Consider the following 72089-nt stretch of genomic DNA (forward strand, 5'->3'; position numbering starts at 1 on the left):
TGCAGATAAGAGAGTTTTATTAACTTGCAACAGGTCCATTTTAATAAGCTGACATGCCAAAATTCAGACTCATCTCTGTGTAACTCAGAACCGCTGTGCAATAATTTATGCAGCTCTGAAAAAGGGGATGGTTGAGGTGACAGGGATAGATAGGATCACTAAGAGAGATGAGAAGAAAATCTTGTGGAAGGGTCACAATTCAAGCACAGGAGAAATAAAGAATTCATTGTTAGTGCAAGTTTGCTTGGAACCCGATATCCCCTGGCCCCCAATGTGGGTGTTTTGCTGGAGTCAGATCATCCACTTAGCATCTCTGACACATTCCCTTTAGCACCAACTCCATTCCTTCTTCTCCTGTGCTTTCCTCTTTCTGACACGCATCTACTTTGTGAAGCCAGCTGAATTCTAACACTCCCCCTCTCCTCCACATTGACGATTTCCCAGAAAACTGCACATCGCTCTCAGCTTTGCTCAGTGTTCTTATGAGGCTGTGATGTGGAGTTAATAGTCTAGACAACTCTAGCTTAGATGTATATCAATTCTAATATTACTGAGAAGTTAACCTGGGATTCACCCAGTTTATGAAACGGAAATGCAAAATCTGGTTGTATAAACAATTGAGGCTCTTCAGGACCCTACTGTACAATTGCTACGAAGGAGCTAGAGCAAAAAAAAAAAAAAAAGGAAAAAAAAAGTATTTTCTTGTGATATAATTATTATCTGATGAACTGAAAAGGAAAGACACTAACAGTTAACAAAGTGCATTGATTTACAAATATTTCAGTCAGTTCAGGACACTCTATGCTGCATTAACTTTGGCACAGAAGGCAGAATCATCAATTTTACCATTCTGGGTTTTCACAGTCTATTGTTTTGGGGCATGGTTTTTTCAGATTATGCTCCTCTCTAGCTTTACTGTCTTCAGAGTGGATACCCTGAATAGCAGAAGGTAGAAAACATTGTTCAGAAGTCACTGATCTGTGATACTTAAAGCGTTATATTCATCAATGGTTAGCCATTACATAAGGGTCATTACACAGGGTCATCTAAAACCTTAATCAATAATGCAAAGTCTCTCATAGCCAAGATTTGCATGTGAGGGCAGAAATAATTGCTCCAGGTGTCATTTATTGATCTTACATTGTATGAGGCAGACACGTCCATTTTTATTATCTGCTTAATTGAAAAGCAAAACTGCTATTAATTAATAAAGTTCATTTATTTCCAAATCTTTCAAAAGCTGGTGATTATGTGACAAAGGTAAACTTTAATTTCCAAACCTTCTTCTGCTGTTAATTAGGTTTGAATAAACAAGAAGAGGATTAGTAAACCTGAGTGGATAACAAGCTTTAGCTTTGCCAGAGATATGTGTACCTTTTTGGGGATGTAATTTTTGAGTGTTAAAGACATGATCTATCATAGAAGTGCAGATAATGACATAGAGAATATTTAAAAACACAACACGATACTTATAAAATTCTTTAACATCTCTCTTATGCATGGGTTTTTCTTCTTTCTTCTCTCTGTTGTAAAACATCTGAAACCTTAACAAGAAAAAAAATTATCATCCTTGGTTGTTTGATGTCATTTATTATTTTCACATTTTTACCCACTCATTTGGTGATTTCGGAAGCAAAAGGATGCCATTTAGTGGCACACAGGGATGAATGTGCTTGTTTTTAATGTAATGTATTCAGAATAAAGTAGAACGGCTCTCCTTGATACAGGGAACGGTATCATGGGGCCAAGAAAAAATGAATTCAGATCTCAGGACAGTTCTTATAAAAGTACCAATTACCTGAATTTTCCAGCTAAAGTTATTTCCAAGTTTAAGAAGAAAAACTCATTTATTTTAGGAGACCAAGGTTAAAATTCCATCACTACTGTTGAGTTATCTTGTGAATTCACTTGATCACTTAGTCTGTGCTTCAGACTCTTATTCTGTGTCTTAGTCATATCTGGGAAAAAAAAGTGGTTGAACTGGACCAAGGTCAGCACGTACATGGAGGAGAGTGCATCAGTCTTGCCACAGCTCGCCATGGAATGTCATTATTTCTCTCCAAAACAAGAGCAAGTATCACAGCTTCCTCAGTACAAATACTCTTGGCAGCCTTAATGTCAACCAGAGCTGGCACCTACGCTGAAAGCTGTATAATTATTTGGAATACATTTACTAATGTCTCTCCTGGGTCTAAAATTCTGTATTTCTGCTCAAAGTTGGCCTCTATATTATACCTATTCAACAGTTGTATATTAAGATTTTTGGCTGTATATTTATTAGATACTTATACTAGGATTCTTGAGTAATTGGGCCTTTCAATACATAAACATTTAGGGCTTGAAGGATATTTTTCACCCTTTTAATTAAAGAACAATTTGAACTATCTTATTGATTTTGAGATATGGTTTTCTCTCTGATTCATTTAATGCTAAATCTGTCACTGGAGTAAATCTGGTATTCTTTTGAGAAATACAGTTCACTAAATATAATTTGCTTTGCCCTTCAATTTCAAGAATTCACTACTTGCAATCTTTTTGGTTAATATTTGACCTCTTCTAACTTTCTTCATAGATTTACCCTATGAGAGTTGCCCGGACTATCCTGACAGGTACTGGAGGTACCAAAACTACAGGTTTGCTAGAACTGCCGTACCAAATTACCTCGACCTTCGTGCATTAAAACAACACAAATTAATTTTCTTACAGTGCTGGAAGGCAGAAGTCCAGAATTAATTTCAATGGGCCTAAGTCAAGGTGTCAGAGGGCTGTGGTTCCTGGGCAGGCTTGAGAGAAGAATCTGCTGCCTTGTCTTTTCCAGCTCCAGCAGCTGCATTCTTTGCATTCCTCGTCTTGTGGCCGCTTCCTCCATCTTCAAAGCCAGCGCTATGATATCTTCACAGCTCTCTCTCTCTCTGCTGAGGTCATCTCATGATCTTTTCTTTTTCCTCTCAGTTTTCCTCTTATAAGGAATCTCTCTCTTTGTTTTCCTCTTACAAAGACGCTTGATTGTATTTAAACCCCTCCCCCCCGGGGTAACCCAGGATACTGTCTGCATCTCAGTTTCCTCAATTCAGTCATATCTGTGAAGCCTCTTTCTCAGGTAACATTCACAAGTTCCAGGAATTAGGATCCAGATATCGCTTTGGGGGCCATTATTTCAGTTTATCACACATGACACAGGGAGACATAGTTTATAATATTGAAAACTAAGAAAAACAAATATTTCTCACGATTCATGAATACCTTCATGGTATCTCACGTTTCGAGGAAAAAATGCCATGACTTTTCTAGTTACGTACAACTAAAACTGCAATGGTACTACTGTCTTTTTGTTAGTTAAAAAACTTTTCTTTTAGTATTATGATGTAATTGTACTAAGTCACATTTGTAACCTGAATCTCTTTGTGACTAAAATTATGTGATTTTTAGGAGAATCCTAGCTGCATTTAGAGGCATAGTCTATGCCTATGTACATGATCATATCAGAATATTGCCCCCATATTATGGTATGTTTTTTTTACATGTACTATTTTGACAAGGGGGAATTTTCAGCCACGGAAAATATGATGTAAAATTTAGTTGTCCATTTAACAATTATCTGTTGAACATCTATGTGTCAGGCACTGTTCTTACAACTGTGGCTGTATTAAACTAAATAGTCAAAATTCCCTGCTGGTTTTTTGTAGGGGAGGGTGCAAATTATGCTCAGAGACTGAGACTATCTTAGCCAAATAGTTTACTTAATATAGATTTACTGCAGGAATTTCACAAGCCAACATGCAGGGTAATGCCTCTTAATAAGCCAATGAAGAAAAACATACTTCAAACAAACGATGGATGAATTACACTATTGTCCATGCAAGGGGACATAAAAGGAATAAAGTCCAGATTCAGTTGAGATGTACCTTTGAGACAGGATGGAAGGGGGCAGGGCACAACCACTCAAGGAAAGCTACAGCAATTAACATCAAAATGGTGAAAGATTCAACCCCCTGCAGGCCTTGAGGCTCAGGATGATGAGAGATTTAACTTCTAGTAGATCTTGAGCTTCATTACATACCCATTGTAATATATTAACGTGGTGAATAACACGCCCACAGGCACCAGGGCAGTCCCAAGGCTAGCCACAAAAGGTCAAAGAGTGGGAAATGGCCAACTTCCTGGGAATCCCAGCCCCTTCCCCAGGCTACTTAGATTTCCACTTATTAGCATATGAAGCCACCAAGCCCATAAAAACCAGAAACACTGCACCTCGAGGCTGCCTCTCTCTCTCCCTCTTCGAGAAGACTGCCCACATTCTGTCTATGGAATGTGCAACCTACTTGTAATCTGAGAACCCAATCCCCACACCTCGAGGCCTTTCTCTTGCCTTTCAATGCGTCTCTCTGAATAAATCTACCTTCATTCTACTGTGGCTCACTCTTGAATTCTTTCCTGCACAAAGCGAAGGACCCACACTTAGCGGGGCACATCCCAGGGGCTCAACTGAGACCCGGGACACAGCCCTCCTCACGCCCCACATCTGTTTAACTGCATCACTTTTTCTACGAATTTTGGGTTCTTCAGGGTGTCAACTTAGCCGATGGTGAGCTGATGTCCAGCTGCCAGTTCAAAAATAAAAGTGCCTTGTTGCTGGAGCATGTTGCTGAGGAACAAAGGAGGTGGTGTTGACTGAAGGCTGATCTCCTTGGGAGGGAGGCGGGGGCCACTACCTGATTTGTTGTTGCTGCCAATAAAGAAGTTGCCTTTATCACGGCAAGAACTAATGTCCCAAGTTGCTTGGAGAGCAAGATCAGCTAAGGGTAAATTTACCCAGATGGAAACTCTTGGATATTCTTCACAAACTCTCGGAATTTCCTTGCCTTAGCTGCTTCTCCACATGTTCTTATCTATAAGCCCCCAGCCAGGCCCCTCAGCAGCTGATCTCTGAGAGCTTCTCAGTGACAACAGATGGGATGATGACATCCTGATACAGCTTCCTTTATTCTCATATCAAAATAACTTTACTTCTAAAAAGAACTTTTTTTTTTTTTGGTTTTGCCATAAAGAAGTGTATTAAAACAACCTGACCTGTCATAAACCAGTGGATTTGAAATCATATCAAACTAGTACAGAACACCTGCCCTCATGATGCTTGCTTTCTATTTGGAGGAGCCTGAAATATAATAATAGTATTCTGCTGTTCTGGGGAATCATGAAAATCAATCTTTTCATTAGCATAAAACTTATAAACAAGAAAAATTTGACTGTTAGATTTTCCTCTGATGTATCCCCACCCTTTCCTTCTTTATCAACTCTCCAGAAACATCTCCCACACATGTGGGCACTTTTAATACAGAAACCTCTCAACTGCTCTACACCTCTGGAACAGGGCAGCACCACAAGCCTGAACAGTTTCAGCCTATTCACTTTATCAATAACCTACTTGATAAACATGGTTTCCAAAAGGCATCTGAAATTCTGAACAATATGCTATGATTTCAATATGTGCTAATGTGAAGGAAAAGCCGGGCTGGTCTAACGAGATAACTCACAAGTCTAGGAATGTGAAGGAGAGGCTGGGCTGGGCTAACAAGCTAACTCACAAATCTAAGTATCGGAATACTGATCTCAGTTCTGCTGGACTAACTTGTAAATCTAAGTTAATTAGTGTTGGTTTGCTGTTCATGTTTTTTTGCTAGCCAGCTGGATTTTCAAAGATATATATCTGGCTTTGGAATGTTGGTTTGCTGCCTCCCTGCCTCCACTTTTGTGATAATGATGCTGCTAAAGCTGTTCCATGCCTATTGGCCGAATGCCCCAAGCTTGTACTTTACCTATAAAACCTCATGCGCACGTCTTGGAGGTGCTCAGAGCTTCGGAGAAGAAGCCCCTCTGAGCCCGCTGGTGTAATACATCTGAGTACTCCAACCCTCTGAGTGGTGCTTGTTTCTTGGCTGGCCTGTCGTTTCTGTAACACGAACAAATGGAATATAATCCTTGGCTATCTTCTAGGCAGTTTGCTGTGTCCACCTACATCACTACCTTTGGAGAACATGTGCTCCCCGGCCCAAATAGCGGGCCATTATTTTAACAACTTGAATGTGAGTGTTTGCCCCCAGGCACACAGTGTTTGAGGTTGTCAAAATGGTACTTACTGAAATTTGATGAGGTTAGAAATCAGTAGCATTGTAATGTGGACCCTCAGGTGATTGAGAAATGGACTTTGACCACGTGAATTTCTTCTCATCTTAAGTTCTTTTTTAAAAAAATAAGAATTGGAGAGCTATAAATAAATTCAAAGATGAATACATCATTTTTTGAGGAGCTAAAATGTTCCCTAAAATATATTCTTTTCTTGTATAAAATTGGTTTACAGATTCAATAGAAATTATTTTTTTTAACATACTAATTATCATACATATTAGAATGTCAATTAGGACATAATTACCTTTGGGGATAAATTTCATTTAACTAATGCAAATATTTGATGATCCCTTTTTAATATCCTGGAAGTTCAAATTAATTATCACGGACACTAAGTTAAAAGCTTTACAAATGTTTACCTGGGATGGAAAGGATATTTCTAGATTATCAAACACTGAGAAATAAATCAGTTTTAACCTGTGTAACTCTCTGAAGGTTACATTGCATTTGGTGATATCTATATTCATGACTAGTGCTATGATTATGCATAAAAGAAGTTTACAGTCTATGGTTTTCTCTGCTCCACACATCAAAGGTTAACTGTAGGTCTGGGTAACAGGTATGTACAACTAGTGAGTGAGGAGTCCGGCTTGCTGTCTATGGAGCTGCATTTTAGTTTCTTGTAATAGAATCATACTCTTAGGTCACCATCTACTTTACTGGAAAGTTTCTGTGATCCAAATGTGACAATCTAGCACTATTCTTGTCTTCTTGTAGTAACATATTTAAAAGGCATCTTCATAGTTTTAAGTTTTACTTAATTTGACATTTTCTATTTGATTTATCACTCACATAAAATAAATCAGTGAATGATGAATAGAGAAAGCAGGAGACCAGCAGCTTGTGTCTTCAGAAATAATTATAGAGCTGCATGAATGGGAAAAGTGCTTTGTGTCTCTATAGCTGTAGTGGGTCCCAGTGGTGTTACATGTAGCAAATGCTCAATAAATGTTTACTAAATGATAAAAATGAATGAGTTTCATGTTTATATTTCTGTAACAGTATCTGAACACTATAATAGGACTTTTTCACATATTTAAACTCACCATCGATCTTTAAAAAATTTATAAAGACACGAGCGAGACAAAGGCCTTTCTATAGGACTCAGAAGTAGATCAGAAATTCTGTAATGCTCTTTTATAGTTTATGCACATGTTTTTAACTGGATAATATTTTCCTTAATGATCCATTAGTATAGTAAGTAAATGCATCTCCCAAGAATAAATTTAGCAGAAGACAGGAAATTAAATTAAAAAGCCTATAGAAGGTCATCACTAAATCAACTGAGTATATCTCCTAGTGCATTCTTGCAGCCGCACTGAAGGCCAGGTTGAGCTTTAAAATTACTGCTATTTGTAGATACTGACATTATAGAAAAGCAGCAGAATCAAGCTCATCTATTTTAGCTCTGGAAAATTATTAACTAGCACTGTATTCAGTGTCCACAAGGGCCTGCCCCAGACAGTGCCTCCAATTTGTTTTTGGTTCTTGTCCAGGGCCCTTTCACCCTGATTTTCAGTTTCTTCAGTTTCCTACTCCAGCTGCTTCTAAAGGTTTTTCTGGTTCATGACCGAAAGTCAATTGATTCCTTTATAGATGTTAACTGAAATCACTTAGATGTTACATCTCCTTGTGGGCATTAGTTAAAATAGATAATCCTTTATTAATAATCTTCATTTACTAGCCAGTGTATGTACTAGACACTATTAAATGTTTTATGTTTATCATTCAAGCTACTTTTTGCAGGATTTTGTATTTATGAAGTAGCTATCACTTATACTTTTATTTAACACATAAAGAAACTTAAGGGCAATTTAATAACTTGCCCATAGACTCCTGTCTTTGGGGTCCTTCATGGCACATTATAGAGGTGGCTTTTTCCATTGACTCCTCTCCTTGTTCCAGAGACCAGACTTAGCTGCAACTTGCATTTGTGAATCTTCACATTTCTTGATTCCTGACCCCCAGTTTGTATCAGTTTAAATCAGACTTTCTTCTTCCGTATTGTCAGGCATCTTGGGTACTGTCAGGCAGGCCTTACTTCTGGCGTCTCACCAACTAGCTTCTTCGCACCCAATTCCAATGCCTGTTTCTATTATTTAAAAAGATTTGACTGCTCCCCATCTGTGATTAGAAACAAAGTGTCCTGATGTCTGGAGCTTGGAAGTCAGATTAGAAAAGTGAATCATCAAATAAATAAGACAGATGTGACCACAGTTTTCTTTCCCCTCGTGGTTTAACTAGGGAAGAGGTAGATGAAGACAACTTCTGTGTTACGACTGGACATCATTTTCCAGGTGCAAACACATTTCTCGTAAACCTTCTTACTTAAGAAGTTCCCTAGCATGATTTTTCATTGGCATTATGATCATGGAGCTAAGGTAAAATCGAATTTGGTTTAATTAAGTTATCTTTGTTAATTTAATATCAAATTATGTTGTATTAATGCTCAGGTTAAACAGGGTCAAAGCTAGAAGGATTCGTTGACATTCTGAGATTTACTGACATTGTTGACAATTTATTGATGCTGGTAAAATAATGCAGTCTGTAAACAGCTGATTAAATATCTCCATCAAAAACTAATGATGTATGATGGGGCTTGTTTCAATGTTAATAGGTTAACTTAAAAATGTGTTACTTTTCTGCAGCTCTATTATTTCAGTATCTTTTCATTAGCTTCTGTTATATGAACTGGCCTCTTTGCAGTAAGTGTCCAATTAGTACAGTTTGGGACTATTATTGTATAAAAAAACCAGTTTAACATTTGAGCTGTAGAAATAAGTTTTTTGAAAACATGTTCAAAGTACTTAAACTTTCATATTTGTAATTTGTAATTAAGAAACATGGTAAAGTATCAGCGGCCTCTGTCAGTGGGGTCTTGTATCTGTACTGTGACAAGGAGACTCTAAGCTAAAGGTCAGGTCCTCATATTCTGGGACTCAGACTGTTCAGGTTATGGAAAACTCTACTTAATATAAATTGTTCAGTTACTTTTTGAATTCTTTTCTTGGACTGGTAAAATTGGCTTGAGGATCACATAATCAGAACAAAAGGAAATAGCAGTTGTGAAGGATATCTGATATCCTTCTTTGCAATACATTGATCCAGAATACTCTGTGCCATACAGATCTTGCCTACTCCATTATTGTTTTAAATCTTGAGATATAATTATAGTCTTTTTTGAGACTTTTATCAAATGAGTAAATTTGACTGTTTTTCTATGGACCTTCATTTTATAGACTTCTATGTTCCCAGTCTTCTCTCTGACTAGTTACACAATTTATATTTTGGATTGTAGTGAACAAAGTCTGAATCATAGGCTCCTTCCTTTTAGCCTGTATATAAAATGTGGGCCTAGTCTCATGTCAGTGAAGTCGATCATCTCTTCTTTTAGTAACTATTGTCTTTTGGGTGGTATCCTGGGATTCCTTCCACATCAAATAAATTAATGACATTTAAGAGATATGAGGGGTGCGTGAATCTTTTTGAATTGCAGTTTTATCCAATACATACCCTGGGGTGGGATTACTGGATCATATGGTAAATCTATCTTTAGTTTTTTAAGGAACCTTCATACTGCTTTTTGGAAAACTGTATGAAGATTCCTAAAAACAGCTGTACCAAACTACATTCTCACCCACAGTGTAGGAGGGTTCCCTTTTCTCTGCACTCTCCAGCATTTATCATTTGCGGACATTTTCAACGATGGCCATTCTGACTGGTGTAAGGAGATACTTCATTGTAGTTTTGATTTGTATTTCTCTGATAATTAGTGATATTGAGCATTTTTTTCATGTGTCCATTGGCCAACTGTATGTCACCCTTGGAGAGATGTTTGTCTTCTGCCCATTTTTTGATTGGGTTGTTTTTGTTAATGAGTTGTATGAACTGTTTGTATATTCTGGAAGTTAAGCGCTCATCAGTCACATTGTTTGCAAATATTTTCTCCCAGTCCACAGGTTGTCTTTTCATTTTGTTTATGGTTTTCTTTGCCGTGCAAAAGCTTATAAGTTTAATTAGGTTCCCTTTGTTTACTTTTGCTTTTCTTTCTATTGCCTGGGTAGACTGCCCTAGGAGAACATTGCTGAGATTTATGTGAGACAATGTTTTGCCTATGTTTACTTCTAAGAGTTTTATACTGTCTTGTCTTATGTTTAGGTCTTTAGGACATTTTAAATTTATTTTTGTGTATGGTGTGAGGGAGTGTCATACTAAGTGAAGTAAGCCAGAAAGAGAAGGAAAAATACTACATGATATCACTTATATGTGGAATCTTAAAAAATGACACAAACAAGCTTATTTACAAAACAAAAACAGACTCACAAACATTAAGAACAAGCTTATGGTTACTGGGGGTAAATGGGAGAAGGGGGAGGGATAAATTGGGATTCGCAATTTGCAGATACCAACTAACTACAATATATAAAATAGATAGACAACAAGGTCCCATTGTATAGCACAGGAACTATATATTCAATACCTTGTAATAGCTTATGATGAAAAAAATGTGAAAAGGAATATATATGTATAACTGATCCACTATGTTGTACACCAGAAACTAACACAACATTGTAAACTGACTAGACTTCAATAAAAAAAAAGAGCTATGTGAATGCCACTCAGACTATTTCTTAGATTACATACTTTATTTGGCTTATTAAATCTACTTACTAATTTTCATTTCAGTGATGTTATTTCCTAAGTTTGTCCTCAAACTCCAGGAGTTATACCTTGTGGAGAGTCTACAACTCAATTTTCACTACTACATGTAATGGCAAGGTAACATTTTATAAAGTAATACAATGAAGTCACATGGACATAAACATTATTTCCTTAAAGAAGAGACAAAATTTGTCACTGAAGTATATCATCTAAAAGTTTTTCAAATCAGTTTGCCTTTCTATAAAGAGGGGGGATTTCCTGATCAAATTTTTCTTGTTATTGGATGCAGATGGAGAGAACCGAAATGAACTGGGTAGTGTTCTTGCCCCTTGGCTGCTTGTGCTTTGAAGGGCTCTGAGTCAGGTATGATGTGAGAGTGATACAGTATAGCCAGAGTGAACATTCTGCATTCAGTCAGATTCTCATCTTGTTCTTCCTCTCATGACACAATTTTTTTTTTTTTAGTTCCAAGAGAAAACATCATAACAGCTGGAAACAATCTTAAAAATATCTTCAAAGAACATATGGATAGGTTCAAATAACCATATCTATCCATAGTTATAAATCATCACAAAGTTGAACATTTGGATGTAATTCACGAGTAAGTGATGTCATGGTAGCCTGTGCTTTTGTGATGGGCATTATAAAACTCCCTATTGATAAAAAATAGGAAAATGAGTAAGTTTAGCCTGATTGGTGAATGTTCTAGGCCCAATGCAGAAAGATAAAAACCAAGAAAATAATTGTGACATGAATATCTTTGCTACTTTGTTATCATCTTGAATCTAATGATCTAATTAGAATCATGTTAGTGATTTAAAATTTAAAACATTTTTTAATTTCTCATCTTTGATTATATTTTTATATTTAATAGTCACCTGTCAATGAATACTCTCCAAAGGTTCAGTTTTTCTGCTATTATAAGCCCTAACATATTTACCTTTGATTATTTTCAAAATCTAAGTTAGACCTACCTGCCACATCCAATTATCATGGTAGTTTGGGTTCCTTTTGAATAGAGTAGGATTTGTGGTATAATTTTGCAATGGTGGACATCTGTTTTTGCTGGCAAGAAACCCTTCTCCTGATGTCACAGTCCCTCTTTTCCTTTCAGGAAATGACCCGCCAATATTATCAGTAATCATAGCTCTTGGCTTTGATACACAGCCTAGACTTTGTAAATCAAAGTTCAGAGCGATTGCTCAACAATTTGATTTGATTTAATCTAGTCAGAAGAATTTTGTTGGGAATACTTGGGAAGAGGTGCTTTCTTGATTTAGAATTGCAAAGAGAGAGGATAAGTCTAGATTTCTTCTTGTATATGGGAAGACATATAGTTAACTATTGCTATGTAACAGTATTACCACAAATGTCATGACTTACAACAACACTCTTAAAAAAATCTCATAGTTTCTGTGGGTCAGAAGTTTATACATGGCTTACCTGGGTCCTTTGCTTTGGACTCTCACAGGGCTGCAATTTATGATACTGGCCAGGGCTGCAGTCACATCAAAACTCAGGTAAGGAAGGATCCATTTCCAAGCTTATATGGTTGTTAGCAGAAAAATTGAACCCACAAGATTGTCTCATGGAGTCAGGGTTTGAGATGCCTTAATAATTAGGCTAAAAAGGGGAGTTAGGGTGATATTATAAAAAGAAAGTCAATAAACCAAAGCATTAAACCCCAGCCACCCAGACCTGCAGCTGAAAGTTACGGTAATTGTCTAATATGGCCAGATTTTACACAGAATTTTAAAAAGCAGTTCTAGAGTATTTAGTTGCACTTTATAAGACTTGGCAGAGGGGAATAGATTATGCTACAGAGATCCATATCTCACAGTCACGTTGGAACACATCATCCCAGAAACTTTCCATAAAGTGTAAGCAGACAAGAACAGGATACACTAAAAGTCTCATTTGTGTTCATTAAAAAAACTCTTTATATTATTAAAGCATTGTGTGCTTTCTTAAAAGATCCAGAATTGCCCAGCAATCCTGAAGAAAAAGAACAAAGCTGGAGGCATAACTCTCCCGAACTTCAGACAATACTACAGAGCTACAGTAATTATAACAGCATGGTACTGGCACAAAACCCAACATATAGATCAATGGAATAGAATAGAGTGACCAGAAATAAACTCACGCACCTACAATCAATTAATCTTCAACAAAGGAGCCAAGAATACACAATGGTGAAAAGACAGTCTCTTCAGCCACATGTAGATCAGTGGAGTTAGAACACTACCTCACATCATACACAAAAGTAAATTTAAAATGTTCTAAAGACTTAAACATAAGACAGGACACCATGTATCTCCTAGAAGAGAACATAGGCAAAACATTCTCTGATATAAACTCAGTAATGTTCTTCTAGGGCAGTCTACCCAGGCCATAGAAAGAAAAGCAAAAATAAACAAATGGGACCTAATTTAACTTATAAGCCTTTGCACAGCAAAGGAAACCATAAACAAAGCAAAAAACAACCTATGGACTGGGAGAAAATATTTGCAAAAGATGTGACTTACAGGGGCTTAACTTCCAGAATATGTAGACAGCTCATACAATTCAATAACAAAAACACAAACAACCCAATCAAAAAATAAGCAGAAGACCTTAACAGATATCTCTCCAAGGATGACATACAATTGGCCACAGGCATATGAAACAATGCTCAATATCACTAATTATCAGAGAAATGAAAATTAAAACTATAATAAGGTCACACCAGTCAGAATGGCCATCATTAAAAAGTCCACAAATGATAAATGCTGGAGAGGGTGTGGCGAAAAGGGAACCCTCCTACACTGTGGGTGGGAATGTAAGTTGGTGCAGCCATTATGGAAAACTGTATGGAAGGTCTTTAAAAACTAAAAATAGGCTTACCATATGATCCAGCAATCCCATTCCTGGGCATATGTTGGAGAAAATTGCAATTCAAAAAGGTACATACACCCCAAAGTTCAAAGCAGCACTATTTACAATAGCCAAGACGTGGAAGCAACCTAAATGTACATTGGCAGATGACTGGATAAAGAAGATGTGGTATATTTATACAATGGAATACTACTCAGCCATAAAAAAGAATGAAATAATGCCATTTTCAGGAACATGGATGGACCTAGAGGTTATCATAGTAAGTGAAGAAGATCAAATAGAGAAAGACAAGTATATGATATCACTTACATGTAAAATCTTAAAAATTGATACAAATGAACTTATTTACAAAACAGAAAAAGACTAACAGACATAGAAAACAAATTTATGGTTTTCAAAGGGGTTGGGGGAGGGGATAAATTGGAAGTTTGGGATTAGCAGATACAAACTACCATATACAGAACAGATAAACGACAAGGTCCCATTGTATAGCACAGGGAAGTATATTCAATAGTTTGCAATAACCTATAATGGAAAAGAATATTAAAAAGAATATATATACATAATGGAATCACTATGCTGTACACCAGAAACTAACATAACACTGTAAATCAAAAATACTTCAATAAGAAAAATTATGTGCTTTCTCTATGAGACATGCATCTGATGCCTGTAAGCTGTGTAGGTGTTCTTTCAAGGTCAGCATTTAGGAGCTCAGCATGCCAAACTGTCACAAACTTCTGGCGTAGTCTCCCAAGACAGCATGTGGGTACTGTCTCAGGTCAAGCTGTCTATAAGCAGAGGTTAGGGAAGAGTTTTTTTGTGAAAGAATTTATTGAGAAGTGTTTTCAGTATAAGGAGAAGATGGGAAAAGACAGAAGAAAGTTAAGCAATGTTTCTCCCTGGCACAGAAATTGCATTACAAGTTGGGCCATCTTGAGAGGAGGCCCTGACTTTTGTAACCCCATGATTGTCAGTCGCTGGTTGTTGGCTGCTAGGTGTTGTGGCAGAAGCAATTCTCTGGAGAAAGAGGAAGCTATGAGCCTTAGCAGCCAACTTACATAGCCATTGGTAGATGGGTGCATCCCCTTGGGGAAGGTGATCCCACATCACCTACTACGGGTGTGCATTACCTATTCTTATTACAGTAACTGTCAATTTATCTTCTCAGCTTCTGGGGCAAGTAGGAACATGAGTGCTTCCTTTACATAGTATTCTGGACACCAAGTAAAATGGAGATTTTACTAGGCATCCCATGTGCCCAGGAAGCTCCGTGCAAACTCACGAATGAAGTGAAGGACATCTGCTGAAAAAGGCCAAAATGTCATGCAGATGAACTGAATTTTCATAGATAAATTATATACATGTAGATAATAATGGATTATAAAAAGTTAGGGTTTTTTGAAACACAATTAAAGTTTAGACTAAAGATCAGGTCATAATGTTCTCTTTTGGCAATACTGAGAACTTACATATTGGACAATGAGGTGCTGCAAAAAAGAAGGGTTATTGGTTGTAGAAGAGAGACAGAGAGAAAGAGAAAATAGTTCAAAAGTAAACAGAGTGATAACAAAAAGCAAAAGGCCTAAATCAAACGATCTAGAAATTGAAAAATCAATCCTTGTATAATTGAGTTGTCTATGGACACAGACAAGACTAAGACAGGCAAAAAAAAAGTTTTCTAGGTCACAATTCCTTAACTACAAACTGCTACCATCTCCCTACCAATCCTCACACATGCATTTACTCTCTAAACATTATCTTACCTGAAGACATTTACATATGCTCATCTCTTTACCTTGGACATTTTCCTTCACACTCCATTCTTCTCTTGGATAGCTTCTTCTTTACTAGATTTCAGCTTGCACAGGAGCAGTTACATTCTGGCTAGTAGTGCTTCTCTTGGGTGCTTCTGTAGTACTGTGCACATACCACAGATCACATTCCCAGACTGTATTTCAATAGTACATTTATGAACCTGGATTATGATTCTGTAAAGACAGCAAGCACTGCTTTTTAATTTACCTGTACCTAACACAGAGGCAGGCACACAATTTATACTTAAATTATACTTAATACTTAAATAAATTAATTAATGGTCAAATTAATTCAACTGAAATAATTGTATGTATTGGGATAGGATTTTTTTTCCCATTTTCTATTCATAAAGTGACAATAAAATTACAATTATTATTCAGATTGAGGTGTTTTATTACTAGAGTTAAGCAAAAATAATCATTATTTTAAGCCATTAATAGAAATATACAAATACAGAAACAGAGAAGCAAAAGTAGAAGGACTCAGAGAATTTAGAGAGAGACATGGAGTGTAAAAGGAAAAAAAATCTAAATAAGAAAGATAAAAAGAATGCATTTGTGATTGAGGGAAAAATATGGAAGAGATAGAAAAGAATTCAGAAGCAGAGCCAAATACACTGTTATAGGAAAAACTGATTAAGAAGAGGCCAATTAGAATGAGCTAAGTAATGCTGATAATAACAGCTGTCAGTCTCTTTGGTGTTCAAAAGCAAAAAAACCACTTTATCTTTATTAAGATACCCAGAAGGCCTGAGTCATTCTAGTATTTTAGAAATATCTCAAAATTAAGACTTGATAAAGTATTCTGAACATTTCCCCATTAAGTCAAATTTAGTTTCAGGGTTTATTTGAGTAGGTATAATTAAAGCCAAAAAACACCACTATTAATAGCTTTTTAATTTTCAAAGGCTTGATGCTGGATGATATGGCCACAAGAGTCTAATGTGGGTACTTAATTCTCTGAATTATAACCTGCGGTGTGCTCGTAAGTGTTTACCAACTGGCTCTGAGGGGAAGGGAGGGAAAGGCCTGGTTTGTAGCATTTGCCAAATCCCTACCCATGCTAATTTCAAGATGGCAGAACATCACTCGTTGTGGATCTTGGGAGAGATGTGCACAATTAATTCTCACGGCATACAATCAGTGATGAACTACTTTTTGATATTTGATAAGCATAAAATAATAGTAATCAGCATATGTGATTTCTGCCTGTATTAGCACTCTCTCAGCTGCATGTGCCATAAATTCAACTAAAATTAGCTTAATTTGGTTCTTAAACTAATTGCTTCTTCATATAACTAAGAAGGTTAAGATGTAAAGCTCATTCTGACATGGTGAGAGCCAAGCGTTCAAATGATTTCAGCTTCTATGAATGATTTTTATCTTTTCCTCATCCTTCTTTTCTCTGCGATGGCTACATTTTCAAGTGGGCTTTGTATCTAGTTCGCAGCCTCTAGGGTGGTCCCTGTGATTGATACCTCCTTATGTTCATACTCTTCTGTGATCCTATCCTGACCCCATAAAAAGGAGACAGCTCTGCATTCAAAAAGCTGTGGTATGGTCATGGAGACAGAAACATGTATCAATATACTGAAATACAAAAGTACAGACTCCAGAAAAGGAGAAAAAGCATTAACCAGCATTGTACTGTTAGTTTTCTTTTTCTTGTATTCAAAGATTTGAAAAATAAATTATAAATTCTATGAAATAGTGGCTGTATTTTGCAAGTTTTCCTTTAGTGACTATATAGATTTGAAAGTGAATTAAAAATCTCATCATTATGGTATTTGCTACAATAACTCACAAGGTACCCTGATTTCAATACTGTTCTATTACCAGAAAAATACATTATTGCCCTTCTAGAGCCACATTTTCTGATTTAGACAGCTGATTTCTTTTGTCTAGAATATCTGTCATTAGCAGTAAGCTGTAGTGTTAGAAAAAATAAGATGATATCCTATTTTATAAAAAATTTATATATTCTTCTGATATTTCTCTTTGAGGTTAGAACTTCTTTGCTTGTAAGTGTTGCCTTCTTTTCTGTTTTTTTTCAAACTGGTAACAAATGCTTTCATTTGGACAAGATGACATGGCTAATATTGTTAACAGATAAAAAATTTTAGTGTTTGTTATATTCCATCTAAGTTGCTCATAACCTTTTAAGCAATTAGCTATAATGATACTCTGAAATGTCTAAAATGTTCATAAAACCAACTTTGGTGGGGTTTTTCTTTGCAATTTCTTTCGGAATTCTATTCTACTTTTGCAATGATATTCAGCTAATTCTGTTATACAGAATGAAGTTGTTAAAAATAAAGCACAGATTTGTATTCAGTGATAAGCTTTTAAGTTTTCACCTAGTAGGAAATTTTGGTGTTAATGTGTTCAGTTTGAGAGAGGAATAAAAAATGTTTCTCAGGTTTCAATGAAGTTATATTGAGAAATAATGATATGTTATGATCTAATTTTTACAAATAGATGCAAAGTTCACCCTGAGGCTATTTGCACTGTTGGGTAATAAAATAAAAATAATTCATTTTGTATCACAGCCATTTTTCACCTCTGTGAGTGCTTAAACATTTGTTCAAATGTTTCAGCTGTTCTGAATTTCTAATAGTAACTAGAGCCAAGTAACTTCAGCTCTTGGGGTATAATATTTAAAGGGAGTATTAGTGATTCACAAACCCTGGCATATGCAGAATTTATACTTCAGTGACAAATAAAATGTCAAAAATATCTGATAAATAAAAGAAAAACAAATGCTTAATGAAGAGAAAAATAAATAGAACACAATCGCTTAAAACTTAATTTTTAATAGAATGGTATAGCAATTGAATTTCATTTGGACCATTATAGTTTAATTTTTAAAAAGCGTACAAAAGTTTAGATGTTTGTAAAATTTGGATGACAATTCTCCATCAATCTCCAACATTTCTGCACATCTTTTAAGGAAGGCACTGCTTTCTTTTTGTTCCAGTCCATCTTTTCCAAAATGCTCATATAGAAAACCATCTTGAACTTTCAGAACAAAGGACAAATATACCTACTGTCCAGTATAGTAAAGACAATGCCTTCCTCCAGAACAAAGGGCAAGCAGGCTTATTAACCATTATAAAATATGCAAGTTCCCTAAATTCAGAGTAACCTGACCTCTCATAACCTGACCTACGGCCTGTGTACCTATCATCTGACCCACTTCACATAGTCACGTGGGAGCTATAGCTTAGGGAAACAGCACAGGAACGCTGATACTCCAGCTACTGCCACTGTTCTGTATACTCCATCCTTCGTTTCTGACTCAGGAGTCTGGTCTTTTGTCAGCATCCATAAAATTGTGGCATAAACTTATTAGCTTGCAAGTAGGGTAGAATCTCAGATCCTTCACAGTTGTTGACAATGGACTAATTACTACATAGTGCAGTCAACAACTGAGACATTCTGGAACTATTATACTAGGTATTAAATACAGTTGTCCATGTTGTATATTATACAGGCAGGTCCCTAGAACAGTAGGCCTGATTTTATAATATTGGTATATTGTAGAACTAATGAGTGCCACGAATATTCTATTTGGATTAGTTCTGCAATGATTTTTTTTTTTCATTTAAAAATTGCAGAATTGTAGATCTCTGTAAGTCATCATTAGGTCTAATTTTATCACCCATGTGTATTAGAACTAATGGACTTCATCAGAAATTCTATTTGGATTAAAAAAAAGAGAGACTTTATTTTTTAGAGCAGTTTTAGATTCACAGAAAAAAAGAGAAGGAGGTACAGAGATTTGCCATATATCTCCTGCCCCAAATATATACAGCCATCTCCACTATCAACAGCCCACATCAGAGAGGCCCACCTGTTACAATGGATGAACCTACACTGACAAGTCACAATCACCTGAACTCCACAGTGTACGTTAGAATTCACTTCTGGTGTTTCTCATTCTGTAAGATTGCACAAATGTGTACTGACATGTGTCCATCATTGTAGTGTCGTACAGAGTAGTTTCACGTCCCTGAAGTTCTGTTGTGCTCTGACTATTGCTCCCTCTCTCCCCACGAACCTCTGGTAACCACTGATCTTCTTCTTACCATCTTCATAGTTTTGTTTTTTCTAGTGTCATATAGTTGGAATCAATAAAGTAGCTTAAGATTGCCTTCTTTCACTTATTAATATACATTTAAAGTTCCTCCATATCTTTTCTTTTGACAGGTCATTTCTTTTTCATGCTGAATATTTTATTGTCTGGATGTAACACAGTTTCTTTGTCTGCTTACCTACTGAAGGACATCTTGATTGCTTTTAAGAATAAAGCTGCTATAAATATCTATGTGTAGGCTTCTAATGTAGACATACCTTTTAAACTCCACTGGGTAAATGCTAAGAAATGTGATTGCTGGGTCATACAGTAAGAGTATATTTTGTAAGAAATTGCCAAACTACCTTCTAAAATGGTTGCATAGTTTTACATTCTCAAGAGCAGTGAATTAGAGTTCCTATTACTTCACATCTTTGCTAGCATTTGTTGTTGTCCGTGTTTTGAATTTTGGCTATTGTGACTTGTCTCCAGTGATATCTCTTTGTTATAATTTGCAATTTCATGATGACATATGATATAGAGTGTTTCTTCATATACTTATTTAACATCTATAGACCTTCTTTGGTGAGGTGTTTCTTCAGGTCTTTTAAGTCAGGTTTTTCATTTTTTTTACTGTTGATTTTCAAAGAGCATTTTGTATATTTTGGATAATAGTCCTTTATCAGGTATGCAAATAGTTTCTTCCAGTTTGTGGCTTGTCTTCTCATTCTCTTCATGGATTTTTCATTTAAGGATTTAACATTTGAGTATGCATCAATCAATAAGAGTCAAGAGAAATTAAAATAGCCACATTATGATAGTATTTAACCAGATATACCAACTCTGTTGATCTATTCTGTTTTTAATGATCTCCTCAGATTATTTTAGAAATATTTCCATACATTAGAGAGCTCTCATGTAACAAATTATTTTCACATGAATTCTGGATTTTTGGATTTAACTAATGTTCTTTGAAGCTAAAAAAAAAAATTAAGTTTCTCTGTCCTAAGAAAAATTACAGTGGGAAGACAGACATGTAAAACAAAACAAAACAAAACATCTAAGGGATCAAGTGATAACATGAGTGAAGCAAGGCAGGCAGGTGAGGAACATCTGAGAGTTTTCACAAGGATGGTGAACTGAAAAGATCCCTCTGCTCTAAGTACAAAGTATCACATACTGCTTAGCTATAACTAGTTGTTTCTGTGTAGCAGTAGATCTTTTTAAGTTTCAAGAGAAGTCAGAAATCCGGACTTGTGTAAACATTTTGATTTTAGAATGTGAGGAAACATGATGTGGACCAAACAAATCTGTGGACCCAGTTAGTTCCTTTGGTCACATTTAACAGCGTCTACTAAACAAATAATTGCAAAATAATATCATGTGGACTATAACAGAGGTATATACAAAGTGTGGTGGTAGCATGGAATAGTAATATAAAAAAGGTAATCTTTGAAGCATTGATTCTTGCAAGGATGCATAGGACCATTCCTTAGCATTGCTTAAGTGAATCAAAGGGAACAGCATATGAAAAGCATAAAAACCTTAGCGTTTTCCCTGTCTGGGGAACTACTGATGGTCCAGTGTGTCCAGAACACAAAGTTCCAGAAAACCCATCTGGAATACAGCTGACAGGATACAGAGTGGTAGATGTGTTTGATCATTGGCAAAGCCAATTCATGAATATCCGTGAATGCTATGCTTAACAGTCAGTATACTCTAAGTAATAAAGAGGCATTAAAGCATTTTGAGTACGGGACTGCCTAACCTGGTTTGTATTTTAGAAATAATACTGGCTGTTGTATTGAAGTTGAAGGGAAAGGAAGCCAACTAGAAGCAATTTTCTCAGAAGGGAGAAGGAAATGGGAACCAGAATTCAGGTGACTGAATTAGTTCTGGAGAGTAGAAGTTTATCTACTTGATATAAAATAATTTCTTGATATGAAGGGATTTAGTTTTGCCTCTAGAGATCAAGATTAAAATTATATTGTATTATATTTTTATGTGAATTAATTAATTAGTTCTAGGTGTTCAAATTAGAAGCTTGTTTAAATTGAAAGGAAAAATATAGATGATTTTAATAACACATTTTACAAGCATCTTCAGAACTTCTAGTTCTTTCAGTTCTTATATTACCTGAAAACAACCCTTTCCTCTCAGAATAGGAGGGAGAGAATATAGCCAATACACCAGCATGCTTAAAACAAATTCTATCTATCTATCTATCTATTATAATCATCATCACCATCATCATCACCATCATCATCATCACCATCATCATCATCATCTATCTGTGACCCAGTTGGAGGTTTGTAGCTATGTCTGAAGCCCAAACTATTATTTGCTTTACTCAGTACTGTTTTACTTGCCTGTGACAAAAGCTAGTCTATATTGGCTTAAACAAATTAAGGGATTACTTGGCTCATATAACCTAAAAGACCATGGATAAGAAAAATATATCAATTTGAATACTTTTGGCATATATTTAGGGGAAATATCAACTGAAAATTTTAAGTTAACTTATAAGTTCATTAGTTATTTAATTTAAAAATCAGTAGGTAGACTTAAGGTACAGATTGATTTGGGTTCTGATTTCCTTTGCCTGTGATTTTCTGTCTTCATGCTCCACATGTTAGCTTCATCCTAAAGTTAATGTTCCTCATGGCGATTAAATGCCTGAAGCAGATCTAGGCTTCACAGTGATGTACTGAATGTCCAAGAGGAAGAGAGAACTTCTTTTCCCTCAATTTTTATCCAAATTCCTAGGCTTTAATCTTACCTGACCAAGTTATAACATTTTCCTAATCCTGAACCAATCACTGTGGACAGAGGAAATGCTAATTACTGACTGACTTAAATCTGGGTTAAATATCCATCTGTGAACCAGCTGTTATGACTTGCAGAGACGATTAAGGTTAGTGGGATGGGGCAGTTAAGACTCATTCTTCAGACTGGGTTTGGAGTCAGTTCCACCAAAATGACATGCTGTTATGCAATGCAGTAGAGGTTCTAATGTCCACCACACCTTGCTTCAAGTATACTGGGCCCAGGTCACTGAGAATCTATCACTCTCCCTTATCTCTGTTTTCCTTAGTATCTGCTTCATTCTCAGTTCCCAGATGTTGGCAAGATAGTCACCAACTTCTCCAGGTTAAAAAACCATTCTGCCAACTTAAAAACCACAGAGTGAGAATTTTTTCTTTCTCACTCTCTAACAAATGGTCAATATGAATTTTTATTAGACCAAGTTGGGTCTACATCTATACTTGAAAAACATTCTTCTACCAGAGCTATGAATGCTCATATTGATGAGCCTTGGGCCATGTGACATTCCTGGAGATAGGTTTAAGATCAGCTCTATTCAAATAACATGGGCTTAGATTAGGAGCCAGGTAATCCTCAAAGAAAACGCAGGAAACACTTATTAAAGAAGGGAAATGGTTGCTAGGCAAAACAACAACAACAATAACAACTACCAAAATAAATAAATAAATAATCTCATAGAAATGTTCACAGACAAAAAGGTCCCAACAATGACAATTAACGTTTGTCCAATACAAAAACAAAAATTTCATTCAATTGTTTTATGTGAACAAAATGTGATAATGTGTATGTTTAATTGAATTAATTGGAGTTTATTTACTGTTTGTAACAAAATAAAAGATTGCTTAGCATTTGGAAACAACCTAATGTTTAACCTGCATATTTACTTAAAATAGCTTCATTGTATTAACTACAGAGGATTAATTAAAAATAACAATAATGGATTTAAAACCCTGTATTACTTGGGGTGTGCTTGGAATTTAATGTCACTTACTTTGGAATAACTTATTGAACAGTCTTTGAGACATGAAAAGAGGACCAAAAAATATCACAAGACAGAGTTAATCTCAGCTTTGGCATGAATGTTCTTATTCAACTGATTGCAAAAGCCATTGAAAGTTTTCTTATATTTGAAAACATACTTCAAAAATTATTTCTACTTGCATTAAATAATCCAAAACTTATGTAGCATTATATAGCATTATGTAATATTAGTGACCATGTCAAGAACAAGGTTGATGAACTAAGAAAAATGGGCTAATATGTGTGGAGAAAAGCCATTTTTAGAAGGCTTCTTAATTCAAAATGTATTAATGTGATAAATGCTCCATGGAGTCTGATTAGTGGACCTGCTCAGCAGAATATATTCACATAAGTCAATTTCCAGTTTAGTTTTGCATTTCATCTTTAATAATGGCACCACTAATATATACATGACTGTTCTTTCTGCCAATCCCATCTAAGGATAGCATAATTCCTTAAGTCAAGACAAAGAAATATTGTTAATTGTGTATTTAAACATGATTCAAAGTTTGCAACCTATCTATTATTGATGTGATTAAATTATATAAAGAGGCTATCTATAGAAAGTTGACCCTCATTAAATTATGGGTTGCATTAACAATGGCGGTCATGATTCCTATTAATCCTGGTTTCACAGTACGTCTAGAGTGAATCAAGACATTAGCTCTAACTCAGGAGTTAAGGAACCCATCTTATCTAATGTGGTGGAGTTCTATCCTCCTACTTTGTAGTGCAGGGATAGGGATATATATATATATATATATATATATATATATATATATATATACACTTCACATGTGTATTACATATGAAAATGTATATACAATTATATGTATTCTGTTTAACTATAATATGTAACATTATATATAAATATATATAAGTTGATTATGACTGCTTTTCCAAATGACTATTATCCAAGCAACAGCTTTTCCAAGAGACCTTTCTTTTTTCATCATTTTATTAGTATTAGCCTTATTGAAGACAATTATGCTTAATTCAAGGAGTCATTTAACTGCATTTATTGAATGTCTCTAAGTATAATGAAAAGAAATTAAATATTTTCTTGTCCTCAATAACTTTTAATTTAATGTAGAGAAAAAAATGTGCCTCAGTGTGTGTGTGGGAGGTACATAAAGAAGAGGTATGAACAAAGATGGATATTTTATTGTTATTTTTCATTATTATCATTATTATTATTTCATGTTAGCTTTTAAGTGAAAGAATAAATTAAATTTATAGAAATTAGTAAAATGATACCCAGTAGCAGGTTATTTGAGTGGCAGAATTGTGCAAAAGGAAAAAAATCTCAAAAAGGAAATGCTCTAACAAATGTACAGAAACTACATGCAGCCAAGGCTATAAGCAGTGAAATAAATTTCCACATTTGTAAATCTGCTGTAGGTCCCACAATCCATGTTTTTAGGGACCCAGGTACAAGGAAAATGATTGGAAATAAAAATTTCCAAGGAAATTTTAATGAGTTTTGAATCTTTTTAATGGGCTGAATTGAGGAGACTGGATCACTGCATAGCAAGGCATTTTATAAATGTGAATGTAACCAATCTACAGTTTCCTAAATATTCTAAGGGGAGAAATAAAAGTTTGATAGAGTGTTGCCCTTTAGTCATTAATGTAATACTTTAAAATGTATAGGTATTTGATTTTCTAAGCAATCACTGAATATTTCAGCGGTGGTATAAGAATTTTGCCTCTGGGTGGCTCTTAACAGTGTTTTATGTGACATGATTGGCTACTGGCTTAGAAAAGAGATTAAAAATCACAAGAACACTGTGGATATTTTCCAGCCCAGTTGGCTTTTAGGCTTTATTCCAAATGAAGCTGATTTCAAAAGTATTTGAGAAAAAAATCACAAAGGCAGAGCCTGTTCAGTAAGGTTTAGAAGTTGTCTTCATATCATATATTCTGTTCTTTTTAGCTCTAATCTCACGATTATTCTGTGAGAGAAAAAAAGGAAACTGATTTTATGGGGTGGTGAAATTACAATGATCATTTTTCAAAAAGTACTTGCTTGTTTTTTTTTTTTTTCTTTTAACAAAGTCCATGTACATTTTAGCTATGGTGCAAGTAGCAGTGCACTTGTACAACATTTTTTTTTCTATGTGCACATGGAAATATATAAGCACAATATCTTAGAAGTGCTTAATATAGTATAAATACAGAGAATGCCTTTGGCACTGACCTTCTACAGAGAAATTTCTTTTTCACTTGAGTTCCCCGCACTTTATCCCCAGAATTTTCAGATCATTTCATCCCTTCTTCCACAAATATATCTTTAAAAAAATTTTTTTATTGTGGTAAAATACACATGACATAGAATTTACCACCTTAACCATTTCAAGTGTACAGTTCAGAGGTATTAAATATATTTGCAATGTTGTGCTACCATAACTACCAGTCATCTCTGGATAGATGCAGAAAAATATCTTATGTAACTGAAACTCTATACCCATTAAACAACAGCTCTCCATTTCCCCCTTCCCTTAGCCTCTAAAAACCACCATTCTACTTTTTGTCTCTGTAACTTTGACTACTCTAAATATTTCATATAAGTGGAATTATACATTATTTGTCTTTCTGTGGCTTATTTCATTATTAACAAAATAACCTCAAGTTTTACCTAAGCTGTAGCATATGTCAGAACTTCCATACTGAGACTGAATAATATTCTATTGCATGTGTATACTATATTTTGCTTATCTCTTCATCTGTTGGTAAAGATTTAGGTTGCTTTCATTTCTTGTCTTATTATTTCATCTATCTATCAATAGACCCCTGAGTTGCTTCCACACTTTAAGTATTGTGAATAATACTGAAGGGAACATGGGTGTACAAATAGCTCTTCAGGATCCTGCTTTGAATTCTTCTGAATAAATACTCAGAAGTAAAAACTGCTGAATCATATGTTAATTCTATTTTTACATTTTTGAGGAACCTCCAATCTGTGTTCCATAGTAGCTGTACCATTTTATATTCTCACCAACAGTGCACAAGGGTTCCAATTTCTCCATATCCTTGCTAACACTTGTTATTTTATGTTTTATAGTCATGCCAGTAGGTATGAGGTGGTATCTCATTGTAATTTTGATTTGCATTTCCCTAATGATGAAAGATGTTGAGCATCTTTTCATGTGCTTATTGGCAATTTGTATATTTTTTTTTGAGAACGTCTATTCATTTTCTTTGCCCATTTATGAATTGGATTGAATTTTATGAGTTCTGCCTGTAATTTGGATATTAATCCCTTATGACATATGTGATTTTCAAATATTTCCTTCCATTCTGTTGGCTGTCTTTTTACTCTGTTAACAGTGTTTTTTGATGCATAAAATTTTAAAATTTTCATGATGTCCAATTTGTCTATATTTTCTTTTGTTACCTGTTCCTTTATTGTTGTTTCCTAATCCATCATAACTGAATCCAATGCTACGAAGCTTTTGCCCTGTGTTTTAAGAGTTTTACAGTATTAGCTCTTACATTTAGGTCTTTGATACTTTTAAGTTAATTTTTTATATGAAGTTAAATAATGGTCCAGGTTCATTCTTTTGCATGTGGACATCTAGTTTCCCCAGCACCATTTGTTAAAAAGACTGTCTTTTCCCTATTGAGTGGTCTTGGCACACTTGTTCAAAATCATGTGAGTGTTTATTTCTGGGTTCTCTGTTCTATTTCATTGGTTTATGTGTCTATCTTTGTATGAGTACCACATTCTTTTGATTACTGTAAATTTGTAGTTAGTTTTGAAATTAAGAAGTATGAAATCTCCAGCTTTTAAATCCCCTGGAATTCACTTCAGCCAGAGAGGAAAGGCTTGCAACAATTTCCTGCCTCTTTGTCTGCACCTCTGAAATTAGAAGCAGCAATCAGAGCACAAATCCCCGATATTTGGAGGACGTGTCCTTTATGCCCATCTTGGCTCCTATAAGCTGCATGTGAGCTGCCCCTGGAATACCTGCACAGATGCCGACCATGAGACTGGGCAGTGAGATGGGTAACTTCTAAGAGCTGAAACTGACTGAAAGTAACTACAGCTTACTGCGGTAACTTCTAAGAGCTGAAACTGACTGAAAGTAACTACAGCTTACTGCCCAAACCTTCCCTTGGAATTTGCAAGCATTCAATGAACTCCACAGTTCAAAAGTTGTTGTATCTGTCAGATTCTGTCAACGTAGTTGTTGTCTGAGTGGAGAGATAGATTCCTAGTCTTTCCAGCCCTGCGGTCTTTCCAGAATCCTCTCAAATACATATTTGAGACTGAAATTGAAAGGGTTTCTATGAAAGATGATAACAAATGGGTTTGCCTTTGATGAAATGAAGTAAAAGTGGTGAGGTACAGTGGGCTGGAGTATGTTGTTCCAAGCTCTCCTTTCAGGTGTGGCCTTGGGTAAATCTATGAACAGTTTTCTCACCAGATGGGATAACAACAGTGTCCACTTCACACCGACCTTGTGAATAATAAATAAGGTAATTTAAGTAAAGGCATTGACACTAAAAAATGAAGGAGAGCTATGGCCCTTTCACTCTTTATTTTCCTTCTTATGAGGTGTCATTTGGAGAAGAAAATGTTCTTGTAGTCCAACTGATTATTTATAGACAACCTGCATTCCCAGGTGAATGCGGACAACCCAGATCAATTGAACAGCCTTCAGTGACTCCCAGAACACCACCCTCATCAAAAGATGCTGTTAGAATTGTGAACAATGAATGTTCTCCCTTGTGTGCCTTATGTTCTAGCTTCACACATAATAAAAACACAAAACCCCAGATTCTAGCTAGAACAGCATTTCTGTAGCCACCTTAATAAAAAATATACCCAGTGTCATAAGAAACAAGGGAGCTGAAGATAATATATTTCATGAAATGAAGCCACTTTTAAAAGTGATTTTCTAAGATCTAAAAATAGTCACTTTTTTTTTTTGGTGTGTCCTCATGGTTTTGCTACAAACTCTGTGAAATGTCAAGACATGACATTGTAGTTGAATAGATTTCTAAATTGATAAGCACCACACATACTATGCATTTGATCTCTTTAATTTGTATAGCATTTTTGTGAAATAAACACACACAAAAAAGTGAGCTGTATTATAAGATGGGAAACATATATAAATACTGATTTTGAAGACCATATGATAATCTAACCCAGGATAACTAAATTCAAAGAATTCGTTTAAGTCACAAGCCACATGGAAAAGTTTGGAATGCTTATGTAAAAAATGTACCTCAAGTTTTGTCATTCTCGTCATTACTTGTGTTTGCCTCCCCAAATAATTCTCACATGACATTTCCCTTCTCTTACATAGGAATCACTAAGCATAATTGTGGGCAGAAAAGCTGAACAAGATTTTGATAAACTCAAAAGATTTGCCTTGACTGGGAAGAACATAGACCTAGGAGAATAATTTTCTAGAAATATTCAAGTCTTGTTTTAAATGTTAACATTATGGTTATTTCTGAGAATTTCTGGTGAATTCTTCTTAGTGATCAAGACTGTGTGAATGTTTATCTTCTTAGACTCAAAAATTGAAAATACCCAGATGATGGCACTTGGGAAATTCTGCACACCCTCTCAGATATAGGGCTCATCTCTAAAGCAAATGAAAACAAAAACAAGGATCAAGAGGATAGTTTTTATCTCCGAGAGTGAGAGCCACTTGCAACTCCCCAGGGACTGCTGCTGCTGTCAGACTTTTAGTTCAGGGAGAAGCCGGTGAAAATGAATTTATTAACTGGCTGGGGAATTGAGTTGCTTATGTTCCTACACAGGCAGAGAGCATAGTCCTCAATCTAAAATGGTCAGACCTCGCAGTATTCTTTCAAAATTTATAGTTTCATCTTCTTTATCAGTGACTAATTTTCATTTGTTCTTTTATAAACTACTCCCTTCAAAGCCTGCTGACAGACTTTCAGACTACTGGACTCCTTTATTTCTACTCTGTGATTTTGACTGAGAATGGAAAGAGATGAGAAAAGTACATGAAGATGTATGGATTTCCATCCTTCACATTTTTTTTCACAGTATGATGTGTTAATAATTGCTAGTCTGGTTAGTCCTCAAGGAGAATGTTCTGCTTATTGGGTACATGATTTCCCTTAAGGCTATTTATTGGATTCTTTAGTGATAAACAATGGGCTATCTAGCTCTTTCTTCCACAGTAGTTTTTGCTCACTGGTTTTCAAAGGTCACTAATGAGATACTCCAGCATGATTTACCTGCTTTCACACCACAGGCTCATTATTTTTGTCCCACAGAGTTCATATTATCTTTTTTTTTTCCAACTATTTGAAGAGAACAACTTTGATGGTTGGCACTCTTCTCCCTCAAAGCTAAATATTTTTATTTATTTTTATTTTCATTATTTATTTATTTATTTTACTGAAGTAAAATAATCAGTTACAATGTGTCGATTTCTCTGTACAGCACAATGTCTCAGTCATGCATGTACATACATATAATCGTTGTCATATATTTTTCATTGAAGGTTATTACAAGATATTGAACATAGTTCCTTGTGCTATACAGTAGAAACTTTTTTTTAAAACTGTTTTTATATATAGTGGCTATCATTTATAAATCTTAAATTCCCAAATTTATCCCTGCCCACCCCCTTTCCCTGGTAACCGTAAGACTGTTCATATTACCTTTCTATTAGTGTATATATAAGACACTATTGCTTGTCAAAATAGAGTGATAAATTCTATAATGAAAACCTTAGCAAAAGCATTATAATGTAAGTCATAGATGCAATCTAATTATGTAATTGAATATAATTTCCTTTGAATAATTAAAACAGGTGACATTCTACTATATATCTTATTTCATATTTAATAGGCTAATAAATTAAATATTCTTAAGTTAATTACTAGATAGACAACAAGCTAATATTCTAAAGTATATACCAAAACTGTAATTTTCTATCTTTGCCATTGGTTGGTAACCTAGTTGCTCTGTGCACCTCTCCAAACCATGACGTAGCCATGGCACAACTTCCTGGCACAAAAGTTGACCTAGAAGGGGCAGCATATTGAAAATTCTTCCCACTACTGCCTCATATGAGAAGGACACAGTTGCCCTTAGATACTCATGCCCTAGTCCACTCAATCTTTCACCTCTAAACTCTGTACTGTATCTTTGTGCAATAGTAGAAAGAAAGAAAATACAGTAAACCATAGGTTATGCAGAATGGTGGGGTTATTCATCTAAAAATACTCACCTACATTTTTGTAATATATAATGCAGTGTAATTCACAATTTTTCTCTGAACATCCCTAAGAAGCTACATTCTCTTTGTGTTCAAAATGCTGCTGCCAAAATTGACGTTATCCCATGAATGTGGATACAACTAAGAGGTTATTTGCTGAAATACTGCTGCAAAAGCATACAGGGTGTAATTTTGTCTTAAAAGTAGACTTGTTTAGAGTACTTGCAATGGGTAATTTTTAGCATGTTGCCTCCAGATTATGCTATAGCATTCTGTTAAATAATTATCAGGACTTTAATTGCAGAATGCCAAAAGGAGACAGCTATATATAAGAAATACATACTGAGTTACACTCAAATGATCTGACTTCAAGTCCTAGTTCTGAGCCTCAAATTCCTTTTTTATCTGTAATATGGGCATAGTAATATTGAGTTCACAAAGTTTAATGTTGTAGACCAAAAAGCAGTTCTGTGCTACCTAGGGAGAAATATGCTTACTATAACACTGATCCTTAAAGAATAATGATTTCTTTGCTTACTTAGTGTTCTGGAATAATTTCTTTAATAATTCCTAAATGTTGAATTTTCTTCATATAATTTAATATAGTTAATTTAAACATGTATGTTTAAAATTACATAATGTATATTCTTTACCTCAACAGTAAAGATGGGCCATTTCTGGCAAATGTCCTAATCTTTTTCAGAAAGTCTTATTCTTTTGCTGTCCTGTTGATCTTCAGTGCCCTATGCTGCTCCTATGTCATATCTGTTGAATCTAAATGGACTCATCTTTGTTCCAGGGCTCAAACTACTTTCAGAGAGCCTCCCTTTCTCTATCTGTATTTTCTGAAACTATACCTTCCACGTTCATGGAGTTCAGTTGCTCTGGCTCTCACTATTTCTAATTTGGGAGGCTGCAACTTAAAAAATGTTTTCTTTTAATAGTTGTTGTGCAAAATGCCTATCTGTAAGCCAGGAGTGACATCCTTCTCTAACAGGGGAAGGGTCATCTGGGTTGTTCTGGATGTTGGCTCTAAGTGAATAGCTTTTCAGGTTGGTCATCACCTGAGAAAGCCTCCCCTGCTGTGTAGAAGTCATTGACTTTAGGATACTTACTGTGCTACACACACTCTTCAGATTTCTCTAGTATGCTGCAATCTGAGATGTATTGATTAACTATTTTGACCCTGGTGTATGCAGGCTATGAAAATTAGTGTTTTCATGTTCTTCAGGTGAATACCAGAAGTAGAATGGCTGGGTCATATGGTAGTTCTATTTTTAATTCTTTGAGGAATCTCCATACTTCTTTTTCCCATAGTAAACGCACTAATTTATAGTCCCATTAAGTGTAGTAGAGTTTCCATTTTTATACATCCTCTCCAACATTTGTTATTTTTGTCTTTTCACTAAAAGCCATCCTAATAGGTTTGAGGTACTATCTCACAGTGGTTTTGATTTTCATTTCCCTAATAGTTAGTGATGTTAAATATTTTTTCACTTGCCTGTTGGCCATCTGTATGTCTTATTTGGAAAAATGTGTATTCACATCATCTGCCCATTTTAAAATCAGGTTTGTTTTTTTGTTGTTGAGTTGTATGTGTTCTTTATATATTTTGGATATTAATTCTTTACCAGATATGTGATTTGCAAATATCTTCTCCTGTTCAGTAGATTACCTTTTCATTTTGATGATGGTTTTCTTCATTATGCAGAAGCTTTTTAGTTTGATGTAATCCCATTTGTTTATTTTTGCTTTTGTTTTCCTTGCTTTTGAAGTCAGATCTACAAAAACATTGCTAATACCAATATTAATGAAGTTACTGCCTTTGTTTTCTTCTGAGAGTTTTATGATTTCAGGTCTTATAGTCATATCTTTAATCCATTTTAAGTTAATTTTTACATATGGTGTAAGATAGTGGTCTGGACTCATTCTTTTGCATGTGGCGTCCAGTTTTCCCAACACCATTAACTGAAGAGACTCTCCTTTCTCCACTGCATGGTCTTTGCTCCTTTGTTGTAAACCATTAATTGTCCATATATATGTGCATTTATTTCTGGGCTCTCAATTCTGTTCCATTGATCTGTATGTCTGTTTTTATGCCAGTACCATACTGTTATAGTTATTATAGCTTTGTAGTATAGTTTGGTGTTAGGGAAAGTGATACTTCCAGCTTTGCTCATATTTTCAAGATTGCTTTGGCTGTTTGGAATCTTTGGTGGTCCACACAAATTTTACAATTATTTGTTCTAGTTCTGTGAAATATGACATTGGAATACATTAAAAGGCTACTGAAAAATAATATCAGATATGTCATTATTATTATGCTCAGAGATGGTTGGCTTAGCAGTGGACACTGGTGACATTTTTGCCTGGTCTGTCCTTGTAAAACATTTCAGTGTCCATCTGCTTATGGAATCCTAAGTACAAAGCATGTTCTAACAGATACGTTGGTATTATATAGTCCTTTATTCTGCCATAACCAATATATCTTTCCTATTGCTTTTGTTCCAAAAATTTCCTTTGCTGGTAGCTTGTTTCACTGAAGGTAATTCACATACTAAAGCTGTAAAAAAGATGGGACAACATAACTGCCAAGGAGATTTTAACTTGGCTGGTAGAATTATTCTTTGTAGGTCTCCTGAAAGACATTCTAGTTTTCTTCAGTTTCTTTCGCTAGTGATCTGTCTTTTGTCAGTGATCTGCTCAGGGAGTAAAAGTCAGTATAAGCTTTATTTCATTACTTATGATAAAAATCTTTGGCTGTGTAAACGGTTTCTTTACTCAAGCTGCTAAAATTTTTCATTATATTTCAGTATATTCCTACTTTTTTTGGGTCAGTTCACAATGTTTCCATTGTTAGCAGACACACTATACAGAATCTCTCCTGTGAAATTCTCATTAACTTATATTAGTTTTCAAGCCATTAAATTCGGATTCAGAACATAAAGGGAAAAATAAACCAACCCTTTTTTTCACTTCTGATTACATGTGCCATCCAAGTCTCTCCCTCCCAATGGCAAAGGCCTGCATGATCAGTAATACATTCATTCTTCTTTAATTACTACTTGTAGATGCTTTCAACTGCACTTCCAGATTAAATTATGTCATGTTGATATGAAATAAAAACAAATCATTCTTCATTTAGTAAATGAATGCACCTTAGGAGCTCTCAATAAGTATTAATTAAACTATATTTAATGCAGTTCTCTTTGAATTACACAGAATAAAAGGTAAGAAATAATGCCAAGTGCATTTTATTTGGAATACTGTAGCATGTATGCTTGGATGCAGTAAAAAATGAGGGCGGTGTGGAAGTGGCAAGAGTCAAGGGGATAATTATAAGTCAGATCACAAATATGAATTTGGTTAAGAGTCAGCAAAACTTCTAATGTTGCTCCAATTGGTTAATAAACTGTTACTAAGCTGAATATATTTTCCTCCTTCCCCTAATCTTCCTCCTTTCATTCCTTCTCTTTACTTTCACTTACTTATAACCAAATGATTCAACTATGAAAATGCAATGTAGTAAGTACTTTGTGAAATTAGAAATTTTAAAAAGTTGTTTTGTTTTTTACTTCTGGTTTTGTATTCTCAGATGAGTTATTTTATATCTAGTATTTTTAGTTTTCCCTTTAGTAAAACTTTCATGAAATTCATTTTAGAAAGGTAGTGATTCATCAATTCATTCATCATTCAGCAACATTTATTGATTATCTTCTATGTTGCAGACTCTGCTATGTGCACTAGTGAATGCCCGTGATCCCTTAATATGTACAAGACACAAAGAGAAAATACATATGAAGAAGAAGTGGAATCATATCTAAGATTTTAAATAACTAAGTGCTCTGTAGGTACTCACTGCATTCTCACCACAATGCTGAGATGTAGGAATCATTATAAACCAATGTCAAAGACTGAGGAAATGAGGCTCAGAGATATTAAGTGACTTTTCCTAGGTAATGCAACTTTGAGATGGTAAAGATGGAATAAAAAACCAGTAAAGCTTGCTCTAAAGCCTAGGACCTCAAATATATTACCAAACAGTCTCACTCTAGAGAGAGAATATGCAAGTATGATTATAAATTATGTATGTTTATTTCATATTATTTATATCCCACTTAATTCTAGGGTTGTTTTAAGGTGACACACATATATATAATTAATAGTTCCAGACTTCAAGTATCTCTCAGTCCCAACGGAAAGACAAATAAGATATAATAGCAAACATATCTATAAAGTCCTATGGAAATGTTAATAGGGTGACATCCACCGCCTAGGAAACTCAAATAAGGTGTAGCAGAGGAGTGAGCATTTGAGCTATGTATGGAAAAATACGTAGGCATTTACCAAAAGGAGAAGGAGATAAGGTGAGGGGAAAGTATTCCAGGCACACTGGAATACATGCACGGGCATGGACCTTGGAGTCGCAGTGCTACAGAAGACAATGTTTATTTTGATGTAAGAATCACATAGATTAAAAGGGAAGAATACTGAGCGAGAGAAAGAGGTGTTCTAACGTCAATACAAGTGTCTCTGCAGGAAATTGTTTTATTATCTCCAATTTACAGGTGAAGGAACTGACATATGGAGACACTGCTATTTAATTTCTTAGAGCTAATGAACGTCAATGAAGAAAATTCTTCTAAATCTAAATCTGGTAGCATTATACCACTCTCTGTGTGGTCAATTCTGAATAAATTTATCAGAATGAGAAGGAAAATCTGAGGAAGCTAAGGAAACCATTACTTCTCTTGGTTTCTCTGATCATAAAATGAAGAAATATGAACTAGGTACTAGCAAGATAATATGACTAAGTGACTACTTGGCAGGTTGTATTCAAGATGTTGAATAATAGATTGTTTCATTAAGGACATCACTCTGAATCAATCACACAAGCTCTCTTGATGTTTTTGAGAAAACTTAAGAAAAATTTTATCCCAAAGCCTCGCTGCCTCTCTTCAATTAGATTTTTATCATGGCTTTCTTTTACTTCCTTTAAATGTCTGCTCAAATGTTACCTTAGCAAGGTCTTCTCTTACCACTTATTTAAAATAGATACCTTCACACTCAAATCATATTGCCATTGTTAACCTAAAACAATAAAAAAGGCAGCTATTGTACCAGCAAAATGGGTTTATTTAGGACCAGCAAAGAATTGTAATTCAGGACACACAACTATGGCAATCCACATGCAAGTCCTAATTCAAAAAGAAGCATGCACCCCAATGTTCATAGCAGTTCATAGCAGCACTACTTATAATAGCAAAGGTATAAAAACAACCTAAATGTCCATTGACAGATGACTGGATAAAGAAGATGTGATATATATATCACATCTTGATAAATATTACTCAGCCATTAAAAAGGATGAAATATGTCATTTGCACCAACATGGATGGGCCTAGAGATGATCATATTTAGTGAAGTCAGACAGAGAAAGACAAATATCAATACAGTATCCCTTACATGTGGAATCTAAAAAAAATGATACAATCTTACTTACAAACCAAAAATAGACTCATAGACATAAAAAACGAACTATGGTTACCAAAGGAGAAAGGGTGGGAGAGGGATAAATTAGGAGTTTGGGATTAGCAGATACACATTACTATATATAAAACAGATAAACAACCAGGACCTACTGTATAGCACAGGGAACTATATTCCATTTCTTATAATAACATATAATGGAAAAGAATTTGAAAAAAATATATGTATGTATATGTATAACTGAATCACTTTGCTATATATCTGAAACTAACATTGTAAATCAACTACACCTCAATAAAAAACAAAATTTAAAAAAACAGAGGAAACTCTTTTATAGAGGAGAAGGGGAAGTTGGGAGAGGCTACTGTGAACAGAATTTCATTGGAGGAAACTGGAAATTCGAAGCATAGTGGCTTTTTATTGGCTGAGTTGTGACAGTCTCTCACTGGCTCAGCTGTTGCTAGGAAAGGAGAAAACCTTCCTTTTGCTGGTGGTAGATTGTAAAGTAGTGTCACTTCCTGCTGGAGATGCAACATATCTTTTTTCCTGTTGGGATTTGTACTGAAGTCAAGTATGTGTATGAGATCTCCCCCTCATGGCCTTCCAACTCCATTTTAATGAGGTTTCCCTTAATTAACTTTCACATCATAGTTTATTTTTCAGTGTAAAACTTAACAGTATCTGGCACTATATTATATATTTATTTGTCTCCCTTACAAGGGTGAGGATTTTTTTAATGTAATAATTTTGGCACCAGGCACTTTCAGTGCCTGGCACATAGTGTAACTGAGCAGGATCCCACGGAGCCTTCCTGGGACAGACCAACCCATGTCTTCCACCTGCTTCTTGTCTGTTGGAAAACATTGGCCTCCCAGGCCTTTCCCAAGTTCCAAGGAATAAACTTAATCAGAGAAGTGAGATCATGCAGAAATAAAGGAAAACAATCAAGCAAGACAAAATAATAACTGCTTAGCCATTAAACAAAGTCGAGGACCTTTAGTTCCTCCTCAAAAGCTATAGATACTATTCTGAGCCATGCCCTTTGAGCTGTTTTGCAGATACTGAAACCCCTACCAGGTGTAAGGAGTTAACTGTATGCTGGCCACAAGCACATAGACCACAGATAGTTTGAAACCAGAAAGTTGATGATGTTGACTCTGGATTACCTCACCATCAGCTAATCAGAAGAATGTCCACAAACTGATCACACACCCCACAACTTCCCTCCCTCACCTGGCCTTTAAAAAAAAAAAAACAAAAAAAACTTTCCTTCAAAGCCATAGAGGAGTTTGGGCCTTTTGAGTACTAGCTACCAGGACTCCTTGATTGGTGCCTGCAGTAAACACTGTACTTTCCTTCACTACAACCTGGTGTCAGTAGCTCGCAAGCGGACTCAAGTCTGGTTTGGTAACAACAGTAGGTGCTCATTAATTATTTATTGAATCAATGAATGTCTGAATCACTGATTGGGATGGATATCTTGTAGAATTGTGCAGAACTGTCCTGTTTTAATCAGTGCTTATATAAAGACATACATGGCAGCTTATCAAAAGCATGGGTGGAACTTCTGGAAAGATGGCAGAGAGAGCAGATGTGTTAGGAAAAACTGTGCAAATTTTTTAGCACAATGCTTGGAATATAGACACAATAAACAGCGATTCTCTTTACCATATGCCCATGAAGTCATTTGAATCAAATAGGTGGATGACACAAAACTGGAAAAGAATCCCTAATGTGATGCACGACAGCACTGTAGTTTAGAAAGATTTTGAATAATAAGATGGAGAACGTCTAAGAAAATAAAAGAGGAAAACTCTTAAAATGACACTTGGATTTTTTTTTTAAATGCATAATAAGTACATGGAGGATGAAGGTACAATTAAAAGTAATTAGTAATGAAACAAATCCAGCCTAGTGAAATCCTTGAGACTTCAGGAAACAACAACCTAGAGACTTCAGCCTAGCCAAAACCTAGAGACTTCTGTAATAAGGCTATTATAAAAATTAATTCAATATTTGGCTTTGTAAACAAAAGCATAGTGTCCAGGCACAGTGATAATTACTCCATTATATTCTGATTTAAATATAGCACATCTAGGATATACTCTTTAGTTTATTCATTCATTCATTTAATACGTTTTTATTAAGTATCTACTGTGTTAGGCAGTATTCCAAACACTGAAGGCAGGACAGTAAATACATCTCCACATCTGATTAGGCCAGAGTAAATACAACAAAGATAAAAACGATGAAGTCAATAAAAAAGGCTTAATTTAAGTATTTGAAGATATCCTGTTTGAGACCATGAACAAACGAATTCTGTATTGCCTTGAAGCTGAGAACTAAGACCAACAGATGAATTTAAGTTAAAATAGAATTTGTCTCTACAAATCTAAATTAATCACCTCTTAACATCGTCAAGAAGTGCTGATCTCTTTATCCCTGAGTATGATTAGCAGAGTCAAGATGGCCATCTTTAAGAGTAGTTTAGACATTCTTCATTGAAGATGGGATGAGCATTTGCAATTCTAAATTTCTGTGAAAATGAGTTACATTATTTGGAGCAGATTCCAGAAGAACAGGAGAATTGTGGTAAGTGAGCGGCTGTCAGAGTATGTTTAGAAGAAGAAATTTTAGAGTTTCTGATCTTGGAATTGCAAGCATTCTGAATGATTTACAAGATCTGTTTTGAGGCTGTGCTTGTTGTTTTATAAAGCTGAGGAGAGGTGAAGCAGAGTCCTAAAGTTGAAGATGGTAAGGAAATGAGAGACCAGGCTGTAGAAAAACACGGTGAGGGTGGACTAAAGAGGAAAACTGTGACTTGGTTACTAAAACCATTAAGCTTTGGCTGAAATGAGGGTGAGCAAAAGTTTGTATGACTGATGTAGAAATTTCAAAAAGCCCAAGGTTCTAGCAGAATTTCCCAGTTTCATAATCTGACTTTTCTTTCTGGAGTGTGGGAAACGGTAGAGTAGGAAATGGAGATAATTTAAGGAAAAAGATGATATTAAAAGGAACAGTTTTCTTGAAAATAAAAAATAAAAGTGGAAGATGCTCTTGTGAAGATGAAGGTGTTAAGATGATTTTACTGAAACACAATAGCAATATCAAAAGGGCCATATTAAGTAAGTATGAAAAGGCCTCTAAAATATTATCCTGAGCTATATGGTCACTGACTTATAGAAGCTGCTAGAGAGAAAGAGAAATCTGCACCCAGGATTGTAATTAGGGATAATAGAAGGATGGAAGCAGTGACCTGGTAGGAAGTCTAAGGGGACTTGTTAGAAATGTGTGTCTTAAAGGTTGATGTGGACATCGCTAAGCAGGCTCATTTTTTGCAATTAGTTTGCAAAACTTCCTCAAATTCTTCTGGTTATGTCAATATTTATTTGAGAAAATAAATCTTTTGGTCAGTGGAATAGGCCTTTGCTCCTTAGGATGACCAGAGGGATAACAGAAATAATGGCGGGTTTTGACTTGAGCAGAAGTAAAGATTGGTGAAAGAGAGCAGAATAACTCCACAAGGCTTGAATGACGGTTACAGTTAGTGTGAGAGGACAGATTGAGGCTATATGTGAGCAAGCAAAGTTGCTTTAAAGTCAAGCTAATTGAGTAATGGATGTTTTCATTTTATGTTACCAGTCATATGTGTTGCTTAATCTCAAGATCCCCTTGCACTGTGACAAAATATAGTGGTTATATTATAATAGTAGGTATATTATACTTTGTGTATATAAAATACAGTAAAATATAGTAGTTAAAAACACAGAATGTGGAGTTAGACCTCCTGGGTTTAAATCTAAGATCCATATTTACTACCATCTAACTTTGGGCAAGGTATTTAACATTTCTGTGACACAGTTTTTTCATTTGTAAAATGGAATTAATAATAATGCTCACCTCAAAAAATTGTGAGGATTAACATGAATTGATATATGTAAAAACAAACAAAAAACAAAAAAGAAAAAAACCAAAGTCCTGGCACTTAATGAGTGATATATATGAGATAATTGTTAATATTTTGAATAGATGATCATTTGGACCAATGCCATTTTTTAATATTTTCCATTGTTATTGAATCTTATTGTAGGTCTTGGCAAAGTGCAACAGAAACAAATGCAGAAACTTTTAGTTAAAGGTTTCCCTCAGCACTGGAATTTGACACAACATTGTAAAATGATTATAAATCAATAAAAAATGTTAAAAAAAAAAAGATTTCCCTCAGGTGTTTGTTTAATATAGCTGTTTCCTTCAAAGCAAATAAGTAGAAGATTTATCTTTCATTTACCTGCTCTGATAAGATTGGAAAATGAATAATAATTTTAAAAAGTGGTTTTATCTATCTTCCTTTTTGGAAACATCCATGTACTCTTTTTGTTAACAGAGATTTTAAATGTTGGAAGTGCTTGTTACATTATTAAAGTTCTCCATAGCATCTAAAATGCCCTTTTACTCTAATCTGATCATTCTCAGCATTAGTCCCCAGTAATTTAGGAATCCAGTAATTCCATAAATGCAATAAAATCATCTTCTCCTTCAGAATTCACTGACCCTGGAGTCTGGCAAAACAATCAAGTTTGTTTTTTCAGTCACTCAATCTTGTTTAGCAAAACTTGATTAGATTCTATCATCCTACTCATTAAAGATTCCATCTGTTTGAAACTTCTGTTTGTAACAAATTTCTTTCTTGCTCTCTGCTTTCTTTTTGACTTATTCACTTTTTGAATTTTATAATCCAAAACAGTATTAGTAACATTTTTTTTTCTTTTTGTTTTGAAAAAGAATTTTTTTTCTTTCTGGAGAAGTTAAATCATTTTTTAGCTATACATCAAGAATTCCAGACAGACTGTCCCACTTGGTATAGGCAAAGGGCTGGGCTAAAATGAAATCTAAGGGACACATTTCAGGAATCAACAGGTTTAGTTAAAAATCCTAGAGGAAGCAGGATGGGAAGATTGGGGCAATTGGTACCAAAAAATTAGTTAGGGGAGGTTTCAAAAATTTAACTGGAACACTTGTGTGGAGGGAGAATTTTGGGGATGGACTGCACAGGAGAAAGAGAATACTGCAGTCCTTAAAATGAGCCATGTTCAAGCCATGGGAAACACTATCAAGGCATATAGTATAGTGGGATGAACAAGGGGTCTGGAATCTTGTTCTCTAACACCAACTCTGTCAATTAACTCTCAGATCAAGTTACACAAAGTCCCTAAATTTAAATTTACTTTTCTATGAGATGGGAAGAATAACACCCAACATTGAAGGTTAAATTAGATAAAATGGAATTATTGATTATATATCAATGAATCAGAATTCATATTTCTCCTAAAGGGGTTCACATTTTTCTGGCTCCTACACGCTTCTTTGAATGTGATTTACGGCAACTGCTCTTAGAGTATCAAATTTCAGCCATACTGTACTTTGTTCTGCCTCTTGAAGACATTTGTCCTCCCTTTACTTAGCATGTTTCAATTGTCACATGGCTGATTTTGTCAGTGAATTCTAAGCTTACTGTTAATCTCCTCAGAGTTTCCTTTCCTGTGCAATCAATCTGTGGTATTACTATATGTGTCTATTTTTCTTCATATATATGCTATTTTAAATTATCTTGCCCATTTATATACATGTTTATTGCTTATCTCTTTCACTGGAATGAAAGTTGCTTGAGAATTTAAGGTGCCTTTTCTCTGTATTCTCAAATTCTATAGCTCTTTTTTTCCACAAAATAGGCAATCAATAATTATTTGTTGAACTAATATGATTAATACACATATGTAAAGTGTATGATATATTAGTTATTCCAGACATAACTTGTTATTAGGTACTAAGAAACAGCAACCTGAGTAGAGTTGCAAGTAGCCTAAATAATAAGGAGTAACTCACCCTTCTTCCTTTGGTCTGTTTTAATTGGGTGGCCCATATTTGCAGTAGTAATTCTTGCTCCATGACATATGAGACACTGCAATTCACATGGACCTGTTTTGGATAAATAATACAATTCAAATCAGAAAATGCATATTGATCACCAATTCTGTGCAAGGCATATAGAATACAAAGATGAAAAAAAAATTGTTCCTGCATACAGATAGTTTACAATAAGTAAACACATAATCTTAAAAATATAAAGGTTGAGAAACATGATTAAAATGATAATTAAGAAATCATTAGAGATTTTCCTTGGTGTTTTACTTGTACTTATGATTAAGTTCAACTGCTTAGCACATAACAGTGACAGAGAGGTTGATGGTTGTTGAAGATTTATTGGCCACCCACGAAAGTAGGAACTAAAAGAAGTTAGATTCTGGTACTCAGCCAAAATAATAAGGTCTGCTCTTTGGTGCAAATGGATTAGAATATATCTTGAGCTCAGTAAAATCTTCTAATAAATTCTAGAGTTTTTTACAGCTCATTCAGTATCAAAATATCTTACTATATTGTTGGTACCAAGTCAAGTCTCAATAAATATGAGTTAAATTAATTCATGAATAAAATACAGAGACAACCAGAAACACAGCTTCCCATGATCAAATTTTGAATATGGGTCTCAAAGTTAAGAGTGTCAAAATTGGATGGTGACTCATGAGTAATATACTCCAACTCTTATTTTATACTCAAAGCTGACACAAGATACTGAAGTGACCTATCCAAGTTAGTTGAAGAGCTGGGAAATCCTGAGATTCTGGATCAGTATCTAAATATACTCTTCATTATAGGACATTGCCAAAAATGAATTTTCATTGAAGAATTGACATATCAGTTAGACTAGATGTTCTGAATGTAAAGAACATAGATCTCAGATATTTGCAATCAAAATGTTGCGTGTATGCTGTGCATACTTCTGTGTGTGTGTGTTTCCAGTGACAAAGGCCATAGTATTCTTTAGGTTCTTAAGATTGTTACGTGACTCAGGAAAGATCCAAACTGATTAAATTAGATCTTGAAGAATTTGGAAAGGCTGAAGTTGGCACACTAGAGAGGTAGAAATGCTTGTGGTTGCTTCAGGGAATATTGAGTTGTTTCAATACTGAATACTGACTTGAAAACATAGGTTTTATTTAAAAAATAAACTAAAGAATAAAGAGGTAAATTCAGAAGGAAACTTGTAAAATCTTGAATGGTAGGGGTTATTGACTGGGCAATGAGTATCCATTAAAAAGTGTGAGTAAACATGAAAAATATTAATTTATTCTCTTTTTATTTCATCTAATTTTTTCAAAAGTGTATATATGAGACCTTGTGATGAAGTGATCAGAGAAGTGCATTTTACTGTAATCATAAATACAGAAATAAGATTTAAAAATATTCAGCAAAATAAACTATTTTACCAAAACTATATTAACTGCATTTGTGGACATTGTGGAAAGAAAAGGAAATGATTATTTATATAAAATATTAAAATTTTAATTCCTCTACAATCCTATACAAAGCCCTTTATTTAAATAGTGCATTTTTCCTATAATAAAATTGTATTGAGAATAATTGAATACATATAATTTTTAATAGCATTAATATCTTTCAACATTTATTTCAAAAATGAGATTTGGCCTGCTAGACCACATCAGATAAATTAAGAGTTTTTTGAGAATGTAGATATTTTTCCATGGTGAAACATAACTCTTTTTTTTTTTTTTTCCACTTCTTTTACAAATCAGTGTATCACAAGAGAAGTTCATGGTTAATGTTTCTTCTACTCTTCTTTTTTGCATAAGGACCCAGGACAAAATGAAAGCATCTATGAGATAAGATTGTTTCATACTGGAGATGCACTGCAGAAGGGGACAGAGGTTGTAAGATAACTCCATATGGATTTTTCACACACTTCTTTACCTGGGCCCTTGGGCAGTTATGAGACAGTCAAACCAAAGTCTGTAGTTAAAGGTCACAGACTAAGCACTACTGAATATACTGATTTCTAGAGGGAGGAAGGATACTATGATTACTAAAGGTTCTGCCTTAGCTATCTGTTGGAAGTATTAGTATACACGTTGGTAGCAAGAGGAAGTGATAAGAAATGTATGCTTTCTTTTTCTCAAAAAAACCCTTTTAGTCATTGTGGAAAGTTAAAGATTCAAATTTGGGGATCTAAGACAAATAGGAAAAAAAAATTTTTTTCTTCTCTGAAACACAGTAAGCCAGATGATTTAAGAATTAAGTGAAAGAGAATTTAAGAGAAAAAAGGAGAATTAAGCAATGATTCAATATAAATCGTGGAAAGGGAGAAGAAACAGAGCAACAGGTGTTCGTAAATCAGAGTAGGCAAGCAATTGGCATTAGAGTTAAACCATTCTGGAATTTACATAAAGAGTTTCTCCCTGGAGTTGGGATGGAAAATAGAGCTCCAGATCTAATGGAATCAAAGTACTGCTTTAGTTATTCAGACTTAAGTATAAGGAGGGATGAAAGAACTCCATTGTGGGACTGGGGTATACTGAGTGCTGACTCCTGGGTATAGTTTAGTTGTTCCATTAGAGAAACTTGGGGTCAAGGTAAAAGGTAGACTAGTATCTGAGTGAAGGAAAAAGAAATTCCCCTGATAGTTAAATATCTATATACCTCAAGCTAAGATCATTCTCTTAGCTAGAGCCAAGGCAACAGCAGCTGTAAGAAGAGGAGCAGCCAAAGGAAGCCACAAAGAAGGGTGATCTGGGTTGAAGGAAGAAATACCAAATTTTTTGTTTATTTGTATGTTACCTTTTAAAGTTGGTATATTTTAAATTTTCTTTAAAGATATATATAATATATTATTACAAGCATAAAATTTATACATAATATATTTACACAAACATATATTTGTGGTGTAAGACCAAATAATCTCTTACTGATATTGGTGCAGGATTGTAAAGTCTTGGACAAATTGAAGTAATGAGAAAAGGTTGATGGTATCTAAGTCAGACAACCTTTTAATTCACATTACTTTTGAAAACTGGAAAATTCCCATAACTTCTCTGAAAATTAGTTTTTTCCTCTGTAAAATAGAAATAATGAAAACTACTTCAGAGAATGAATTAGGTGTGTCTGTCATACAGTAGGTATTCAAGTTCTGATAATCACTAATATGTTAACTAAATCCATTTCAATTTACATTTAAACCTATTTTAAAAACATAGTCAGAAAATAATGACCAGTAATCAGAATATTATGCACTGTGAAGAATCAGAATCTAACAACAGAATCTACTACAGAATGGATTATTAGATAGTTTTGTATAAAACTTTGTTAAAAATCATCTATCACCATAAAATTCTCCTAAGCTTTAGACTATTAGATATATCTTGAGGAATTTATTCTAAACAACTAAATTAAAAAAGAGAAGAAAAATAGGTATACAATGATGTTTATTATTAGATTATATAGTAAAAATGTCAAGCAATTTAAAAAGTCATCAGAAGAGGAAACTAAGTAATCCTGAATACTAACACACGGGGAAAATTATATGCTATAAAGTTAAAAGAAAGACTTATTTTATGGCTAAATAGGTTATCTATTGTGAAGAATGTATCATGTGAACTTGAGAAGACTATGTATTCTGCTGCTGTTGGGTGCAATGTTCTGTATGTCTGTTATGTCCATTGGGTCTACAATACTTGCTCAAGTCCACTATTTCCTTATTGATTTTTCTGTCTGGATATTCTATCGAAAGTGGTGTATTGAAGTCTCCTGCTATTCAATAGATATTTTCCAAAGAAAACATACATATGGTCAGCGGTATAGGAAAATATGCTGAACATCACTAATCATCAGGGAAATGCAAATTAAAACCTCACATCTGTTAAGATGGCTATTATTTATTTAAAACCTAAATCTAACACTAAAAAAATCTAAGTATTATACAGGATATGGAAAAACTGTAACCCTTGTACACTGTTAGTAGCAATGTAAATTGGTACAGCCACTATGGAAAGCAGGATGGAAGCTCATCAAAAATTAAAAAAAACAAAACAAAACAGAATAACCGTATGATCCAGCAATTCCACTTCTGGGTATATAGCTAAAGGAATCAAAATCAGGATCTTCAAGAGATATCTGTATTCTCATATTCATTGAAGTATTATTCAAAATAGCCAAGATATAAAGGAAATTCTGCCATATGGATGAAGCATGATGAACCTGGAGGACATTATGCTAAGTAAAAGAAGCCAGTCACAAAAGGACAAATAATACAAGATTCCACTTACATGAGGTATCTAAAAGAGTCAAACGAATAGAAACAGAAAGCAGAATGGTGGTTAACAGGGGCTGAAGGGGACCCACTGCTGTTTAACAGATGAAAGTTTCAGTTATGCCAGATAAATAAGTTCTAAAGAGCTGCTGTACAACATTGTGCTTATTGTTAACAATACTGTATTATACACTTAAAATTTAACAGGGTAGATTTCATGTTAAGTCTTCCTACCATAATAAAAAATGTTTATAAAAGCCAAATTAAAAAACATCTATATAGTTGTATCTATGATATGATTATTCCAGCGATGGAATGGTTTTTGGAAAGGGAGTGGATGAAAATGGTAACAGTTATATTAGGGCAGTAGACGTGAGAAATTATCTTTATTTTTTCTTATTTTACCTTTTAATTATATTCTTTTTAAGATGTATTATGAAAGTAAGACATAGGAAAAATACACTACTTTTCTTTTTCCTTCCTTTGGGAAATAGCCCTTATTTCAATCCATGTGATTCCGGTGGGTTTGTTAATGATCACGTTCTCTTTCTCTATTAAAGAGGTGCAGCATGATCTGGGCTGGCCAATCAGAATGCTCCACCCCTTTGAGAGCAGTAAGTGATACCAGGAGCAATCTGAGCAGGGATAAGCAGTGTCCACTTAGGAAATTTTGTGAGTGATGGGGAAGAAAAAGTCACTCTCTTTGCAGTATGTTGTTTAATTAATAGAATGAGTCTTGGGTCACTGTGGTTACCATTAAGATAAACTCAATCATATATATGGAGAGAGACAGATCCTTTAATATAAAACTTGAATTCTTGAATCCAGTAATGTCTAAAGATTTTTAGCTCTGGATTTTTCCACTTACTTGAATCAATGGATTTCTATTTTATTTAAGTTTTAAAACTTTTTGGTTTCTTTCAAAGGGATAAAATTTTGAAGAACAGATGAAAAAAAAATCCACTAATGATTTAAAACTTCTAAACATCTGAAATTTCAAAGACTATTTTCATGTCCTGGATTTTACCTCAATGATACATTGAGAATTATATATTTGAATTATAGAAGAACATTAAACAAAATGTTCTCCTTACATTGCTTAACAGCAAAATTACTAGTTAATTTTATGTCTTATTCTGAACTGAGTTATTTGTGTTTATGGGGCACATTAGTTGCTGCAATCTCTCTTCAGCACAACAACTAGCTTATGTTCATTTCTCAAGAATTACAATTTCCTGCTTTCGACTTTAACTTCTCTTGAGACAGAATGCAAAGTGAGATCCATAACCATTGAAGCTAACTGCTGTTAATCTATTTTAGGTGACACATTCCGGAACACTGTGACTAGAGTACATAGATGACACCCTTTAGATAATCCTGAGAGAACAAATTGTATACCTATCAAATAACTTTATTGAATCAAGCCAAAAAAAAGATCACACAGAACAAAAACTTTTGCAAAAACGTGAACAAAAGAAAGGGATTTATGGAAGTCATTTTTAGAATGTTCCCTTATGGATCCTGACACAGCAAAAAAGAGGCGCTGGAGTACATAACACCTTTTTTCATGCTTTATTGGCAGGCACCTCTCACTTGGGGAACTTTATTTTATTAAATGACTGTCAGGAAAGAAAAGGATCTGCATTATCACATTTTTCAGGAAGGGTAATCTGGTGCAACAGCTGTTAGCCTTTGTACAATATTTGTAATTCTGTCCCTTCCAAGGTACGTTAAGAAGCTTGATTTTGATTTACAGGATTTTATTGCAAGTATAAAACAGATTACTGGCAGTGTGCACAAAGGAAGTCTAATTTTGATACAATAACCATTTTATTCAGGAGAACACATGTAACTCAGGATTGTTCCACTTGTTACAGTCTTTTCAAAATAAAAATGTATACTGTTGAAAATGATTTGTATTTAAAGCTTATTTTAGTGACTTTTACACATAGTTCATAGCTTTCAGTTATGGACTTCTTTTTTCATGAAATCTACACTGTTGATTGCAGTTATCTCTTCAAATGTCTCTCCTCCTTCTACCTGCCCACCCAGTTAGACTGTGAGTTCCCAGTGTACAAAGATTACGGCTTATTAATTTTATTTATCTTTGAAACTCTAACATCTCACTTACTGTCTGACATGTAGTTATTTGATAACAATTTTCTGAAAGACTAACAATAAATGAATCAAATTTATTCTTTCAATGGTTTTCTCTTGTTACCGGTGGCAGGCACTTTGTCTGATGTTACTCATGATTCACTTTAAATCCTGACTACTACATTTTCTGCTAGAGAATATAAAAAATCTAGAACTGGGCTTAGGCAAGCCAAACTGGTTTTATTCCTATGCCTTATGTTTTTGATGGCTCCATTTCATACACTTTTTCTCCAATTCAGCATTTCTTAAAGTCCAAATAAATTTAGACCAATGATGTGCTTTGTAATAAATAAACTTTATATTCAAATAAATTTGGAAATGCTTATATTCCATATTGCCTTCTTGGAAATTCATATAGAAATCACTAAAGAAAATCCTTGAGAACTTTTTACTTGTCTTACTGCAAACTATTAGGTCAAAAACAGTTTGCAAAACTTATCTGTATGTGAAGTTTTTTTCTGTAAAATTTATTGCTATCTCATGTTAATTATGAAGAAAACACATCAGGTTATGATGTCCAGTGCATTTCAAAATTACATATTTGTACACTTGACTTTGCTGTATGTTTTTTTTTCATGCTCCAGTTCCCCCAATAATCTATTAAATATTTATCCAAGTCTTTTGTTTAAACCAAAAATAAATAATTGCTTTACCTTCTAGGATCCTCCTTTGTAAGATCTGAGATCACCATCTTGATCCTACTTTTTGGTTGTCACTATATAGTCTCCTTCCTACTTCATCTCTAGTAGAGAAGTCATGAGCCAAGAATTTATCTATAGAATCTGACCTGAGTTTCAACCTGTTCGAAATATCATCTAGGAGAAAAAAGTTCTTTATCTTCATATTTTCATCCCACATTGTTTGGCAAAATTACCCAAAAGATACTTGAAAAACAAATTAAGGTTTTGATTATATTAGATAGTCTCCCATGAGAGCCAAAATCACTAGACTGGGTTTTGGCATGTAACCAGTAAATTAAGCTTTTGATATTTATTGATTATTTGGTATTGCATCCATTATCCTTATCCATTTCCCCTCCATTTCATGAGCTCACTTATATTTGCAGAAGCTGTTTGCTTGGATAAAATGAACCACAGTTTTGGCAGTATTACAAGTCATTTCACTACTAATTTCATAGCCATTTCTTTTGGTAGAGATGAGGAGCAGAGGACCACTTAGAGCAGAGCAACTTGCTGTACATAAGAAATTTACTGACACATGAAACATTTTATTCTGCCTTTGAGTGTACAGTCAGCAAAGAGCTATTGAGATCACAAAATCTTTTAGACACACAGAGCTGAATTTTTAGAGTGTTGGCTTTTGAACTGGGAAGTTCCATTGCTTCTCTCTCCCCCTGCATTCCATGCTCATTGCTAGTGTCATCTGCTCCACACTATTAGCAAATTTTTAGAGACAAAGTTGTGAACTATTATGTAAGCCAGTTAGAGAAATATATTGTTAAACTAGAAATCACAGCTTAGTTAAAAAGAAGCAGAGGTGGGCAGACATACTTCCATTCCTTCTAAACTATTGGTATGGGATGCAAAAATGAAAATGATTAATTTTTGTCACTGAAGTATCTCAGTAGTTGAGTCTTTTGTTTTTTTTTTATTGATGTGAAAATTAATAAACAGAAACCTCAGTTAAGATGGAGTTGGAAAAAAAAGTTTCTTCTGCATAGCACAGGGATCTATGTTCAATATCTTGTAATAACCTCTAATGGAAAAAAATATGAAAACGAATATAAGCATCTACATTTATGACTGGGACATTGTGCTGTACACCAGAGATTGACACATTGTAACTGACTGTACTTCATATAAATAAATAAATAAATAAAAAACCCCAGAAAGATGGAGTTGGGAGGTCAGAAGGGGGAGCTGTCACACCCTTCCATTCAACATCAATTGCAGACCCAACAAAAAGAGATGTACCTTTGCATCTTCATCAGGAAAAAGGTTACTACTTCGCTACCCAGCAGGAGGAAGAATTTCTCCTTGCATGGTGACTGCCCATCCAATGAGACTCAACCAATAAACTCAGCCAATTAAAAAGACACTACACTTTGAACTCCCAGTTTCCTCCAAAGGACTCTTTGTTTATAATAGTCCCTTCCAACTTCCCCCTTTCCTCTATAAAGAAACACATCTGTCCTTTGTTCTTTTCAGTCTAGCCTGTGGTTCACCATGGATTGCATGTCACACATTACAATTCTTTGCTGTTCCTGAATAAACTCATTTTGCTGGTAAAATAACTGGCCGCTTTGTTGTTTTAGGTCAATCTTGATTTTGTACTCATTTTCTGAATCTGATGATGTTATTTTCATTAGTTCAAATACAAAGATACTCCAAAAATTCTATATAATCTCAACTGAATGACTGCAATTGAGTATTACATGCAGTTATCATCCAGGATCATTTTTGTTTTGGTGGCTCAGTTTTAATGTTCACTCAGAGAAAGTGTTAAGAATATCGTTTTTATTTTTTATTATTGTATTTCATGAGAGATAAGTTAAGAATATCAAATGAACTTACATGGTATTAGTAAATATGTACTTTGCATTTATGATGAAATCCAAGGAATGTAATCTACTTAATTAGCTATGTCAGTTATATGTCCAATTTTTGTTCCTTTTCCCTACTGCATTATCAGAAATGTATAAATTTGTCACAAGTAAATAAAATGAGATTAATCTGAGCCTTTGAAGATTTGTTTAAACAAAAAATTAATAAACAGTCACACAATGAACTTTTCTGACCTCTACCTAGCCTTAGGTGTCCTGTTTCAATAATTCTGATATTGTACCTAGAAAGTTGTATTTAAAAAATCTGGGACCCATTATTCCAGTTAAACCTTAGATTATTACTCTACAAAATTGCTTTTACTGGTTGCAAGTTGATATGATGAAGGCTTTGTGGAGGATAATGATAAGAAATAACATGTTTTGAAGACTTTGTTCTTATATTAGATGATGTCTTCTCTATGAGAATAATCTCATCGTCCTTATGTCTTTGGTATCTGGATAGTTAGGTGCTCATTAACAACTTGCAATGTGTCTGAACATGAGTCTACATTCTCAGGTACATAATTAAAATAATCTTATTACCTTTAAAACAAATTGTTTTTACTCCAGAATCATCCTCCTGCTGGATAGTGGTAAATTCCATCTCAATCATTGGCAAGACCCTTCTTTTCCCAGGGTTGTAATGTAATGTGGGAGAGTTTTACATGATGTCCCCAAAATGGGTGAAGGAGCAACAGAAATAGTCTTAATAATATAACATTTTTAATAATGGTGAAATAACTAATATTTATCAAATTGTGTTGGGTGTTGTTCTGAGTCTTCACATGCTTTATATCAAAGGAAAAAATTATTCTGATCTTTGTTAAAATGGTAAGGCAGACTTCATTTAGGACCATCACAATAGGTGTAATAGAATACAACAGTTCTGCAGTAGAGGAGAGTGATTGGGAATAACTTCCAACACAGGGAAAAGTGGGGATTTGTAGCGAAGGAGCAGGGTAGTGGGTAGGTGGATGGGAAATTACTCAGAGATGAGGATAATTCTTGCTAAACTGACCTGACAGGATTCTTACCGGAGGCAGTCTAAGGTGATCATATGTCACCTCAGGGATGGTAGTGGATGAGAAAGGAGATTAGATAACAAGTTTAGGGGATTCTGGCTAGGCTGATTTGACAGGAATTCTTTCTAAAACTGGCCTTGAGGATCTGTCCAAGGATGAGGCCTAATTGGTCTCAGAGAAATCTGTCTATAGAGTTTGGACAAGAAGAGTCTTTGGCAGTTGTTAGCTCATTTAATATTGAGAACAATAATATAAGCTAGATATTATAAATTAGAAAATGGAAACAGAAAGAAATAAAAGAACCGGCTAAATGTTGAACAGGTTACAAGTTTCAGCCAGTGGTGTTCCTTGAAATTAGAGGCTGTTCTGGGAATTCAAATCTTAACAGATTTAGCAGATAATAGATACGAATGGCATCTTGGAACCTATGATTCCATCTCCCTCCCAGTTCCTTGTAGTCATTCCTTTCCGGGATCTTGGCCTCATTCCAAGAAACTGACAAGGACAAGACCGAGTCTCATTTTTACCAGAACCACAGGTTTCTTTTCCAACTTGATCTCCAACAGGGAAATCTCATTTCAGTCTGGCAGAAAACACTTGTTCACTTTTGTTTTTCAAACATTCTGCCTTTTTCCTCAATTATTCCTTTCTAGATTTAATCTTTTGGAAAACAAACCAGGAACAGAGGCCAGTATATGTATTTCTTATTATTTCACAGGTGATTAGAGAGTAGATATTTACATCTGAAATTGACAAAAGATTAAATCTCAAAAAATTTACAGAAATAAGACAAAACACCTAGTAGAAAACTGGCTAAGGGAAGTAAAAAGGCAACTCCCTGAAAAAACACCCACAGGCTGACAGGTATATGAAGCAATAATCAATTCACTAGTCGTAAAAGTACTACTAACAAGCAGTAAAAGTAAAAAATGCCTTTTACCAAATAGAAGGGTTATAATCAAAAAGCTATGCTATTACCTCACCCTTTTAAAGTGTTGATGAGACTGAGGAGTTGGAACTTATTTTGAGGCTATTGGGAATATAAATGTTCCAGAACATTTGAAAATAGTCTAATAGTATCTATCAAAATTAAGCCATATATCCAAAAGCACACTTCTAAATAGTATAAAGTTGAAGGCAACTTCCATAACTACAAGAGTGGCAAACACAGTCATGCACTTATTGGATTCTTCTTTAATGAAGCACTGATTGCACTATGTGTTGGAAGTGCTCTCAATAACAACTTCAGTCTCAGCCCCTTCAGGCAAAAAAAGTTACAAAAATGCCCAAGTCCCTCTATGAACACATCCCCACATCCAATGACTCATTGATGCAGATATACAAAGCTCTGGACATCTCTGTCCAATTGAGGAAAACTGAAGGACCATTCTAGCTGCAAAGCTTCCTCTAGGGTTGCCCCAAATTGCTCTTGGGTCTACATCACAGCTTGATCTTCCCTCTGTTTCCTCCTACATCCTCCCACTTATTCCTTAATAAACCACCTGCATGCCAAACTCTGTCTTAAAACGTGCTTCTAGAGAAACCCAACCTGTCTGAGAAAGCAAGTACTAAAGATAATGTTTTGAAGGTGGATCACTTGCTCCCCAGCTGGCAATAAGAATTTCATCATTGGTCTTAGGTGGAGCAGTTAACTCTGGCATAAAGCAGAGAATTGGGATAGTACCTGGGTGAAAGGGGATGTATTACCCTGTATGATACATTAGGTATTTGGGAAATCACAAGGAACTAGCAACTAAGAGGAAAACAAAATTAAACAGCCATTGCTAAGTTTTACTGTTTTGAAAAAGATAACAAAAAGCTGACCCCACTTGCAGATTTTTTACTTCCAGACCTTGCAACTGTGGGATCTGCTAGTTTAAAGACTTTAATTCTCAAATGGGATAACATTTTTTCAAGGACAGAGACATTGAATTGTAAGTTCTAACTATTGTCTAAAGACTCCAGGGCTCCTTGTTCTAGATGGCAAAAAGAGGTGTCACTATCCAGGCTAGGGTAATAGATCTTGATTAGAAAGTGATAGGGATGCTGTTATACAATGGAGAAGGAGGGGTGGAATATGTTTGTCAGCCAGATAATCCAAGTGTCTCTTTTGATGGTAAATGGACAAGTTCATCAACTCTGGCCTGAAAAAGCATGGTGATTAGGAGCTTAGAACTCTCAGAGATGAAAACTGGGTCAAGCCACCCAGATGGTAGAGGTGCTTGCTAAGGAAGGAACTGGATAGTGGATGAAGGGGATAATGAGACTAGTTGTAACTCTAAGAGCAATGATTTCCTTTTTCTATGGTTCCTCTAAAGAAGAGAGGTCCACCAGGATCCTGGAGGAATTGCTTCCAGAAATGTCTTTGAGGAAGTGCATCCAAACAACAAAAGGAATAACCTTTTTTGGACACTGTGACACACACCCCATTTCTCTTAAGGAAGGACTTTTGATCGAGATGCAGGGAATGTTTTCTGGAGAAAGTCTACAGCTGTCAGCCCCTTCAGGGATTGCCCACAGTCACTTCCTTTCTGGGGTGGGCCACGTCCAAAAAATTATTCATGTATGAGTATAAAAGCCTGGTCATATTGGCCCAGGGAAAGATATTTTAGTTTAATATAAGAGATGGTTGAACACATTTAAATATTCGTGGAAAGAAGCCAGAAGGCAGGAGAAATTTTTTCAAAAAGCTGAAGGCGGGGCGGTGGAGGGTGGCTAAGATTCAGATCACAGGTGATATTGTAAAAAAGAGTTATGTCTTATTAGTACCACATAAGAGGCAAGATTCAGTATAATGTTTTCTTAAAAAGCATCACCAGTAGCTTCATGGAATTTTAAAAATCACACTTAGCAATATATTATAATGATTACATTTGAATCATTTAACGTGGTGGACTTCATTTCAATTTTCTACACTTCTTGGTGATTTGGTATTGTCATCAGACATTGGTATGATAGTATTAACCTCAAATTCAGGTATCTGCAATATAATACAAGAGTGTAACTATGCTTCTATTTTCATTTGAATAATTTAATTTTTTTTCTATGAATTTTGACTGAATTAGGCCACACTTGCTGGCAAATCCTTGCATTGGCTCTGGGCATCATCCCAAATACTGTCTTTGCGTAGAAATAAAACAAAAGTTTTTATATCTGGATCACTGGGGAATGAGGCTGATTTGGGTATATGGGAATCCTGAAAGCCTGGCTTTCTTTTCAGCCATGTGGCCACTTTTTCTCCTCCCGTCTGCTTAGCCCCGTCTCTGCTTTGGGAACTGGTCCCACCACTGTTTCATGCCAATTCATCTTTGGATCCAGCTGGCCCTAACACTACTGCTAGCTCTGGATGTTCCATGTTTTCATGCCAGACTAAGTCTTCTATGTCCGATATGGTTGGCAGCATCTTCATTTCTGGTCTCAGGCCAGATTCAAATTCATGCAGATAAACTGGAAATTTGGGTGTGGATAAACAGGGTTGGGGTAGGTATTTGGGGCTGTAATAAAGTCCATCAATTTCAGCAATGCATTGTTCATATAGGCAATACTGTATCTTCAAAGGGAAGTCCTTTTCTGTCATTTTTCTCTCTTCACTATGTTTCTGTTTTCCAATGGCTGAAAAAAAATGTGGGTGGATATGATCCTAGACATTCTTTTGAGTATGACTGGTGCCATATAACACCTCACCACTCTAGCATATTTTGTTGAAATTTAAATTTATTACAAAGCGCCAGTCACAAGCCATTTCTAGGAAGTCACTACAGTACACTTTGGTTTCTCTGAGTCCTAGGGAACGCTCAAGCCAAGTAAGAATGTCGATAAGCAGTGCAGAAGGAATCTCTTTACCATGTGTACTTTGGGGATTTTTAGTCTCAAAAATCCTGCAGATAATTAGGCAACTTGTTTGAAATAAAAAGAAAAGTTGTAACTGCAAAAACTTCCAATGCCCCTTTTTTTATCCTGCCAGTGTTAAAGCTATTTAATAAAAATAAATCAAATTTGGAAATAAGTGGGGTAGTATTTTAACAGAATATAATGATCATGCTAATACAGTTGTTATTTGAGTCTATTTCTATTCTTTAATAAATATATCACTCACCTTTATTATATAAATCTAATTTAAGAAAATGCAAATGCAAATTAAATCAGGTGATTCTTTTTTAAAGATACTAATAATGGTTTATAAAAGAAGTTGCTTGAAAACCTATAGAAACAAAAGTAAGTTAAATGTAACTGCATGTACCAATTTGTGAAATAGTATTTTTTGCCTTCCTTAAAGCCAGGTTTAAAAAAAAAACAAAAACAGGCCAGAATTTTCACCATCTGTTTCTAAACCGCACAGATGGTTGCAAATTTACGTCTGTTGTAAAAGTGTATTACTTACTGTTCTGTCCACAGTGTTCTCTGATAAGTGTCAAATTAATCAGTTGACAGTTAATAGTAGCCGTAACTTTTCAACCACCTAAAAATGGTATTTTAGAACCCACTGACTTATGCAGAATCTTAGTCTTTTCCTGAGCTAAATCCCTGATGGTTGCTTCTCAGCTAGTTTTTTCTCCTAGACTCAAACAATTCTGCCAGGCAAATTTCCATGTGTCCTATTACCCAAATTAGATGTGTTCAATATTAAAATGGTGATGTAGCATACAGAATTTAATGACATGACATGAAATTGAAATACGTATGGGTACCTACAATTGTTCAGTATGAGAAGCAATATTTTCTTATCATTGATATGAAATTGAAAATATAAATTGATCTATGACAGTTTGGTCATTGAAAGCTATTTTTGCTAGTGTGTTGGTTTTGTTTTGTTCAGTAATGGTAGTGTCAGGGACCAAATTCGGCCACATATATACTGGGCAGCAGGAAAAAAAAAATTTGTCATAGTACTCCTCAGAACTTGATGTGGCCTTGGCTTTTTATCCCTTTTTCTCTCTTTCTTTTATGGTCCTTGGCAACCTTGGCAAACGCTTTGCCTAAAATTTTCACCTGAAGAAAATTTAGCAGCATTTCACTTGCTGATTTCAGATCCTCATTTCACTTCCTTTGGATATATGCCAAGAGGCGAATTCGATGGATCACATAGTAGTTTTATTTTTAATTTTTTGAGGAACCTCCATACTGTTTTCCGTAGTGGCTCATAATGTATCAATTCACATTTCTACCAAAAATACAAATCCAGGCCAATGAAGACTTAAGACTTAGAACTGGATTTAATTTGATTAGATAGAAATAATATGTTTTGATCAAATAATATTTATTCTTTAAATGTGTGTGTGTAGTCACATTGTGCATACTGTTTTTGTAACATGACATTTAATTTATCATTTCTTCTTGTCATTAACTTTATATGTAATTGCTTATTCAAAAAAACTTTTTTAAGGTATTATTTTCTAATTTTCTGTAATGTGGCAATGAATATTTTAATAGCTAAAGTTTTTTTATACTTATACTTCTGAGATTATTTGCTAACTTTAATTATTTTGGAAATTCTGTTACTGGGTCAAAATGATTGTATAACCTTTGAGTAGCTGAACTTGTCTTTAGAAATATATTGTCTTGCATTATTACTATTTGTGGATGTTAATGTTTATTTCTTGAAATTCTTGAAATTTCAGTCAACTTGTGCCAAAACTGAGTACTATTATTCTTTTAAAACTTAGATAATTTTACAGGGAAAAATGATATCTCACCAGTGATCTATTTTTTGCCTTTCTTTGTTAGGGAAGTTTTCCACTTTTATTTATTCTTATGAATCAACTGTTTTTCATCTGATACTTTTCAAACTTTGTATCATTTCCCTTTTAATATTTATATATTGAACACACTATTTCTCCCATTTCAAAGAACTTATTTTATATTAAGGACATAATTTTTTGTAATTTTTGCAGATACTCTCCTTATTTGGTGAATATATAAATTAATTTTTGGTAATTTTTTGATTTAATAGGAAGTATAAATGAAAATGCTCAGGTGGTAGAGTTTAGAATTTTTCAGATTTTAAAAGATACTGCAACGAGTATATGATATATTTTGCAACTCTCTGCAGAGACCTGGGGAAACAACTTATAATCTAACATTAACTTTTCCACAGAAAAAAGCTGAATAGTCACAGTATGTGGGAAAATAACTCATATCAGTTTAGGACAGTATTTGTTGCCTGAGTTGAAGACCTTTGCTGCCAAGTTTAAAAATACTCCGTTTTCTAGATAATTTTAAATTACACATTTCTGTCCTAAGTGTTAAGTATAAAACATCTTCTCCACCCTATTTATCACCTACATTTTTGTTTTATTATTTTATGGTTTCACTTTATCCATCTTTATTATTTGTTATGGCTTCGAGTTGTACAGTGGTTTATCAATCATAATTTATTGTCTTATGTCATTTGAGACAGATCTCAAGTTTTACTTTGTCCCAACTCCATTTATTTATTTTTACATTCAAACTGAGTTGAAATGGCTCCTTTATTGTATATAATCATATATGACATATAATTATATTATATATCACATAAATCAAATTAATTATATCATAATATACTTTAAGTAAAACATTAAACAGTATATTATAATTATATATACATGTATTTTATATATATATACATACACACACACACACACACATATATATTCTTCTGGGCTTCTTATTCTGTTCCACTGATTTATCAATCTGCTTCTTATTCAGTAGCAGAATACCACATTATTTTTTTCCAGTTTTTCTATATAAGGCAGCATAGTATACTGGTGGCAGAAAGGACTTTGGAGGTAGAGAAACTTGAATTTAAAAATCAGCACTAATTGATAACTGGGTAATATTGTAAAAAATAACAACATAAATTGTCTTAGCCTTAATTCCTTCAACTATACCTCACAGGGTATATGTTGAACAAGAAATACTATTATTTTGTGCAAAAATTTTTCAAAATTTCAAAAAAAAATCCCATTGGCATTTACACCAAATATATAAAATAACTGAAGGGCAACTAATATTTTTAAAATATTGTTTTTTTCATGTAGCAGTAAGTTATGTCTCTTCATTTGTTTAAAACGTTTACAGCCCAAGGAAAAGTTGTTGGCTTTTTGCATTGGTTTCCCACATTCCTAGTTCAATTAGTACATATATACTCTATTTTTCTTTCTATCCGAAATAAGTTGAATGCATAGTTTTATGTTAAATTCTTCAACAAAATATAACATTATATATTTTAAGTGGTTTAAACAGTTTTGAAACATTTTTAGTTGGGATGGAGTTACATTGTTTTGGGAATATATTTCAAAACTTATCTTAATTGTTCTCACCACAAAAAAGAAATAACAAAGGTGTTCACTAACACTACCATGGTATTGATATGACAATTTATAAACTGTATAAATCAACAGGGTGTTCACCTTAAAACTAAATAATGTTATCTATCAGTTATATCTCAATAAAAAAATAAAATAAAACTCACAGATGCTATGCACAGAGCTCGTGAGCAAATGTTTTGAAGGTCCTCTGAAATTGTAGATATCACTCTTTTTCTTCAATAGCAGTTTTTTTGGCTTAAGAATTATCAGTAAGTTGTCTCAGTATCTAAACTCTTATATTCTCAGTATAGACTCTGATTATAAATACATATATACATTTTCCTAAATTAAAGTAACTATTCAAGGACATAAGGGAACATCACAGAAGGGAAAAAAAATCACATCTTGATATAATGGCATGGTCTAATTTTCTTATGAAAATAAACACTGTATTTTTATAAGAATTGTATTCGCCACCAGTTGACATACTACAATACTGACATCCAGATTGAGTATGAAGCTATTTCCATTTTCTTTTCTCATATGTGGATAAAATTACAGAATAAACATACCAGAATCTGAAATAAATTAAAATAAATCACAGAGAGGTAAAAGAAAGTTGCAAACACTAGATATAGAGAGCGGTCTTGCTACCCCTAAAGGTTTTTATTATAAGCATTTATTAGATAAGCAAAACAAATTTTTCCTCATAGGTGCCCTGAGATTGGTTGAATCATTACTATAAAGCTTGTCTGGAAAGCTTGCTAAAGTGTATGCTGGGCTATATGTCATGAAGAATTTATATCAGGGTGTTAAAAGTGATTTGAGATTCCCATTAAAAGAATTAACCTTAATCATCCACAATAACATTGCATTAATTATTGATAAATCTAATCAGCAGTCTGAAATTGCTTACATCTAATATTAATCAGAAACACCAGTTCCGAGCATGATGACATGCTCTTTGTGCCTCCAAGTACCTTTATAGTATTATTATTTACATGCCCCTGAGTTGGAGAAAATTTAACTGAGAACTGGAAAGATGAGACCCTTTAAAGGAATGATTTCGCTGTGGTTAGGTTCTGCTCTCAAAATTGGTGTATTCACTATTGTCAAATCATGTAAAATACTGTAACATCAGTGTTTTTTGTTTTAAACTTATTTTCTTAAAAAATCAAATTTTGTGTCCATTTCTGAACATTCCTCTACTTTGTACTCAGAAGTAGCCACATACAATCAAATTATCTTAATGTATTTATGTTTGTCAAGATTTCAAGAAGCAAAGGAAGAGAGAGACAAAGAGAGAGAAAGGGAGAGAGAGAGAATTATACACAATGGCAATATACCCATAATCCAGTTTAAGATATAAACGATTTCCACCAGAGAGTATGTCCCTAATCCTCCTGGATCATATTCGCCACCCTCCCAACTAAAGTTAATCATCATTTTGAATTCGAAATAGTGTTTACAAATTTTATTTATTCATTTATACTTTACTATATGTGCATACAAATTAAAAAAATATATGGTATTGTTTTCCATGTTTTAATATTTATAGAAAGTGTATCATTTTGGTTTGTGTAGCTCTGTACAATTCAGTTCCAGAGCTGTAGAATGCCCTAGTATATGCACGTGCTAGAATTTATAATCTGTTTTTCAGCCAACAGACTTTTATGTTATTTCTAAATTCTTTAGAATTCAAATACTGCTGCTTTGAGCATCCTTGTACATGTCTATAGGAGAAAATACTCAAGTGTTTCTTGAGGCCATAAATTTAAACCAGAATAGCTTGTTTGAAGTACAACTGTTGAACTTTAATAGGGTCTCACCAACTTGATTTACAAATGGGATTGTGCTAATTTGCACTCTCACTAACAGTGGCTAAAATTTTCAGTTTGTTCATATTCTAATTAACATAAAATTTTTTTTGCCAGTCTTCTGTATGTGAAATTGAATTTCATTGTGGTTTAAAAAATATTTCTACAATTAATTGTGAGGTTGAGCACTAATTACTATATATACTAATTATACCCATATTATTATCCATAACAATAATTAATTAATCATTTTTACTTTTTCTCCTTCCACCTTTGACAATATGAAGTTCTAAGTTGGAACCTGTCACAGCTCTCTTGCTTTACATCTGAGGTTGTAGGTTGAGTTCTACAGTTTTTTCCTGAAACTCGCCTAATATTGATTAACTTCCTGGTGTATAGCTGATCCTTGAACAACACAAGTTTGAACCATGCAGGTCCACTTAGGTGCAAATTTTTTTCACTAGTAAATACTACAGTCTACGTGACCTGCCAATGAGTTGAACCTGTGGATGGGAACCACAGGTACAGAGGAACCACAGGATGTGGAGGGCCAACTCTAAGTTATACGTGGATTTTCAACAGCTCTAAGGGTAGGTGCCCCTAACCTCCATGTTGTTCAACTGTATTTTTAAATTGGGGCTTGTGAACTCATCTTCACAAGGACATCACCTGGGAGAATTCTGTGAGGCTCAGGATGAGGATGTGTACTCCCAAAGGATATTTCAGTTGGTGTTTGGCAAGGTTGCTACCAGCCTGGCATGGCTTTTTATATTAACTTCTCATTGGAGTTTCTGGACAACACAGATAGTGAAAATTCAATACCAAACATAAATCTTGAGATAGACTTAGGTTTTGAATTTCTAGGGGAGACTCCTTTTCCTATTTAGAACCAAAGTCAATAAGAAAGCTTTTTTTCTTTCTCCTTTTTCCTAGTCTATTCTTTTGCTGCAAGTACAACCTTTCAATAGCTCTGCCTTTACATGGAAGTCATAGTTCTAGTTCACCGTATCACCCTGCTCCCCTGTTTCCACCAGACTGTTTAAACCAAAGGCCTTGGTTTTTAAAACCCCTGAATAGCCTAAACTTCAGGACTACTTGCCCCTCAGTTTTTTGCTTCTCCTCTTTGGTTTTGAGGTCCATAGATACAGTATAAGAAGTAAATTACAAGTGTTTAAATGCTTTAATGATCACCTGTCAAGTACCTCATTTTATAGCTGATGACAATGAGGAACAGAACAGGTAAGTTTTGCTGACTTGATCCACTTACAGACGTCTGCACAATTAAAAGGTAATCAAGAAGATATTGGCAATATTAATTGACAACACTTATAAAGCTTCTAGCACATAATGCATACTCAAAATAGTCCCCCTTCCACGTATATTGTCATCTCCCGTATCACGCAAAGTTTTATGTTTGTGAGCAGCTGCAGGAAAGCAAAGACTAGAATTCAAGAGCACTACCTTAGTCTTACATGACTGAAGTCATGTAAGAAAAGATAGGTTTTCTTTCTTTTTCTTAGTATATTTCTGTTCCCCCAAAGAAATCAATGGTTGGGTCTTTTAATTCATTAACATAGAATTTGTCCTAGATCTTAACAGGCAGTTAGACCAACTGGCATGAGAAACAATCAAATTTTGTGCTATCTGACAATAGCTATAATTTAGAAATATATTTCTAAACAGAGTGGGGGAGACAGAGGGAGGGGCAATGGGGGGGAGTGTGAAGCATAAACTATTGGGTGTAAGATAGGCTCAAGGATGAATGTACAACACGGGGAATACAGTCAATATTTTGTAAAAACTGTAAACGGACAGTAAAAATAGTATAAAACTTTTTTCATGAAATTAAATATATATATATACATATAATTTGAATTTTCTATAGTCTTACATTTAAGTATTTGACACACTGACACACTGAACTTGTAGCAATAAGATTTTATAGCAAAAACTGCAATATGTTGTTACAGATGTTTAAATGTTATTTTATACACAAATTCATAGGATATAAAAATGGTATAGAAAGAGCATTATATAAACTTTTTTTCTTTTCTTATTTAAAAGTCTCACTTGTCTTAGCTGAACAAACTGCATCTTTAAGATAGAGCTGAATTGTATGACTAGATTCTCTTTTTAATTGCTCGGTGACAGACTTCACAGAACCATGTCAAATTTGAGAAGAAGCATTACAAAAGAGAGTTTCACCTGAGTTGTACCTGTCACAAGAAGAATTGTTGAAACATGGATAATGGGCGTGTGCTCTGGGTTTCTTTGATTTAATTGCCTGAGGTCTCCTCTGTAGTAATACGTCTGGCTAGGATTTTCGACTTTCAAGACAAAGTTGCTAGACTGTAGAGCTATTTAATAAAAACCTTTCTGATTGACTTTCAAGATACTCAACCTCCCCAAAGAGACAAAAGCCTAGCTTGAAAGGAAAAAAAAAAAAAGGTTAATTTATCTTCATGTGAAACTTCTAGATAACTAGATAGATATTAACCTTTCTGAAAATTCAGAGTTAAATACTCTCTGCTTGAAATATGCTGCTTTTATAAAGCTAAGCTTTCTACTAAATGAACTGAACACTATGATGTACAAATAAAGAGGTGATTATTTTATCATCAACTTCATTAGCATAATTTATTAACAGTCCTGGCCCTGACGTACTATGGGGAATTACACGGAAGAAAGCAGTTCTGCCCAACTAAGTTTATAGTCCTAAGAAGGACCTTCAGAAGGCCTGACAAAGATGTGCTAACTTTACTGAGCCAAGGGAATTTGAAAGGAAATAACCACCCCCTTTCACTGTAATTGGTCCCTTTGAGGCTAGCTTTGCCTGAGGCAGATATAATTTTAAAAGGAGGCAGACAACCGTTGGGTTCTTCCTTAAATGATCTGAGGGGAAGCATGGGATAAAGATTGGATGCATATTCCTTGGAGCTTTTCCTGTCACTGAGGCAGGATCTCTGTTTAGCTCAAGGGAGACCTTGGATTCTTCTTGAATCTTTTATTTTTACATTTTACTACTTTCCTGAGTTTGTTGAGTCCAGTTGTATAAATATCTGAATAGTAACTTTCCAGCCTTATACTTCATCATTAATGCTGATAAGTAAGAATTTCAAATACACACAAAATATTGTATCTCTATATTTATCTATGCACATCAACACATCTATTAAATAAAAATTAGTCATTGTAAGTTGTTGATAAGAACAATACAACTATTTCTGAAACAAAACTATTTCTTCACAGAAAATCATGAAAGTAAAACAAATATTTATCAAACACCTATCTAATACAGAGCAATGTGTCAAATATTATTGTGGATACTGGCAACTAAAAATTGGCACTTGCCATCTACCTCTGCAAGGATTAAATCATGAGCTGCTACAGACGCTGGCCTCCTCCGACACCCCCTGAAAGGAGTTCAGGGTGGAGATCAGGAATGAGGCCCTCTGTGCTCTGGGAAAAACTGGCAGGACAGGCCTTCAGATAGATATGTTCAGGAAAAGATTTTATGAGCCCAAATTCTTATGTCTCCTCACATCTAGAAAGCACTAAAATCATTAATGGTGACATCCACTTCTCATGAATAGCAGTAAGCCTCTGCCTAAATGTGTGCCCCCTTTCGCTGAAATATATAATACTGATGTTCTGCCCTACCTTTTTGGAGCAGTTACTCAGAGCTATCTGAAAGGCTGTCTCCCAGGCTATAATCCTCATTTTGCCCAAGTAAAACTTAACTCACAACTCTTACATTGTGTGATTTTATTTCAGTTGACATACAAACATGAATGCATGGTCCATGGCAGTGAAGTCCTTACAGTATAATAATGGGCACAAAATAACTACAGTGCATGCAGAAATTGATGCATGCCACAAAAAAGGGGGAAACAAAAGTTCTGTACTAATTTAGAATGGTGTTTCATAAATTTTGGTGAGTGTTAGACTCTCTGGGACCTTAGTAATTATGCAATTCATATTCTGCCTCTTCTAGGATGGACCTAGAATTTTCAATCTTAATCAAATCTCCATGTGATTGTAATGGATTGGTCTGAGGACCACACTTTGAGAAACATCTCAACAGTATAAATATTATTTATGGCTGAGGATGATGAGGAAAAATGGTCTTCATGAAAGATGGAGAATATTTGTGGTCCTCAAAAATATAATTTTGATAGAATGGAGATAGGGAGAGAGGACAGTCCAGTTGATAGAAATATTACAAAGAAATGGATGGAGAAGTTGTTCTTAGAGACTGCCTCTGAAACAGACATTGCAGTAAACTGTGAAAAAGCAGAGTTGTATGGACTTGCAAAATCAGCCAATAACTAGGATTCCAAAGTACCTACGAAACATGGCTATTTTGACTTCTTTGTTAACTCAATTTTTGTTTTGGTAAAAGAGAGGGGGTGGGAGAGGTCATGGGAGGTGATAATAATTTAATGAAAAAATAGCTTGCTTGAGTCCTTTGTTATCCAAGTGAATATTAAGGAAATAGTTAACACCCCACTGCCTTTGCAGCCATTATTTGTAAAATGAGGATGGTCTCCTACCTGTGGTTGTCTGTCTTCCTAATTATGGAGAACAGGATTTTTCTTGGTCAGGCAGCCTGTCAGCAAAGATTGTTTATTAGCCTGTCTTTTCTTCTAAGCTCAGGAACTGTTCTTGCATTGAATTTGTTCCTGTCCTAAAGGGAAGCATAGCATCTATGTAGTAGGGTTACATAAATCACATAAGCTAACATTTGCAAGTCATTTGTAACAGTGCTTATTAATGTAAAATGAACAACAGGACAAAATGAAACAAACAAACTTCTTGGTTTCTGTCTACATCTCTTTACACTTACACAAACTGCTGCCTAAATTATACTCAGTTCTTACTATGATGCATTTTCCTTCAGTTCTAATCCATTTTCAAATTTTACTTTTCTTAGTTCCAACGTTATCTTCTTCTAACAGTGATGCTTTGCTTACTCCAGTATTTCTGAGACCTTTTCATGTTAACTCTTTACATTTATAAGAGGGGGAGTTCTAATTTTATGCCTGAAACCTTTCTTGGTTCTACTTTGTTGGCTCAGAGATAAAGGTGCTAATAATCTTTTTTTCCCCCTACTGTTTCACATTTCTGACTCCACTAATGGCCCTTTGAACCTGTGCTGGATACTTTCCCTTTACTCTTCCAGATCCACTCTCCTAATACCTCCTCTGTGTCCTAGTGGCTGACCTTTATAGGCTGCGGCACCTACGCTTCCCTGTCCTTTAGTTTGGACATGCCCTCGCAATGGAGTATATTTCACCGAATGTCCTCAACAGAGGAGAGTTTATGTAAAGAATAGTATAATATATATTTTTAGAAGAAAAAAAAAACTGTTGTAAAATGTGTTGCTTTTTGTTTGGTGCCATTAGGGAGCTCTTTTTCCTCAGCTTTCATTCCATCTCTCATGGATTCTGTTCTGTTGGTAATACATAAGGAACTCAAGCTTGTCCCAACATAAGAGAGTTCCCTAACTTTAGAAGGTGCCTCAGAACTTAAGGTGATTCCTAAGAAAAAAGTGCTTTGCAGAAGCATCTTGGGCCTCCTCTCCTCTCTCTTTCTGAGATCCATCTTTTCATGTCTGAGGGGAAGAGGTCAGCATATGGAGCTGGCTTGAAGGGCAATTCTGTATTACCTGCACCATCACTCTACATGATAGTTCCAAAGTCTGAAATGGCTAATCAAATGGCATTCTTGTTTCACTAGGCATGTTCTGCATCAGAATCCTTCTTAACACAGCATTCCAAACAGCCTTTCCTAATCTGTCAGAACTGATACACCAGATGAAGCATATTTTCCATCCCTCCTAACAGCAGAGGGAAAATAAGGGCTCCCAAAGATCATCCATGATGCAGTTTAGCTCACCAGGGCAAGAAGAATATACATGAATTTGGAGCCTTCATCCTAATAAATAACAGAACTTCCTTTTCTACAATTTTGGGGAAATACTGAATTAAGTTAAGCAGCCTTAGCACGCTTCTTAGAGCTTTGCACTTGCTAATCTGTACCACTCATCTTCAACAGGTGAGAAAGGTCTTTGGCTTGATTTAATCAGATTAGTTTTGGTTGTGAGTGAGGGAACTCCAGCTGGAATGAGTTTAAGGTGAGGGGAAGACAATTTATGGATAACAGACTACAGAAATGCACAGCAAAGATAAGCGGTCATTCAAAACAGACAAGGAACCAAGGAGAGGATACTGTAAGCGTTTTTTCCAGTCTTATTTCTGCTTCTATCAGTTTCATTCTTTTCTTTTTTTAGACTTTTTTTTTTTTTTTCTCAATGACATGGAACATTTCACTAACATTTCTGAGTTAATATCTCAGGGTTTTGCCAACAAAGAGAGACTGCCTCTTTTTCCACATTTTTTTTTTCCAGTTAAAAGAATAAAAGCTAGGAAGCACATAGTGAGCTTGGTTTGGGACAAGCCCTTGGAGTGGAATATTATAACAGGTCAGCCTGAGATCCATATGGTTAAAGCTTAGAAATGAAGGACTCAAAATAGAAAAACAAAGTGCTCTTGCAAAGAGCAAATGTTATTGGGTATTCCAGATAATAGATGATCATTACAAGCATTTTACATGTTTATTTGATCATTGAATACTTTTATTATACAGAAAATCTCAAAAAGCCTTCCAGTCTGCTAAATATTCTTTAGAAAATACTGGTTTGTTTCAAAGATAGCTTGCAGGCTATTGAAATGGTGGCATATGGCTTCTAGAGAAATCAGATATTCATGATTCTGGCCATATTCAATACAGCTATCATCAGCCAGACAAAATAGCAGTTTCTCATAATTTCTTAAAATTTTTATTCTCTCTAGTCATTCTGCTTTTTTATGATATTTTGAATGATTATTTCTTTCTTTCCTTTCTACTTACCCATATTCTGCCTAAACTTCTGGCCATGTTCAAGTTGCTCTAATTGTGGGAAAGTAGCTTCCTAGTGAATTCTTAGGTCTTTCAGTTTTTATACAATGTTATTTTATAATTATTTGGCAAATTTGCAAGTACTGTAAACTGTTGTCTTTGCGTATGTGTGCACATGAACTGGAATGTGTCTGCATGAGTGCTAGATATGCAAACCTGTGTACTGTGTGAGGAGGGTGCTATCTCCACAGATCTAGGGCATATAATTCAATCAGCAAGTTTTGTCATAGATCATAGAGAAACAGGAGGAGTTATAAGAAAGAGCCTGGCAATTATGTACAACCTACAAATTGACCTATCTGTGCAAAAGCTGTGTCATGAGCTAGTGTTACTGATGAGAGTACATTGTTTTGGTGACCACATCTATGTTCTGGGGTAGATGATCTGTCCTGGCAGATTATTTCTGCCTTACTTTTTGGAGAATTTGGATATTGGTTCCCCAAATGGTGGTGCCTGAATTGTGAACATTGTTTTCCATTGGTGATTCTGAAATAAGAATCGAACCAAAACTATGTAAATGAATGCATATTATTTGATACTTAAAGAGTATATCAATTAAGATTAAGAATGGGCAGAATGAAAAAGAAAATCCAAAATATCAATGACTTAAAAAAAACAGAGCTTAATTCTCTGCTGTTTAAGTCCCTCTGAGGCAAACAGTCCTGGTCAGACATGAATAATGTTCCATCCTTGGGAAGATTCCTTCTCTTTCCACTCAGTGATTACTTGCACGAGTTCTATTTTTATGGTACAAATTGACTTTCAGACAGCAACATTGAGGAAAGGATCAAGATGGAAAAGAGAAAAAAAGCTCTGTATCATTGATCTTTTAAAAGTATTCCCCAGAGCTGTTACCTAACACTACCATGTTAATCTTTCTGTTCGGAACATAATCCCACATTTTCATCATTGACTCTATTTATTTTTTATTTAGTAGTGTAATAAACATATGCCACCCTATGCAAGATCTAGAATACTGACTTTTAAATTTAAGTTACTGTCAATATTCTAGATGTTTTTCTTTTTTTCCCCAGATCACTTGAGATATATGTCCATAAAAAAAAAAGGAAAGGAAAGTGAAAAACATCTAGGAGGTTATATACTAAAATGTTAATGATAGATTATCTACGACTGAGGCTTTAAAGGTAATTGTTTCTGTTTTTTTGATGTTTACTTACTTAGTATTTCTAATTTGTCTAAAATTCTATGTTACTTATATTATATAAAAATAATAAAAGTTAAAACCTAAAAGAACTCTTTCTCTGCTAAGAGAGAGAGAGAGAGCAGATCAGTCTGACAGAAAGAGCTTGCAAAATGATAGTTTCATATTCACAGGTTAGAAAATAAACACAGTTAAATTGCATTAATTGTGAGAAACTCTGACCTAGTAATAGATGTAAATCTTACTTATTTCAAATGATCATCTTGTAATAGCAAACCTAATGTAAGTGAAAAAGTCAAAGACTTAAATATCAAAAATAATGTATTATTGAAAGAGTACTAAACTAAAAACATACGACCTGGCTTTCAAAGAGATACAAGATAAGGAAAAGGAAGAAAATAAACTTCACTCTGCATCTTTACAGTCCATCTTTTAAAGTTTTAAACTTTATGTAAATCATGTTTCCAAGCTTAGATATTTAGTAATCAGCAATTCACTAAACATTTATTTCCTAGAGAGCTAAGTGTTCAATGAGAGTGATAATAAGGTGAACTTTAAAAACTTACAAAGAAGGAAAAATCACTTGAAGTTAAACAAGAAAACTCCATATTTAGTTGATACAATTAGCTTTTCCTGATATATCATTAGTAGATAAGTCATCAACTTCCACATACTTTGTTACTAATGAGCTTAAGAATTGCCACAATTCTCAAAATAGATAGTTGTTAAAGTCCTTTCACTATAGTCCATTCAGTCCTTGACTGAACAAATTTGTATGTCTTCACCTTGACAACTAAGGTTAGTTAATCCCCAAGACCATGGTGAATTTATCTAGGCAAGGTTACGCAGCGATGCATCCCAAAAGCTGGTCAGCTGGCTTTCTTATGGTGACATCTGTACCTCTAAATCACTCTCTTCAAATTTCAACATACTGTCACCTCTAGGGTTGCTAATGCCAATTTTGTAACCAGGGGTGTTTGCTTTTACATCACACGTGTGAGATGACCAAGGTAGTAATCTACAAAAGATTTTTTAAAAATGGCATTTATAGATAAATTGGTTAGATACAGGAGAAAATATCTAATACCGATACTTGAAGTAACTTGGATAGCGAATAATTAGCTAGGTTGAAAGTCATACAGTGAATTTTATGACAGAAGTTTTCCTATAGTCTTTATTCTGTGTAAATCAAAGTAAAATAGAAGTTTATTAATTATTCTATAATTTAATATGTCAGCATCCAGATTTGTCTTCATATATTTGGGTTGCCAATAGATCAGAATATTCCAGGAATATGGGTATAATGGAAAGATCCCTATTTTTCCTCTCTCATATATACTCTTCTTTTCTAAATTAGAATTTACAGTTCCTTGATCTTCCTATGATGATTCTTCCCAGCTTCAGAATATGTGGATATAATTTTAAATTCATTGCCCTTTACTACCTCTCATACCAAAGAACATCCACATCAATGACAGCAAACTTTTTTTTATCCTCCACAAGCAGATTTATTTATAATAGATCATTAAAGGTAGATTTGTACTTATTAGTCTTTTTTGATGTGTAATTATTTTTAAAGAACTCTTCCTTTTTAAAAAAGCTCTATGACATTTAGAAATCAGGTGAATTTAAATTAATTGAGTTTGGGGAATTAGAGGATTTAGAACATGGATTGAATGACTGAAGACATCTCAAGATAATAATTTCTAACTTGAATTATGGTTCTGAGGGTTGAAAAATGGCAGCTGGTGTAAATTCACTATGTGAGGAATGGAGAAGGGAAGATCATAAACAAATGCCCATCTATTTCAGGAGTGAGAAAAACATATATGTATATATAATATGTATACACACAAATACATATACAATACATATGAAAGAGGTTGAGAAATTGTTGTCATAAATTGTAGAAACCACAAATCATAAATTAAGACAGTAGAGCTGTTCAAACAACTCTAGCTATAGCTTACAAAAGAGATTTGCAGATACTAACTAATATGTATAAAACACATAAACAACAAGTTTATACTGCATAGCACAAGGACCCATATTCAATATTTTGTAGTAACTTATGGTGAAAAAGAATATGAAAATGAATATATGTATGTATGTATATGACTGAAGTAGTAAGCTGTACACCAGAAATTGACACAACATTGTAAACTGATTCTACTTCAGTAAAAATACATATTAAAAATACTGTATAATTCAAACCCTTAGGACTGTTAGCTGCCAATTCTGAAAATACTGTGTGTTTTACTTGAGGAAGTGGGGTAACAACAAAACCAAAAATGATATCTCTTCTATGCAGGTAGTGTCTGAGGGCAGGAAGAATATAGTTGTATCAAGGGGGACATCTTCTCATGAAGCAGACATGAAATGTTCTCTGATCAAAGGTTTATACTTTTCAAAAGTCAACATAACTGTTCTTCTTTACTGTTGCAAACTGTCCTAAGTCCTTTTTCCCTATTCAGCAAATGTCAGGGATCTTTTGATAAATAGTCATAGTCTCTGGGGTTTAGGAGGAGGTGGGAAGTGTATTTCCTTTCCTTCATATCCTTAGTGCCAGGTGGTAGGTATCAAAGAAGGCAAACATTGCTTAACATACAAATATTAATAGCAAGAATGCTCAGAACAGTCTTATGACCTATTCAGTAGCTTGGACAATACCTCTCTCTTCCTTAGACTTCTTCACTGGCACTCTGCATGAAAATTTGACTTCAAAGTGGATTCATGGTTTCTTCAAGGACAAAACTGACCAACCTTAGGGTGAAGTCAAGTACATTCCCTGTG

The sequence above is a fragment of the Camelus bactrianus genome, chromosome 25 (assembly GCF_048773025.1).
Source record: "Camelus bactrianus isolate YW-2024 breed Bactrian camel chromosome 25, ASM4877302v1, whole genome shotgun sequence".
Lineage (NCBI taxonomy): Eukaryota > Metazoa > Chordata > Mammalia > Artiodactyla > Camelidae > Camelus > Camelus bactrianus.